This window comes from Arvicanthis niloticus, chromosome 27, assembly GCF_011762505.2.
Source record: "Arvicanthis niloticus isolate mArvNil1 chromosome 27, mArvNil1.pat.X, whole genome shotgun sequence".
Taxonomy (NCBI): domain Eukaryota; kingdom Metazoa; phylum Chordata; class Mammalia; order Rodentia; family Muridae; genus Arvicanthis; species Arvicanthis niloticus.
Window position 1 is genome coordinate 12,644,957 of NC_133435.1, and position 72,089 is coordinate 12,717,045.

A 72,089-nucleotide genomic window follows, 5' to 3' on the forward strand; every position below is an offset into this window, starting at 1 on the left:
GAAAAAAACTATTTTTTTGTTTGAAATACGGGTTTTAGGAGGTCAAGGTCCCTTTGTAAACTATAAATCATCACTTAGGAAAACCAAAAAAAAAAAAAAATGAGAGATAAGGTGTTGTCAGAAAACAAATTATAGAAGCAACGACCCTGATAACACTTATGCAATGCTAGTGCTTAAAAAAAAATACTCTTTGCAATTCCATTTAGACTCTCAGGCTTTGGGTCTCTTTTCTAACTCTATTATGAGCTTTCTGGCATGAGATGGGATGGCCTCAATCAAAGGATCTACTTGTGGGGGTCCCTGCAAATGCATACGGTTTGTAAAGAAATAATAATGAGAGGCAAGAAGGAACTCCATTTCAACCATGACCTAATTAGCCATTACTGCTTCAAAATCCAAAGGTGCACACCAGGCAGCTTGATTTAGACATATTTATATACAGTTAAATTTTGGGAAAAAAGTGTTTGCTAACAATTATTCTCAATCCCATGTACACAATAAAGGTTAAAGCATGGCTACATAAAAAGTATTTTTTTTTTTTTTGCAAAGCACAGGTGGCCTCTACTATGCTTAGGAGCATCCATCTGGTGTAGTTCCCATCATATTGATGAGGTAGAGGTCACCAGGCTATAAAGAATGTGTGACATCTCCCCTTAGGATAGGTTCTATGACTGAAGAGCAATGCTCATGATAAAGGTCTAGTGAGGAAGAACTTGGGATAAACACAGTAGTCTAGGAGACTCAGGTGTGGCTACATCCCACAGATAGCAATATCACCAGGTTATTAACTACATCCACTCTCAGCTTCTGAGGTGGAGAATATACAGACACATACTTTTGTTGAAGAGACAACCCTGTTGCTTAACATTTCTGGTTCCCCAGTGTTTATCTGTGAGCACAAAGACCTTGGTTGTTTATAGTGACTGGTCCTTTTAAGCCCCAAATAGAATCTTTATCTGGACCAAGGAATTCAACATAGAAGTCTGTGGATGACCAGTTATATGAAAATAGCATAGGCCTTGAGGCAGAGTTCATCAGCTGCTGACTCCTGTGTGTTTACAAAGAGGTTCTGTTTTCATTTATCTCTGGCCATGGAGATTTTCTGTGGTCTTTCTGGAGCAGAGGGAGTTTTCTAAAACCCACTGTAAATGCCACATTCTCAATAATCTGAGACCTATCAGAGTTCTGTATCAGCTAGAACATGTGCAAAGAGTTAAAAAAAGAAGAGTTGTGGCAGTCACTTTTTCTGTTTTATTTCTGATAATGATAGAGAGAATATATGTTTGTGACACATTTCAATAAATTAACATTTCATAGAACTGTGATGTTTTTACTACATAATAAGGTTAATCCAAACATGTAAAAAATTTCATTTTATTTCTTTTCTTTTTTTCTCATAGCAGATGACAGGAGCCCCACATTTCACTATCAGAGAAAGGAAATAAGTTACCTGCATAACAGCATTGGGCATTACCTACCCCAAGTGGAAAAAAGAATATCACTGAAGCAATCATCACTTAGAAAATGGGGGTTGCCATAATGTATTAATGGAATTTGTACTTAGTGTCTTACCCATTATTGCCACTTAAAGGAAACAGGATTAGCTGTTATAGCTACTGAACAATAAATAATGAACTATGAGAAAATAGGTAGGGAAATTACTTAGAAGCTATAACATCACCTACAGAAAATAATTGGCACCGGTCCATGGGTGGCGCACGCCTTTAATCCCAGCACTTGGGAGGCAGAGGCAGGCAGATTTCTGAGTTCGAGGCCAACCTGGTCTACAGAGTGAGTTCCAGGATAGCCAGGGCTACTCAGAGAAACCCTGTCTCAAAAAAACCCCCAGAAAACAATTGGCTAATGGTATGGAAGAACCAGACATACTCAGACATGATATAACTGAAAAATACATCTTGCTTCATGTGTTGCTAATAAAATTAGTCTCTGGGACATATTTCTATGACAGGCACTGTGATAATTGCTAAATACTTAAATGATGAAGATACATCTCAATTTCTGTGAACTTCTTTGTAGATGAGAAATATAAAGAAATATTTATTTAGTGTGATACTTAATAGATAGCTCTACTTTGAGTTATTTCAGCAGCTCTGTTAGCCTTAAAAACAGTAACACAATTTATTGAGCTAGCTAGACCTGTATAGTTGGGAATGTTCTCAAAGGTAATGAGATGAAGGTTTCATGATTGATAATTATGGAACTGTGGTCTTGTTTTATGAAAATATCATGCTGTATATAGCATAAATGACTCTCCAAATTTAGACTGTTCTCATAATAAGGGTAGTCTATACTAATCTGTGAGCAAATTGTCCTGCTCTTAATAATGTAACTGCTATCTATGGTTTCTATTTTTTGTAGACTTTCTGAAAGATTTTTTTTAAAGTATCTTTAAAATTTTGAAAACATTAATAACAAAAAATTGTCATTATTGTTGCTTCTACCTCATAACTGCAATTTTGCTACTATCATGAATTGTAATATAAATATCAGTGTTTTTCAATGATCTTAGGTGACTCAAAGGTTGAAAACCATTGTTCTGGACTCTATGAGACTACTAATGCCTAGAGGGCTAGACCAGAATAAAATGTTTTGAATCACCAAGTTCACTGGCACTAGACAGTGAGCTAAAATCCTCCTGTGAAAGATTCTGCAAGGCTTGCTAGTCACAACCCAACAATGCAGCACCACAATGAAGAGAAATTCTCTGTGGCAACCTTATGAAGAGAAATGCAACCTGGCCACTGATGCAGAAGTCAAGGTGTTGAGCCCTTAAATAAGAGAAAATGAGGATGAATTTTGCAGCAGCAAAAGACATGGTACTGTTCCAAGTACCTGAATGACTGACATGCAGAGACAACAACTTGAGAGCAAGTATGGAAGTTCACATCATTGTTGGCTGTTACTTTCAGTGTTAGCAGAACTTTCAAAGGTAATCATTTGGAATCAATATAGTAATTCTTTGTTTCTGAAAGCATTGAACTATAAACTCTAAGACAAAAATCATTTGTCCAAAATGTGTAAGGTAGATTTTCTATACCATATTTCATTCCAAGATTATTTTCACTTTGAATGTGCATCTCTAACTTAAGAGAGTTAATGTTTATTATCATCCTGATTAAATTCCCTATTCTGGTACAAATTTGAGTAGGTATTAGGTCAAACACACTTTAAAATTTAAAATATAAAGATAAGCGATCACCACCTTTGTTTATATACATACCATGTCAGGGAAATAAAAATTCATAGTTTTTTTTTAAATTTAGTTTTTGTTTTTACTCAGTTAAGAGCTTTTCCTGAGTGGTAGAAGGAAGAAAGAGAAAGGAGTGAGAGAAGAATGGAAGAAAATTTCCCTTTAATAAAATCAAGTCCTATTTTTAAAAAGCTCAAGTATGTAAAACAATTAAAATCAGAAGGTAAGATGCTTTAGTAATAGTCTCATCCCAAGGAAATCACACAGTACACTTATTGTTTCTTATATTGAATACAAATATGCTTTCCTGTAAAGTCAAGCCCTTATTTTGAAGGGTTACCTTCTGGAGTTGGTCTCTTGGAGACATTTCTTAAACTTATATTTTAATTTCAAATACAGAATTTCTTAAACTTATATTTTAATTTCAAATACAGAATTTCTTAAACTTATATTTTAATTTCAAATACAGAAGCTCCCAGCACAATGCATTGAATCAATCTGAGAACAATGATCCCAAAGTAACACTCTATATTCCAGTATATATGTAATCATTACAACATTTATTGCTTCTGAATATCGAGATATTAAACAGATACATCCCTCTCTCTTAGATTTTGGTTGTCAAATGCATACTTGAGCCAAACACAAGAAACACATATCAATTTTTCTTAGTATATGAAAAAATGGAATATTATTGGAATCTGTGGTTGGCCTCAAATAAACCAGTTTTCAATGAGTAGTCCATACCAATGCAGAGTTAAGTATTATGGGGATTTTAGTTAATTTTGATTATGCAACTACTCTTCCTTAAGACACTACTTGAACAAAGCTATACCACATTTTAACTCGGGGTTGATGAATCACTACAGGAATGTCCATTCATTTTTTAATTTATTTCATATGTTTGAATTTACTTTCTATATTTAATAATGCAATATCACATACTTTTCAAAGTTAGGAGATATAATATTCAAATACTTTTATATGCATACTCTAATGAGGTAAAAAGACAAAGGATAACAAATAGAGAAATGTCAAACATTTTTCCCCACAGGAATGACAGCCGTCTTTCAGTAGTGAGCTCCATTGTTTTGTTTACCACACTGTAGTACTGAGTAAAGGCCATAATGAAAAGGAAAACTGAGTTTAAGAAGGAAGTAAAAAACTGAAAGAAGTTATAAACAGATGCTATATTTTGAGAATAAGACCTTAAGGATTACAGAGATTTACATTATGGAACACCAGAATGCCAAGAGCCACAGTGATAAATTCTGTTCTTAGGTAGGCAAGGCCATAGTGCCTGACAAGACCACAGGATGTACCATTTAGTCATGGGACAGTGAGGATGTAACTGGTTTAGTCATGGATCCAGTTTGGTAGGGTCCTGGAGATAGATGCTGATTCATAGGACCATTTTTTCCCCATCAGTGCAGTTAGATGAAATGGAATCATGACATTAGTGGAGGCAAAGCCTATGCCTGTGGTAAAGAAATGGGTTTTACCAGCCTGGGAGCACATAGGGATGGACCCATGGCTCCAGCTCTATATGTAGGGGAGGAGGGCCATGTCGGGCACAGGTGGGGAGAGGAGGTTCTTGGTCCTGTGAAATCTGGATGTCCCAGTGTGGAGGAATTCGAGTGTGGGGAGGTGGGAGTGGGTAGGTGGGTGGGGGGCACATCCTCATAGAAGCAGGAGGAGGTGGGTATAGGTGACTCATTGTTACTGGCTTTAAGAATGCCAGAGAAACATCTATTGAGCCTTCTTAAGTTACACGTAAAAGACAGGGCAGAGCCACTTGACTGTGTGCTTAAAAAGAATATAGTCTGTGACTGACATCTGAGAGTCTGATTTTGAAGGTGCATGAAAATAACTTTGATTTTGAAAATACATGTGGTAAAGTAAAAGGATTTTCATTTAGGTAAATTTTTAATCATACAGTTACTACAAATTAAGATTACAATGTAGCATAGGAAACCACACTAATTCTGAGTTGTGAAAAACTATACAATTTTTTGAGATGTAGATCAGAGGTCTTAAAACCTAAATGTCAATATATTTTAGAGCAATTAACTAAGCATGCCTCTTACAAAGCAAAACAACTTTTCTCAGAAACAAGGATTCTCATACTCTCGTTAAAGCTGACATAACATACGTTTTGAAATTATCGGTATCAAAGTCCTACCATTTTTTTTTGAGAGAGTAATTCACTTTGAATACTTTATTGAAGTTGTAAAACAACATGGTGTTTTAAATAAAATTAGCGCCCCATACCAGGTAAGGTATTAATTTGAACCTCACTGCAGCTCCTGGTTAAACACACAAAGGATTAGTGAACTTTTATGTTTATTGTTACATTGTTCACAACACTCAGGAATCAGCCTAGATGACCATCAATGAATGGTTATAGAAAATGTTGGGTATATGCACAATGAAATTATACTTAGCTGTCAAGAATGAAATCAAAGCATCTGTAGGAAAATGAGTGGAACTAGAGGTCAATATGGTAAGTGAACTAAGCCAGATGCAGAAAGAAATATGTTTTCTCTTATACTAAATCTAGATGTTTCTATATCTGTGCAACTCATTAAACATTATATATGTGTGTGTATGTATACACATATAAATACATACACACACATATATCATGTTGTATGTGTGTGTGTGAGAGAGAGAGAGGGGGGGAGATAGATAGATAGAGAGAGAGAGAGAGAGAGAGAGAGAGAGAGAGAGAGAGAGATGGACTCTGAAGGGAAGACACTATAAGGGAGGAGAAGAGAGTGTTAAGGAATGCATGAGAACTGGAAACAAAAGGAGGAAGAAATCTATCTGGCAGGAAGAAAGCAGCTACGGTAGGACTTGCAGAATGCATGGACGCAGTGGGAGAGAGATATGGAATAGGAACTAAAGTATAATGACAAACATGCATAAAAAGGCCACAACAAAACCCACTACTTTGTATGCTGACTTAATAATGACCAAGTTCTCTAGAGGTAAAAATTTCTATATCCTCTATGTTAGGGAATAGGCACTAATGTTGTAGAAAAAGCATTTTTAAAGTATCATTTCAGATTATAAGGACATCACTCAGTGAGTTGTATGTTAATACAACACTCAGACTTGGTACAATCTAGAATAAAAATTAAATAAAAAATATAAATCTATTAAATGTGAACCAGAAAACGAGTGCCAAGATGTTACTAAAAGCTAAGTCTCAAGATGACAGTGAAAACAAATAGAATCATAAACTAAAAAAAAAAATAACTGCTATGGCTTAGTTAATGTAATGTGTTCTAATATATTCTTAATAACAAAGATATACTTCACGATACATATAGTATTATATACAATAATAGGTAAAGACTAAACTGTTCTTGATATTATTGACCAGATGGATTAAGAAGTGCATTTGTGGAAAATTCTGGCCACACAAGGGTGAAATGAACTCACTTAACCCATGCCAAGAGAAAACAGTAGGATTCAACAAATTCTTACACCGTACAGGGTTCAATGGAATTTGCTCATTCTATTTCTAATTTATCTCATGTCACCAATGTGCAATACATAAGCACCATTTTCACTTTCAAGAGAAATTTTTCTTCTACACAGTACACATTTGTGAACAATCTATTTTTTTTCCATCTTGACGTAAATGTGCATAAATCTGTAAATTACTTACATAAGAAATACTATGTATTCTGGAGTATCCAAAATGAGCTTAAATTCAAACAACCTTTGGAAAAATATTCATATTTAAGCTTTCCTGGAAACATTATGACAGATATTATCTAATCGTTCTTTAACTAGACAGGAACATTTATTGTGCTAGATATCAGATTTTAACCATTCTATAGGCATAATTTAGAGCACCATGCAAAATCACTTTAGAAATGAGTCTAGAAACCATGGGTCCCTGTATGTGTGAAACTGAATGACTGACCAGTAAATTCAGGTAAAAGCTCTTGCATTGGTGAACTCTCCACTCTGACCATACTACTGTGGTAGACCTGCCCACCTCATCTGTGATCTCATAGGTGCATAATCTCCACTCATATGTAATCTTTGTCGCAATTCCATTGCACCTGCATTAAAGCCTGCACATCAACAAAGAGACTTCTCCTTCAGACACAAGTGTCAGGAACAAAAAGCTGTAACCTATAGGTGGAAAGGATTCACATATATAAAGGTACAGTTTTACTGGGACAGCTAATTAAAGTAGCATGAAAAAAAATTCGCCCCAAACTTCTGCTACTCCCCCCCCAGCTCAGACCACTGATCAGTTGTAGCATGTATTTAAACCAAGCAATCAAGTGATGGGGTGAAAGCAGCGGGCAATCCTACCTCCAGATCAAGGACTAAATGACACTCTGTCATGCATCTGGCTTCTGGGTAATAGATGCCCTCTGGGTAAAAGGGCTAACTGTGTCCAATATTCTGGACAGGGGATATAAGATCAACATCCTAAGAGACTATTAAGTCCTGGATCTCTAGTCTTTTCCACCTAAACAAATAACGATAAGAAGCCAGACTGATGTATGCATGGTCTCGGGGTTTTCATAGTTGAAACCAAGAAAAACTCATTTTTATTGCGACAGTAGCACCACGTCTGGTCAGTGGCATATGGTAAGACTCAGGCAATATGAAGTCGGATCTTTCTACAGCACTTCCCTTTGCAACCACTGTCAAGAAATTTTCTCCTCCATAGTTAGACAGGACTTAGATCCTGGCAAATCAACAGATGTGATTGTGGCAATATTTGTCCACGGAGTCAGTTTTAATATTATAGCAAATGATATGTAATTGTGTCCATTCTCTCAGTTTTATGGAGGAATATATATTTTCGGTGTGGATGGTCGAGCCATCAGAAAGAGGCCACCAGGAGCCTTAGCACACATTTTACTAGCATCCACGATTTGTGTCAAAACAGTTTGTGCTTTTGAGTAAATACTCTCATTGAGCAAAACAGTTTTGAAGGGTGTCCTCAGATAATGATTGAATCTCACGTTTGTAATAAGGAGGCAGGTGCTTGTGCCTTGGACTCTAAGTTGTATTTATCCATGGGAAGGACAGCCTCCAGGACCATTTCTCTTCACGGTACATTCAATTCATCTGATTCCAGACACGTGTTGCAGCACTCCAAAATTCATCTCTAAAAAAAGTCTCTGGAATTTAAGCCAACAAATGAAAATGAGTGCTGCACAAAATATAAAGAGTGAATTGAACAGCTGGGCAGAGCCGTAGCTGTCTGACAGAGATAACAAATGCAAACAATTGACCAGACTGATGCTTTTATTAAAAAGTCACTGCAAGCTTTGGACAGGAGGGAAACCTGAAGAAAGGATGACAACTGGAAGAAACATTCCACGTTATCATCTGTATTTCTTGTTTTTTTTCCAGTGTAAGCATAGTCAAGAAAATGCCTTTAACAGCTTTGGAGGACAATTAGTAATGGTAACACTTCCGTCATCTCTTTCTTTCCTGTTTACTTCAAACATAGCCCTGAAAAAATTAAGAAAAAAAGATGAGCACAAGTAAATAGAAGTATTTTAACTATAAGAGCTTCTTAAACAACTTTGCAGTTTCCTAGGTCAAGGTCTCTTCCATCTTCTCTGCTTCAACAGCCACTGCCCCACAGTCTTCTCCTCTTATCCTCTTTCCCTGCCTCTGGCTCCTCCCACTCCTCTTCTACTGCCCAATCACTGGCTGTCGCTTTATTTAACAAATTTGATTGGACAGAAGGTTTACAAGATTCACTCCTCCTTAGCAGCCCCTCCCAAGAGGGAATTACCATGACAACAAGAGGCTAGGGCTATCCACCACAATAACGATTTCCAATATTCACTACACACCCTGCTCTTACCATTTAACTTAATAGAATACATTTATCAGATTTAATGAAATTCTAATGAATTATTTTAACATTTAAAATAACGATATAGTATAATACTTATCTGCTGACATATTATGTATCCTTCATAATAAAAAACATACTAGTATAGCTGATATACAGAAGAAAGAAATAAAAAAGGTCGTAAAGTGGTTCAAATTTATTACATGGCTAGTTCTTACATATAACTCAGTTTTCTTCAATGGTAATTAGTTATATCTGTGATAATAACTAAAATTTCTAAACATACACTGCTCAATGTTTAAAAACATTTACATGAAACACAGATAATGAGAGGCCCACTGGCACAATGATTTGTATTGCTCGTGGGGAAATCTGCCAAATCAGACTCATAGAGAAAAGGGAACCAATGAAGTAATATCCAAAAACCTAAGTCATACAAAGCCAAAAAAGCCAACCTACATTTTTGTGGTAACAAACCACAGAAAGAACAAGAAACTGTTCCCTACATTTGAGTAATTATGACAGCTTGGGAATGAAAACGCAAAATTAAGGAATTGGGGACTATCATGAACTCAGGAGAGACAAAAATACAGGTTATTTAGAGGTATCTACTCAGGGAAATAAAATGTACTTTATTGTTTATCCTAGTTCATAACTATGCTGATAATATTAAAAAATGCTGTGGTGATTTGAGTGAAAATGACCCTACTGGGTAAAATTTGAATACATGGTCCCCGTTGGTATAACAATCTGAGAAGGATTAGAAGGGTTAGCCTGTGGGGAGAACTATGTCAATGGGGAGATATGAGGTTTCAAAACAGTGGTGCCATTATGAGTGTGTTCTCCCCTGTTATTGCTACTATTCTTTTTCTCTCCCATCACTGACTCTAACCTTCCTTAAACTGTAAGCCCAATTAGACACTTTCTTTTATAAGTTGTTGTATCCCATGTCTTACCACAGCTTAGAAAAATAAGAAAATACTTTGGGTGCTTTCACTAGTGAGTATCCAAATCCTTGTACTTGGTTGATAATATGAGGCTAACTTTTTGCTTAGAGTCTGTCCCAGAGAATAAATAAATTAGTGAGCACAAGATCTACTTGAAGAACAATGAGGCTTTCAAATCAAAAAGGAAAACAAATGATAAAGGGGCCTTTCCAGGCTAATCAATATACTTCTTAATATGAACCCAAATGTAGTGACAAAAAGTTCTAATTATGCTGTATCTTAATATCAAGTTTTCTTAACAACGTATGCCAGCTTAGAAATTCTAACTTGTAATTATATATATGATACAATCTTGCAAAAATAAACGGAGTTAAACAAGTTGTTTAGAAGAATAAATAACTTAATCATTGAAAGTATTAACTGCCATTATTTTAAGAAATCAAATGTTTCCTAATAGTACCCCTCTTCCCACATTCTGTCTGGCTGTCGATGTATCTGTCTATCAACCTATTAAGATTTTATTTCTGTGTATGGGTGTTTTGTGTCTGCATATATGTATGTACACAAATATGTGTCTAATGCCTTGAAGGACAAAAGAGGAAATCAGATTCCCAGGAACTGGAATTATAGGTGGTTATTGAATTGCCATACAGATGCTGGGAATTGAATCTAGGTCTTCTGGAAGAGTAGTTAGTGCTCGTAACCACTGAACAATTTTTTCAGTCCTGGATGTATGTGTATTTTAATTTGGATATCAGCTTCTACACCCTTGCAGAAGACACATATAAGATCAAATTCCTATACTTACACTACTTTCTACTATTTCTCAGATATGGCATGTTATTATAAGTGGTTTCTATAAGACACTGTTCCTTGATTTTATATCTTAATCATAATTTTTTGCTACGTAGTGCAAACTTTTCTGAAACTTTTACTATACATTCTCTCAATGTAGTTAGTTTTATCCAAACTGTAGATATTATAAATGATGGTTTATTTTAAGAGTGTAAGTGATTAAATTTCTAGCCACAGGGCTGGAGAGATGGCTCAGCGGTAAGAACAATGACTACTCTTCCAAAGGTCCTGAGTTCTATTTCCAGCAACCATGTGATGGTTCACAACCATCTGTGATGAGATCTGCTCCCCTTTTCTGAAGTGTAGGAAGTCAGAGTGCTCATATACACAAAATAATTCTTTAAAAAAAATTCTAGCCATATTTGTACATACTTTCACATGGACTATGTATTAATTTAATAAAATTTAATAAAGACTGGTCATTTCTGCTGTTTAAAACAGTGAAAATTAAAAAGGAAAACTATTATTCTATTCTAATAGTAATTTTAAGAATGAAAAGGAGACTCAAAGTGAGGAAAGGGTATGAGGCTCCATTTTGTTGGGTATTATTTGCTAATACTCTTAAATTGATTTAGCTGTATAATGGACAACTGCCCATCTGCACACATTATATACATGTAAAAAAAACTGTCAAAGATTAACTTATAGAACTATTTAACTAAAAAGTAAGTTTGATATGAGCAGAGGATTACAAATTCAAATGTTTATAAGAACTTTTTGTTGTATTAGCCTGAAAACACTGCAGGAAAATCATGCTGGGTACTCAGAACAGGATCTTTATGTGTTTTCCTATGTTATAAAACAAGAACTTTATTGACTAACATTAACTGAATGTAAAATAAAATATGCTAATCATTTATATGTTATTTCTTTTATAACCTCCAGAATGACCTTATGTATTAATTACTATTTTTTACTTTTCTAATTTCCTCATCATTAGTGAGGAGACCTAGATCTGAAGAGGGTAAGTGATTTGCCTAAGGTCACATAAATAGTAAGCAGGAGATCTGAGATTTAGATTAGGGCATATATACAAAACAAACAAACAAACAAACAAACAAACGAAAACTAAGTATTTGAGGCCTGTGAATAAGAGGCCACATTTATAAGGACAAGGGGCATGCTAAAATTTACATGGAAGGAAAGCTGTGTTCAAAAGAAGCGAAGACAACTGGGTCTGGGAGCAACAGAGTCTAAGATTAGGGGCCCCAGTAGAGCTCAAAGTGTGCCACAGAGTATATGAAGAAACAGAAAGAGAGGAGTTACACTAAGAAAACAGATAGTTCAATTCTGCGGGAGCTTCTCTGTCCAAGGACATTGTAAATCACTGAGCTCCAAATTCAAAGCAAAACCCCACAGAGGCAGGTGTTCAGCAAGCAGCAAATAGCAAGAACTGCTTGCTAAATAAAGTCTAGCTTACAGTATTTACTCTAATGGCAATACTGCAGGTTTTAAATTACACATTATATAAAGCAGGTTTTGAATTAATGATTCAAAAATAGAACACCACGAGGCCCTGGATCAGTCCCCAACTTAAATAAATCATAAATGCAATATAATTACCACTTTGCTTCATATATTAAATCTTACTGTTTTTACCAATTCGTTAGGAGATTAAAACCCTACTTAATTTTTCTTCCAAACTGGACCTAATACAAAGTATCAACTGAGGACTTGAGTTTACTGCAGTATGACTAGGATGGCTGACTGCAAAGGATACCTGGTTTGTTATTGGCCAGGAGACAATCGCACAGTATTGTAATAATACACCTGACCTATCACAACAGAAGCCCACTACTATCCTCATGGCAATCTTCCTTTCTCAGCCTCCTCAATGCTGAGATTACATGCATGGAAGGAAGGAAAGAAAAGTTTTCTGGGTGGCAGTTCCTCTCCTGGGAAATGGCACAGACATAACTAAATTATTTTCTTCTTGGTCGTATTTTTAAAACTCAGCTTCTATTTTTTTCAACTTGTCATTTCATCTTTTGCTAACATGGCATCATTCAGGGATTCATCAAAGTTAACCCCATATGAACCCTACCCAAAATAGCTCAAGAGACTAATTTTAAAGATCTTTGGGAAAATGTTCTGGAAGGACTCTTGTTTTTATAGCTGTAGTTTAAGATTCCCTATTCAAAAGCTATTAATAATCTAGTTCTAATGAAGTCTTTTTTATTAAGAATTACACATTATTAAAGCATGCTTGGGGGCAGTGAATATGGTTGTAAAATATAATGCAGTTTCTCATACATAAACTCTAAGGCACAGATGGAGGTTACAGTACCTGAAAAAGTCACTGCATGCTGCCAACACACAACGATGACATGGGATTATTTCTTCTTTCATGATTATTTTGAAGTCATAAAAGACATTTCTGTTCTCTAAAACTCTGTAGTACACTTAATATCTTTCTGTCCATGATCTTCTGATACAAGAAAATTCTTTTTCTTCTCAGATGAGATTCCATTCCACGAACTTTGTTCATTTAAATGGTATGAATTATCCATAGCCATCTCCACCTGTTCTTACAACTAGAATAAAAAAGTGTGATAGGAAACTAGTGAATTTTTCAGATTTAATTTGACCTCTTCAGGCTGGGAACATAGTTTATCAGGTACAAGCTCTTGCCATTCAAGCTGGTGACCTAAGTTAGACTCACAGACCCCAATGAAGTGGAAGAAGAAAACCAACTCCACAAAACTATCTTTTGACACCCATATTTGTCACAATCCCCAAAATGAATTTTTGAAAAAGGTACTCATGGTGTGAAATTATAATATCCAACAACAGCAACAACTTAACATGATAGTAAACCTTACTTTAAACATTTATTTTTCATATTTAATACCTAAATTTCTTTTTGAATTTTCATAAATGTGTATTTGAATTGAGAAGTATGTAATTGAGACCTGACATTTATGGTTGTAGGACTGACTGTATAATCTGTATGAATGAATACCTACCTTCTTTAGGCCTTCACTACATGCCTCATCTTATTGTTATTAAAGTGTTACTCTTGGAGTAGTTCTTATTTTATTATATACTCTATACACCCCTGTCCTTCTATCCATGATCTACTCTAGCAAACTCAGGATTAAAATGTTGATGGTGATGTACATACTACATATCTTTTAACTTTAACCCTAGCCCTGACTTTCCCAAGAGAACTGGCTTAAGGGAAAAAAAGCCACCAGAATTTGGTTGTATTTTCCCACTTTATGGTTATAGTGGTTTGAATAAAAGTGGCCTCCTAGGCTTATAAAGGTGTGGCACTATTAGGGGGTGTAGCCTTTTTGGAGTAGGTGTGGCTTGTTAGAGTAAATGCGTCATTGGGGGTGGAGGTTTCAAATGCTCAAGCCAGGACCAGTGTCACTCTCTCTCTTCCTGCTGTCTTCCCATCTGGGTTTAGAAATCTGGGCTCCTGTGCCAGCACCATGTCTGCCTGTGAGCCCTAATGCTTCCTGCCATGATGATAAAAGACTAAACCTCAACTGTAAGCCAGCCCCAATTAAATGTTTTGCTTTATAAGAGTTGCTGTGGTCATGCTATCTCTACAGAGCAACAGAAACCCTAAGGAAGACAATGGCTGTTAATAAGAAAGAAAAGGAAACATTCATCCCACTTGACCTATTTGAAAGCAGAAAGGAAAACAGCATCCTAATACTAAGTATTGTAAAAAGGGTTTCTAAACATAAGGTAAAAAATGCAAAACAGAAGAGCCAGATATTCATTAACTTTCCAAATAATCAGTTCAGCTCCAAATACAAACGACTTAACAGCCCAAGTTAAAGAAACGAGATACAGAAAAAACAAAGACTGAGAACTAAGGAAATCAGAGAAATAGACAAACAGATTCCCTAGTATTTCTCTTTCATGATTATCCGCTGCCTTAAAATCTCCCAACACTTAGTGGCTTAGGACCATTTATCCCTTTCAGGGTTCTCGGGGCTTAGCTGGAGCTTGTTGCTTTGGGTTTTCACAGATTGCAGGCAGCTATGGTTGGAGTCATCTGATGCTTGACATCTTCAATGGACTCATTAAGGGAAAGTATAAATAAGAACCATTGAGGAATTAGAGGTGGGGACTGTAGAGCATTACAATGGGTTTAAAAGGAAAGGACACGGTTTGCATAAATTTTCTTTTTATTGATGGTGGTGGTGTTGCATGTGCCACAATGCATGTTGAAATTAGAGGACAGACTCAGGTATCTGTCCCCCATCTTCCACCTTATTTGAGGCAGTTTCTTGCTATTTGGCACTGTGTACATCGGGATAGCTGATCCACAAGCTTCTGGGGATTCTCCTCTCTCTGCCTCCTATCTCTTCTGAGAAGCATTAGGCTTAAAGATGTATTTGACATGAGATAAGGATCATATTCAATTCCTCATGGCTGCAAGACAAGTTCTTTACCTACTACCATTTCTTTGGTCTTTGGTCCCTCAATTATTTTTTAATGAAATTGAACAAGGTCAGACTTAGAAGAGTAAGTATGTACTTTTAGAACTCTGTTCTTTTGTTTTGGATGGAAAAAAAACATGGATTATGTCAGTACACAAAGAAAAGACACCAGATCTGAAAAGACATTCTGACAATGATAAGAGTTTAAATTCAGCATCTGTATCCATTTTCTCAAAGCAAAGTCTTTGGACCCTTATACAATAAACTGAACAATGACTTTATATGTAAAACTTCCACTGCTGTTAACAGGTAAATATTGGCAGACCAACAAATGGTTAGAACTTTTGCAGTTGCTTAGTGATACAACCCTGGCAGTACCAGTGAGAGACTAAGAGTCAGACAGACTACCTTGTACACAGAAAGACAAGGAAGAGAGACCACGGCTAGGTCATAAAGGTAGAACATTTTCAAGATGAATGGCTTCTTCCTCACCTTCCTGCCTTAAAACAAAAGCCTGGCAGCATAAAATAAAGACCCTGTAGTCATTTGCTTCCCACCTGCAGGCCTACTGCTGTTTCAACAAGTTCAAGGCTGGATCAAGACAGGTTACACAACAGTTGTCAGCCAGTTAACCATTCTATCTTTATTCAGACTGTTCAACCTTAAATTAGGAGAAGAAAAACCTTCAGTGATTTTAAACACCGAAGTTCTGGAGAAGAGACTGGATTTTCCTGTTTGGTAGGGGGTCTTTCTCTCTGTGTGGTGCTGTGTAAGCCTGTTTCCTCACCCTTAGTACACGCTGTTCTTCAACTGCTGATTCTGTCTGCCCCTGTTTGCCATGCGTGAGACTTCTCAGCAGTCACCGGTTGTGCTTCAGAGTTTTTAATCGGCAGAGGAAAGAAACCTGACTGAGACCCCAGGCTATATCATTAGGATTTTGGATACTCTTTATGGTCTTCTCACTCAATACTGATAATAATTCTTTAGGGGTGTTACTAATAATGCTTTTTTTTTTTAAAATAGAAAGTTTAGGCTCAGATAAAACAACATGCCTAAGCCCATAAAATGTATAGGAACACACTTGTTCACTTGAAGTGCCTGCTTTTAAGAGCATTCTACAATCTCCATTTCAACATCAACCAAAAGCTTAGAACACAGTTTTACAGCTGGGCAGTGATGGCTCACACCTTTAAATCCAGCACTCAGGAGACAGAGACAGGTGGACCTCTGAGTTTGAGAGGAGCCTGGCTTACAGTGCTGGTTCCAGGACAGCCAGGGCTACCCAAAGAAACCTTGTCTCACAAAACAGAATAAACAAACAAATAAATAAAAACAACAACAACAAAGAAAAAGCAGATTCACTTACAAGATCTTCTCATAAGGCTCTGCTCAAAAGGTGCCACAGTAAATTGACATCACTGCTGAGACAGAGTCTCACAATGTAGCCTTGGCTAGCTTCGAATTCAAGGAGGTTTCTGTCTACTGCCTTATTATAATTGTCAGGTTTAAAGGAAACTCCAATTCCCCACCCTAGCATCCTAGCCATTCTCACTTCCTCCTCAACCTAAACTTCACCTGCCTGCTCATGGGCTTTCTGGCCCCAGCTCCTCCTCCTCCTCATACCTATTCTCGCTATTCCTGGGCTTCTGCAATTCTCACTCTCTCTATTCTCTCTCTCTCTCTCTCTCTCTCTCTCTCTCTCTCTCTCTCTCTCTCTCTCTCTCTCTCTCTCTCTGCTTTAGACTCTTTTAGATGTCTCTGGAAATTTTCTCTCTTGCACACCAAAAATACAAAACTCTTCCCCTTATTCATACTGTAGAGAGGTCATGTTAGCAGCTTCTTTACTGCATCTCTCTTGCATACATCTGTGACAAAACTCTCATATACATCCTGGGTTTCTGCACTAGATACATGTGAGGGGGTACAGTAAAGAAACTGCTGACATTACAATATGGTTAAGGTTTCATTGTAGATATGAGAGAATAGCCAGAGGCATCTGGAAGAATTCACTATATTTAGCAAGGCTGGCTTTTAGCTGGCAATCCTTTATTCAACCTTTCACAGGAGCACATCCTGTGCCTTAAGCATGATTCCAAATTAATCCACGCACTCTTTCTGCATTATTCCATCATCACTAACTACTATGCAGAACACATATGCTGTATATTCATGGAAGTGACTTCAAAACAGACTATATTGAAATTATAAAAATCAGTTTAAAAACTTAATAGCTCAAGAATTTGGATTAGCAACAAATCCTTGTTATAAATTAATAACTTTATTAAGTTATTTATAAAATAAATTAAGGCCAGGCTGTGTTCTACCTCATCTGGGTTTTATTTCAGTAGAGCATCCAATCACTAATATCTAGATACGGAGTTTATTATAGAAGTTATGCAAAAGCACTGTATTATTCAGGGTTCTCTAGAGTCACAGAACTTATGGAATGATCCCCCCTCTACCCCATATATAATATAAATGTTTTGAAATGACTTACAGGCTAAACCAACAATGGCTATCTGTGAAGTGGAAGTCCAAGAATCTAGTAGTTGCTCAGTCCCACAAGGTTGGCTGTCTCAGCTGGTCTTTTGTATACACTGGAATCCTGAAGAAGTAGGCTCCAATGCCACTGAAGGAACAGATGTGCTGTAGTGGAGCTAGGGCTGTTATGGAGAATATGACAAACACAGACCTACACTTTCTATATTTTCTTTCTTTATGTGTTTATTATCTAGTGCTGCTGTTTCTGCACACTTTTTCTCTTTAAATCCTCTAGCTACTTACAAAAATCAAAGACTATTATTATCTCTATTTTATAGATGGGGAAATGAATGAGTAAGTGGGAAGCTGGTATGTGAACTCAAATAGTCTGACTCTGGAGGCTTTGCCCTTATCCACTACAATACTAGTCGTTTTGAGGATGTATTGTTGACACCTAAATGATGAGAAGGTAAATCATTGGTAGGAGAAATTATATAAAGCCCTCCTCACGTGAAAAAGAAGCCTTTTGGTTTTAAAAAAATTATAGGTGGCCAGTACTGTTCCCAGAAGACAAGAGATGCAGAATGCAAGTAAAGCAGTTGTGATTATGAAGTCAAGAGCCATTAACTTCTAATCTGGCAGTTCCATTTTTAGAATATGTTTCTAGCTCATAAGGGACATAAGTTGAAAGAAGGTTATTTGCTGGAACATTTTAGAGTAATGATTGTGGAAGGCACTGTTTTAAATACAGGACAGTGCATGGTTAGACATGAGGTTTTTTGTTTTTTTTTTTTAAGATTTATTTATTTTATGTACATGAGTGCTCTAACCGTATGTACTCCTGCATGCCAGAAGAGGGCATCAAATCCCAGGATAGGTAGTTGTAAGCCATCATGTGGTTGCTCAGAACTGAACTCAAACCCTCTGGAAGAACAGACAGTTCTCTTAACAGCTGAGCCATCTCTCCACCCTTTAGACACGAGTTTTAATATTAAGTTGCATCTTCAGCTCAGTGACATGGCAAAAAGCAAATATGGTCCATCACTCTGGAGTGATTGCTAGAATGGTGATCAGGTCTTGGTCTCTCTCTGTCTGTTTCTCTCTCTCTCTCTGGCATACACACAAAAAAAATTTCTCCTTCCCTGTTAGATACTTAGCATAACATGCAAATTCCAGTACTCTTATCTTTAAAAACATATCAAACAAAAAAAACCCCCATCCCTTGACTTCTTATTCTCCCCTATCTACCACTGTATTCCTCTACTTTTTATCCAGGAAAACAAGCTTGACAATACTCTTTTGGCACCATTACCCCCAGTCATTATGAACCTAGTTATGTTTCTCTTTTGTCCTACTCAAACTGCCCTGGCCCATGTCACCACACTATCATTAAAAACATAGGGAAAGACACTATAATAGGATGCTTATCTACATAGGATGCAAACCAGAAACCTGGATTATTGTATTTGCTGATAAGGGTATTAGTGCTTGCTGTCTTTACTCATCCCCACATTGCTCACCGTAGCATTTTCTCTGTGCTCCAGATACCTTGTCACATTATTCTGCAATATTCAGATCTTATATAGCACCTCACTCGTGCTTTTAACAGATAAGGTGTTATATCAAGATAGCAATGTCTGTGTGTAAGTGCGCACTCAAACTGCCATGTAGCTGCAGAAGACTTGAGGGATGTGTAATATCACAAAAAAAAATGTTAATGGGAATAAGCATGGATCAGACTAAACCCATCTTTAGGAATACACAACTAATGGACAGTGGTTGTGTAGATTAGATTACTGCTAGCCTTCCCAGATCCTTCCTGACAGCCTTAGAAAGAAGGAGACAGGCTGAATCAGCATGACACCTATCTACCGTCATGTGCGATATCCACATTCATCTGCAGAGACCAACTTTTCCATGGACCCTAGCTCGTCCTTGACTTTATTCAAATGGACGTTCAGAGAAGAGCACCGATATCCACCTACACGAGGAAGCAAAGGAAACAGAAATGCACCGGTGTGACTGCAGGAAGAACAGCATGAGGCATCAAGATGCGCAGAAGACGCGCCTTGAACCCTTGCGGGGCACAGCAAAGCTTAGAGGGCTTGCACCGACATTGTTCTCGGCTGGCTCGGGATAGACAGGGAGGTCGTGGAGGGTCCATCTGCAAATGACAGGTAAGGGTCACCTCCCGGCCGCCACCATGTAGAACTCCCGGGGCACAAGGCTCCTCGCTGTGGACCCTTCCGCTCCGGAGCGCTCACGAGCTGCACCGCAACCGAGGGTCGTAGGAGCCTGGCCTCCAACAGCCGGATCCAAGCCCACTCCTCCCTCGGACCCCACATCTCACCCACCTGCGACTGCAGTCGGTGAAGTCTCCACCCAGGCTCAGCTTGCAAACTCCGACTGCGATTGGCTTGTGCGACTGTCCCGTTAGCTCTTCCTCCAGTGTGAGCGCTTAACGGTTCTGAGACACTCTGCTCCCGCCCCTTCCGAGGCAAGCGAGCGACGCTCCCCAGACGTCAAGCTGTGCCGCAGAGCAAGGCGTTGACTTTGAATCTCCTCCCCAAATGGCCCTGTCCGCTTCCGTAGGAGACCTCCGGGCTGGGGGCGGAGCACCGCTAGGCCACGCCCCCACGCGGCCTGTGAAACGTCTCAGCGGAGCGTCCACCTACTTCGCAAAGGCTTGAAAAGGGGTGGAGCCTGGCGACGTCCGCTGCGACCGCTGCTCCTTTGCGCAGACTCGGGGGCAAAGGGGGCGTGGTTACGTCAGCGTCTGCTCTACCTGGCCGGAGAAGAATCGGCTGTCCAAGTGGGTCGTATGGTGTTCCCGGCCAAGAGGCTGTGCGTGGTGCCATCCATGGAGGGCGTTCGCTGGGCCTTCTCCTGCGGCAACTGGCTGCCGAGTCGGGCCGAATGGCTTCTGGCGGTGCGGTGCATCCAGCCCGAGGAGAAGGAGCGCATCGGCCAGTTCGTGTTTGCCCGCGACGCTAAGGCGGCCTTGGTACTTGAGGCCTGCGGCTTTTGGGAGGCGGGCCGGGCTGAGGAGCCCCACGAGTGTTCACGGCGCTGCCGGTTCAGAGCCGCCGGTGGGCTGGGGTCTCCAAAGTCCGTGTGACCGTCTTCGGCCTTCGTACCTTCGGAGGCCTGGGACACTCACAACTCCTCTTCCCTTGTGAGGTTGCCCGTGGAGACCCTTACACGGCCTATGGAGTAATCGTTTGTTTACCTATACATAAATATGTATATATGTGTGTTTCAAAACACATACATATGTATTCTTTGAAACTTAAAAGCTGAGAAGTCATAAATATACTTCACAAGCACTGTACTTAATGCGCTTAGTAGATAGCAATACATACCCATACCGTGTGTTTTATGTCTGAACAGGCTGGTCGTCTGATGATAAGGAAATTAGTTGCAGAGAAATTGAATATCCCTTGGGATCGTATCCGTCTGCAGAGAACTGCAAAGGGCAAGCCTGTTCTTGCGAAAGACTCGTTGAATCCCTATCCCAATTTCAACTTTAACATCTCTCACCAAGGGGACTATGCAGTTCTTGCTGCAGAACCTGAGCTACAAGTTGGCGTTGATATCATGAAGACTAGTTTTCCAGGTGATGGTTTATTTTTATGACATATTAAGTCTTTTATGTCTCAAATCTTAACTATTAGACAGTTGTAAACTTACTATATAAATACAGGTACTGGCAATACTTAATTTACTAACAAAGCATTTAACCAAAAAGAATGTATTTCCTTTAACATTAACACTTATCTATAGATATAGTAGATTTTCTACATTACTGTATCTAAATATTTTTGTTTCTTCTTGCTGTTCCAAAATAATCGAGGCTGAATCACAAAGATGAGTTTTAGGCCCATTGTTCTGGGTTCAGGGAAATCCTTGAGAACTGGGATAATAAATTTATTCATGAAGGGGGTACCCCTATGGCCTTGCAATTTTCTTGTTTGGCAATTTAATTTCAACATGAATTTTGAAAGTTTGAAACCCAGCTCCAATGAAAGGACCTGGTATTGTAGACGACTTGTTCTAAAGCAGTTGCTGCTGCAGAGGAGTCAGGACAGTTTTTAGGAATAGTCCACATGGGTTTGTAGCTCTGGGGAAGCTTCCTATGAGCTTTTCCTGTAACTAGAAGTTAGTGGAGAGGCCATTAGCCATTTAGAAGAAAGGTAGCACAGTTAGACAGTGCCTGCCTGGAAGTGAACAGATTTTACAACCCATTTTGTGCAGTGTTGACAATAGTCAATACTGAGTAAGGAAGTCATTATTAATTAATTGAAGTTTTTAATGGTGGGAAAGTATTGAGCAGATTTTGAAGATTCTGTTTCCGATTATTAATCCTTGACACCCATCAATTTTGAATAAAGCCCTTTTCTTCCCTTTTATAGTTTAACTGGCACAGAGCTCATTATATGCCCAGTAACACAGAGGAAGAAATCCATTCATTTGGGACTAGTGTTGTGTCATTACCATTCCACTCATTTTCAAATTGTGATTGGGTGCTTCTTTCCTTAGTGACTGTGAGAAGTAAACACCTGTTTGCTTCACTGGTGATTTTATAGACTGGGATAGTTGATCAAGGAGTATTCTTCAGTCTTGCTGAAAGATGAAGATATAATTTTGGATAGAAGGGGGAACCTACTCTGTACTATGCATTAACAACTCCTGAGACAGAGTCAGCATAGAGAGGTGTTGTGATGCTTTGTATATGCTTGGCCCAGGGAGTGGCACTATTAGAAGGTGTGGCCCTGTTGGAATAGGTGTGTCACTGTGGGCATGGGCTCTAAGACCCTACAGATGGGATTTTTGGGGTCACTTAAGTATACTATTGTATCATCTGCAAATAGTGATATTTTGACTTTTTCTTTTCCAATTTGTATCCTTTGACCTCCCTTTGCTGTCTAATTGCTCTGGCTAGGACTTGGAGTACTACTATATTGAGTAGGTAGGGAGAGAGAGGGCAGCCTTGTCTAGTCCCTGATCTTAGTGGGATTGCTTCAAGTTCTCTCCATTTAGTTTGATGTTGGCTGGTTTGCTGTATATTGCTTTTACTGCCACCAGAGAACTCCTATAGATGATAAACAATTTCAGCAAAGTGGCAGGATATAAAATTAACTCAAACAAATCAGTAGCCTTCCTGTATTCAAAGGATAAACAGGTCAAGACATTAGAGAAACAATACCCTTCACAGTAGTCATAAATAATATTAAATACTTTGGTATGACTCTAACCAAGCAAGTGAAAGATCTGCATGACAAAGGTCTCTGAAGAAAGAAATCAAAGATCTCAGAAGATGGAAAGATTTCCCATGCTCATGGATTGGCAGGATTAACATAGTAAAAAATGCCATTTTGCTAATCATCTTTTTTCTACTTTCTATCTCAGGCATGTTACCATTTCTCATTTCTTTCTAGTTTTCAATGATCATTACTTTTTGTCCATTCTAATCTTTTATTGCCTTTAATTAGATGTTGCTCAACTCTTCCTTACCTCCATCTTCCCCTTGATAACTCTCATATTCTTAGAGAAGAATGGGTAATCTTACTGCTTTCGATTTAGTTTCTGTATGCTTGTGGTGCTGATATCCAAGCAGATGTCATCCTCAGAAATGCTGTCTACCCCTGAAGCAGGATCTTTTCACCCTGTAGCTTACTGATTAGGCTAGGCTAGCTAGGTAGTGTGAGTCTTAGGGTTCACTTATTTCATCTTCCCAGCACTGGAATTACCGGGTTGTACACTGGAATTACCAGGTTGCACACTGGAGATTACTGGGCTGTACACTGGTATTACTGGGCTGGTATTTTTACATAAGTTCTAATGACTGAACTCAGGTCTCCATGTTTGCACTGCACTATTTGAGCTTTCCTTACAGCTGAATGGTGAGTTTTAACTGAGGTGCTGTTAAAATACATGTATACTGGAGACCTTGTTTTAGAATGATGTAGATGGGCTTTAAAATTCGTAGGCCTAGAATAGTAGCTAAAGGTATTGGTTGTGGGTGATTTTGCTATGTGTTTTTATTATGTTTAAAATAAACCAGTTGTGTGATTTTGATTATATAGAATATTTAGTTAGTAGCTGACATTCTTCTTTAATAATTAAGCTCTAAGAAGGATCATTTTTTCAAAACTTAGTGACAGTTCAGTTTTCAGTGCTATACCTTTCTAATATGTTTATACCTATGTTCTTAATATTTTATAGGATGATTAAATAGAGTGTAGTAGACATTCATATATATAAATAATATTAAGAATTTGCCTATGTGTATGCCCAGTAATTACGCTGATATTTTGAGAGACAAACTTGTTCTTCTACTGAGATTTTCTAATAGTTCTTCCTTCTAATTTCCTATGTAAACTGGAGTAAAATAGAATATTTAGCCAGTGTGCATTTCCCCCATACCGCCACAGGGTGGTGCTGCAGTGCTTTAGTTGAGGATTTAGAGACTCGCTTGCTGTTTATTTTGTGCTTAAATATATAGGAAAGTGTACACTGGTATTTTTTTCAGCCATAAGTAATGAGTTATACTATTGCTTGATTGCCAATGTCCCAAATACAAGTTAAGATATTCCTCCTCTTTATTTCATATATGCTTGTTATTGCCAGAGTCTATTCAAGAAGAATTTATTATTGAAATTTTATGGATGTGGGTTGTGTAGGTTTATAAATTTGGATGCCAGACGTTGTTATCAGTTTCCTCTTGTCGCTGTTACTTTTCTTAATGTTTGTGACGTAATCTCTTGGTGAACCAGAGTGTTGGTCAGTGAGCTCTGGGGATCAGCTTTACCTCCCAACCCTGCCCTGACAAATGCCCTTTCTTACAGTATTGGGCTGTAGACACTGGAGGCTTCTATCCCTTTTCCAGGTTCTGGGGAATCCAAGCTCAGGTCCCATGCTTACTTAGCAGATGACCACTGAACCATTCGCTTTCTTTAAGACTAGCTGCCAGAAACAATGAATGGATCAGTTAATTACTGAGAGGCATTCAGTAATTCTCAATACAGTGAAAATGAGCTTTGGGTCACTAAAAGAATCCATGGTAATAGCCTCTTGTTATAGGATTCCCAAGATCTTAGAATCGCAGCTATGATCTCAAGTACTACAGATTTCTGGGTTAAGGAAATAGGACCTGTTTTGAAGAATTGACTATTGAAGTGGGAACTTGGGAGAGTCATAAACATTTTTGCACAGGAACTAGTTTATAATGTTTCCTTCTCTGACTTACTTTATGAGAGGTATGTGGTCACTGCAGAAGTCCTAAACAGTACAAAAGAATACAGTCTGTTGTGTTCCAGATTCCTGCTTCTACACTTGAGTGTCTATATGTGGATATTGATTTTGTTTTCCTAGTAGTAATTTCAAGTAAGCAGTATACATTGCTTAACTGACTTCTAGTTACAAAATATTATAAAACAGTTTTCTTTTTCCCCTCAGTAATGTAGCAGGGTCAAAATATAACATGGAGAATTTGTTGTGATTTTCTGAAAAATATTTTGTCATATATAAGAATTCTCCTTTAGCTGTTTAAAATTTAGAATAATAATTAGACTGTCAAATATTAAGGTTGTGGGAACATGTTTCTTCTTAATTATTAATATTAAATATTAATATTAATTAATATTTAAATATTAAATTATTAAATATTATTAAATATTCTTCTGCTTAATTATTTAACTCACAATTTTACAAATTCCTATTAAACTGCTTCTTTTAGACTAACTATGCTTGTTATGGTGAATTTATCCTTTTAATTTCTAGCTAAGTTTTGATATGCTGACATTTTATATAAAAGTAATTCTTTTGTTGTTTTTGTTTGTTAATAGTAATAGGAATTTAATTCAGGGACTTACACATGCTAGGCAAGCATTCTTCCACCAAGCTACACCCTCACTTAGGGTTTGTCTGAATAAGTTGCCTTTCCTTTTTTGGTAGTCCTCAGTAGTTTCAATGATACAACAGCTTTTTAACTTTTGTTTTATTTTTTTAATAGGATAATTTTTTAATTCTATATTCTCTGATCTGACAGGTCGTGGTTCAATTTCAGAATTCTTCCATATTATGAAAAGAAAGTTTACCAACAAGGAATGGGAAACAATCAGAAGTTTTAATGATGAATGGACTCAACTGGATATGTTTTACCGGCATTGGGTATAATTCCTCTGTAATTCTAGAATTATTCTGCTGTCTTCACTAGAAATAAGAACGAAAGACTTGTAATTACCTGATAATGCTATACAATTCTTGATACAAATGGACAGTTTCTTGAGAACTTTGGGATCTTTTTAATCTATATAACTATATAGAAACACATGAGCCTTATTTAACAGAAAATGTCACTTTATGGTATTTATAATTTAGTTAATTGTCATAGACACCTGTTGAGGATGGCATTGTTTGGTCATTACAGTTTACACTTAAGAGATCTTAAATAGTTTACACAGACTACTACTGAGTTTTTTCAATGCTGTACAATGAGCAAAATAAAACAATAACACACCTTTACAGCTGTAACAAACATAGAAATCCAAATTACTCTATCAATGCTATAAAAAGTTTTAGCTATTGAATTCTCTAAGAGAAAATGTCCTTTTTCTCTAGGCACTGAAAGAAAGCTTCATAAAAGCCATTGGTGTTGGATTGGGATTTGAAATGCAGCGGCTTGAATTTGATGTATCTCCATTAAACATGGACATCGGCCAAGTTTATAAGGAAACACGTTTGACTTTGGATGGAGAAGAAGAAAAAGAATGGGCCTTTGAGGTAAGAAATTTATTATAATTATTATAGCTAAGACTTTTCATATTTATTCATGTATGTGCAAATAATCTTGATTGTTCCTGAAATTTATAAGAATGTCAGCAGTGGAGAGTACATACCTATTATGAGCCTGTGTAGCTTCAAAAATACATAATTAAAATCTGATCATTAAAACTCTTCAGTTTTATCAAGACATAATGGTGCTTGCATTCAGTTTCAGTATTTGGTATCTCTATGAATGGAAGCCAGCCAGGTATGCATAGGGAGTTCCATGCCAGCCAGTTACATGGTGAGACGTTGTCTCTAAAAACTACAAAAATTCCTTAATCCAAAAATGAGCAGCATTGTATAATAAAAGGAATTGGGACTTGTGTCTTAAAATGTTACCCTCTGTCCTAGTTAGGGTTACTATTGCTATCATAAATCAACATGACCAAAAGGCATTTGGGAGAGAAGAGTTTATTTTATTTGGCTTATACTTCCATATCTTAGTCCATCGCTAGAAGAAGTCTTGACAGGAACTCAGACAGAGTAGGAACCTAGAGCCAGGAGCTAATACAGAAGCCATGGAGAGCTGCTGCCTAATGGCTTGCTCAGCCCGCTTTCTTGTAGAACCCAGAACCCAGCAACCACAATGAGTTGAGCCATCTTACATCAGTCACTAATGAAAATGCCCTACAGGCTTGTCTACAGACCAATCTTATGGATGCCTTTTTCCCCTACAGTTGAGACTGTCCCTCCATTCTGATAACTCCAGCTTGTGTTGACAGAACTAGTCAACCCATGGTCATAGTGGAGATTAACAAGGTGTTTGCTTTATTAATTTATGAAATAATTAGTCCTGTTTGCATGCTTCCAAGAGAGGTGAGAGAGTGTTTTAGTGTGTGTAGAGGTGTATAGAAAGTAAATAAGGCTTTGAAAATGTAAAAACAAAAGAAAACCTAAATTTATGTTTTAGAATCTGAATTCATTTTTTTACATTTTAGGAAAGCAAAATAGATGACCACCATTTTGTTGCCGTGGCTATTAGGAAGCCGGATGGAGCTAGACATCAAAATGTAAGATTTTGGTTTTTGTAAAGTCTTTCTAAAAAATAAGAATGAATCAATGATGCTTTTGGTTACAGTTGATCAAAATTGTAATTTATCTTGAATCAGGGTAGGAGATATAGTTTACAAGGTTTTATTTTTTTAGTATCAAATATTTTAAGATTAACTGGTATGTTCTCCCCTCCCTCCAAAAAGAGCCATAAAACTTTATAAGATCACATTATCTTTTTTATATTTAAATACCCTTAAATGTTAAAAAGGAAAATGTTGATAGTACTATTATATTTCCAATACAAATTCAGTATCACTACTATCTTAGTCATAACTATCAGTTATTTCTAGGTGAATTAGGGTTAAATTGAATATAAATACTGATATTACCTTAGAAATTAAACATATTTCTAATGTTCTAAACTGTTCCCAGCGGTTATGTGAGATCTTATATTGGGATTTAAGGTTAGTCTCACTTTGTTCTTTCAATCATAATTGGTTTATATTTCTAATATTGTTATCTAGTAAATGAGGGAGAGCACTGAGAGACTCAGTGTACATATAGCTGTAGCTCTGTGAATAATTTCTTTTTGGTGTACTGTTAGTAAAACTTTATGCCTTTGTTTTTTATGAAATGCATATGAGAAAACATGTATATGTATGTGCACACACATCCTGTTCTTAGTTTTAGAAAAATAATGTAGGTCACAGATAATTTCTTTTATAATAATTTTGTCTTAGAGTGTCTTTTAAGAATATTAATAGGTTAGAATTGATACTTGATATAAGATGGTATGATTCGTTCTGTTCTTACAAGTCTCAACTTCATGCTCCTTTTCCTTTTTTGTGTACTCATACCCATTTATTACCTCTTTCTATAGAGTCATCTACTCTGCCTCATGCCCAGCTTCATGTTGTAGTTGTTGGTAACCTTAACTACAGTTAGTGCTGCTCATATGTACATGGGATTGGGGATATCCACTTGAGTCATGATCCCCAAAGTAGATGGACTCCCTCCCCAAGTAAGGGCTGGGTATCAGGGGGCTCTTCTCTTATTTGTATAGGTATTTTGATATGCTTGGTTTTGTGTAGGTCTTGTGTAGGTAAGTAGCCGCAGGCACTGTGAGTTGTATGCACTACCATGCCATGTCCAGAAGTCAGCATTTCACAGATTTCCTTTTCATATGCCAGCTCTTAAATTTTTTCTGTCTATTCTCTTGTGATGCTCTCTGAGCCTTAGATATGGGCAAATTAATATAGATGCTTCATCTACAGATGAGCACACACTGTTGTTTATGTTATTATCGCATATGACTGTTGGTTGTTACCCATTACAGAAAGACCGAAGGGACGAGCACAAGAAATCTGTGGATATTAATATAATGGAAAACAGTTTGACTGCCTAACATAATAACAATAGTAGGGTCCTCTGGTAGGGCTGTGCTCTTTCCAGTCATGAGCTTTTGGCCCAGTTTTACAGTACCAAGCATGAAATTCATCCTGTGGTGGAGGTCCCAAGTGGTTAGATACCACCATAACTGTCATGCCACTATTACACCATTGGTTAGATGTACTTTTAGTACTTCTGCCTCTTTCAGTAGAGCCTACTGCAGCAGTGCATAGTGGGAAAGCTAGGTTCTAAATCTAAGTTCACAATTTAACTTGTGATCAGCTTCTTCAACTGGTCTGATATTCCTGAGCCTCAATTTCCCATCTACGAAATTGAGACAACTGTATTATAGTATGTTCTACTGAACTTTGTTAAGATAGTTTATAAAGCTCAAGTATTGTTTTATAAGAGTTGATTGCCCCTCATCTAAAATAGTTTGGCCTCAAAGTGATACTGGATTTCAGAGTTTGTAATATTAAACACACACACACACACACACACACACACACACACACACACACATATATATATATATATATATAATTTATATATATCATTTATATATATTGTGTATACAATATATATTCACACATATACAGTTCTATTTTGGAGTTGGGGCCCAATGTTAAACATGGACATCGGTGGGGAGCCGACAGAAGGCTGCTATCATCCTTGCAGCCATCTTGAGCCATATACCCTGACAAGAGACTTGTTTTCAACAGCCTACAACAGCTGAGCACACTCTGATAACATCTTGTTTTATATACCCAGGATCTTCCCTTGGGTGTGTGTGACTTAAAGGTGTGACTTAGAGACAAGACTTAAAGGTGTGACTTAAAAATTGAGACTTATAAAAGGCGAGAGGCAGACAGAAGGACTGGGAAACTTGGAACTTGGAGGCACTAGGGACTAGGAACTTGAGACTTGGGACTTGGACTAAGAAGAGAGACTTGAGAATAAACGAGACTGAATCACACTCTGTTAGGTCTCCATTCTTCGCATCCGCCCTCACTCACTCTCTTGCTGAACCCTGACCTGTGGACCGGAGCAGTGGGCTCTAATAATTTTGGCCCCCAAGCTTTTGGCAGTGTGGGTTCCAACATTTGGCAGAGTGGTCCCCGACAGACATCATTTTTATATGTACCACCTACATTCAGTCTGAAGGCATTGTTGTACAATGATTTTTGTATGTTTATGTTTTGACTGGCTTGTCAAAAAAAGGTGCTTTGTTGGTACTCAGTAATTCCTGCATGAGTGTCATCCCTATGTAGCTAAAGCAGATTTTCATAGCAGGCCTACACTTCAGTAGTGTTTCAGAAATTTTGCTGGTGACACACTTTTGCTTACCTGAAGTTAAAGATCTTTGTTTTTGTTTTTTCTCTTAGGTTTCATATCAAGATGATTCTAAGCCATCCCAGAGGCAGTTTACCGTTCTTAACTTTAATGATTTGATAGCATCTGCTATTCCTATGACACCTGAGGATCCTTCATTTTGGGACTGTTTTTGCTTCACAGAAGAAATTCTAATACGAAATGGGAGCAAGTCATGATAGGATTCTTTTAGTAAGGAAAATAAATGAAAAGGGTAATCTTGTGTATTCACTGAAATAAATTGTCGGATGTGATCAAATTTTATTTAACAAAACAGTTTTTAAGATCACATTTCCAGTTCAGTGGCTTCATTGGCTCCATTGCGTATACTTACTTCTTCCTTCCAGAATTGTAATTAATAGAAAGGATGACAGAATCTTCCAAGGAAATGTGCATTTTAGAAAGAAAAAATAAAGTGTAAACATGCAGAAGGCAAGCATTTCACCTTGTTTTTCAGTGAACTACTCTAAAATTTCTGTTATCTTTCCAGTGACTTTTGTTGCAAATTAATCCATATTAACTTTTCTGAAAGTGGGGACATAATGTTTTGTAGTTAGAAGAAAATACATCTGCCCTTCATAACTATTTCAGCTGCATAAACTTAGTTGTTCTAAGTTACAGTCTTGTATGACATCTGTTTGGCACATAGCACAAGGTTTAAGTTGTCACCATTACAACACTCATTTTGCCTTGACTGCAGCCAGGTTTATGTCTCTATAAAGTTGTCACATTTGTTTTATCAGTGATAAATTAGCCTCCCAAAGATTCCATCAACTCAGATTTTTTTTAACCACTGTCAAAAGTAAATTATTGGAAAAGAAAAAAACTAAGCGTGTTGTCTTATTTAGGGTTTCACTGTTTCGAAGAGACACCACAACCATGGCAGCTCTTACAAAGGACAACATTTAATTGGGGCTGGCTTACAGGTTCAAACGTTCAGTCCATTATCATTATGGCAGGAAGCATGGTAGCGTCTAGGCAGGCATAGCCATGAAGGAGCTGAGAGTTGTACCTCTTGTTCTGAAAGAAGCTAGAAGACTGGCTCCCAAGTGGTTAGGAGGAGGGTCTCAAAGCCCATTCCCACAGTGATACGTTCTCCAACAAGGCCACGCCCACTCCCACTAAGTCATATCTAACAGTGCCATTGTCTGGGCCAAGCATATTCAAACCAGTATACCTGGTGTGGTTTGGGAGAATTTTACTGATGTCACACTGCTGTGGTTGAGGAAAATGTACCATAGTGTACTCATTTCCATTTTCATGTTAGGAGTTTTCATTGTCTGTGTCATTACTGTAAGCAGTACTACAGTGAAAATTCTGTGGCTTTCTGAGGGACATTGTTATGCCCTGTAGACAGGAGTGATTGGTTCAGAGAGTTTAAACAGCTTTAGGTATTACCTTGTTGCTCTTGAAAAACTGCAGTTTATGCTTCAGCTAGTCATGTTTGCACACTACTTGTGCCCTCTGATCTAACTGCAGGTATTACCTTGCTTTTGTTTATCTGAAACTTGGTTTGTTGTTGATGTTGTCGTTTCCTTGTATTGGGTAACTGTATGACTGAAAACATTCCTTTCATGACAAGTGAGGTTAATACGCATTGTTACTGGTTATTTGTATTTTCCTTTTTATAAATCTATTGCTCATTATTTGTTTTTATTTACTAAATAGACTTAAAGTGAATATAATATATTGAGACCAAGACCATCATATTGATAAGAGAATCTATTTATGTTCGTAGTGCCTGTCTTCAGGAGTTAGTCTTGTTACTGTTAAATAGCAAGAAGTAGAATAGTAGTGTTTTTATTACTAACATTAAATATTATGTGTACATGCTCTAAAATTGCTCAGTAAAATGTTTTATTTTATTGAGCATGCTTAATTATGGAAAGCATAGAAAGTTTTGTAGCATTTCTGATAGATGAAGTATTGTTTTCCCCTGTATGAGTACCATACTGAAATGAAAACTCATTTGTCGTATCATTATAATAAAATGATAAGAATTGTGGAATTTTAGGGGCTTGACAGTGTTCCAGATTTTGTGCATGTTAGATTTTTTTTTTTACTGTTCTATTTTTAATCAAGTCACATGGTGCACATAGTTTAAACAGAAAAATAGATCAGATTTTTTTTCACTATTTTGAAATTTTCTAACTTTTTCCATTCCTATAACAAATACTGTCAACTCTTACTTGGTATGTTTTATGTTTTATTATTGCAGACAAGGTTTATATTGCTTTTACTTGGTTCTTAAACTTCAGGCTTTGATTTCCTTTTTCCAGATAGAAATCTTTTCCCTCCATTGTACCTTGTACCTTCTCTGATGCCCCCTTCACTTCCCATTGTTCATTGTTGGCATTATATTTCATAACGTTGCCTGAGGAGTGTTTGCCTCTGTCTTATGTTTTGTATTTCCTTTGTCTGGTAACTTTTACATGTACTCCTTTCTGTGGTATATAAATCTCAGTAACTTCTTCATAACAAAGGGGCACAATACAAAGTTTTGTTTGAGAATTTACAAGAGAAAGTTTCTTGTACAGAGGACTGTAAGAATAATTGTTTTCATAAATCATTTACCTTTCTGTACTCCAAGTTTACCTTGTTAACAATATTTCTTTTGACCTTTGTCTGAGTATTTGGTATAGCCAAATAGTGAATTTGGATCTGGCCTGGAAATCAGTGCTGTTTCATATCTATCTCTTTGATTTACAACCACTGTTTACATTTTACCATACTGCCCATTGTATGGCATAGTGGGTCTTAATTAAGAATTTCTTAAACAGAAATTCCCATGGGTTGATTTAAAATATTAAAAGGGCGTGTTTGCCTGCATGCGTGTGTGTGCACTATTTTCTACATTCAGTAATTTTTCAGTTAAAAGTTATAAGAATTTTATTGCTCAGTATCTGAAATCTGCTAAACAATTAGGTTTACATAGTCCAATACTCAGTAGTTGAAATGTTGCCATCTAAACATTTGAAAATCAAACAGATAATATTCATAGAGCTATGGGAAAAACAACAAATCCTTAAAGTAGCTCAACTACTTGTTTTTAAATAAGATGTGAATACAGCTAATGAAGTTCTATCTGTCTGAATAGGGGAGGGAGGATGGATCAATATATAACCATAGCATGATCAATGAGTTTAGTAAAGATGATAGGTGCATCTTCTATTTTTATCAACAAACTGGCTGTGTATCTTATTCAAGATCATTTATGGTAGTCTTATGGTGTCTTCCAGTGTAAGTACTTTATATTTGTCAGCCATTTGATCATTGTGGAAGTACTGTTAGTTTTATTTGAATCATGGGGAAGTAAAGTACTATAATAGAGAACAAAGTAGTAATGATTATTGACTTAATTATGGTTATGGTTACTGTGTTAAAGACCATGACCAAAAGCAATTTTGGTGGGGAAAGCATTTATATTTATAGTTTCATATAACAGTTCATCATCAAAAGTAGTGAGGGAAGAGCTCAAGCAGGACAGGAACTTTTTTGAAGCAAGAGTTGATACAGAGGCCATGGAGGGGTAGTATTTGCTTGCCATGGTTTACTTAATTTAGTGTTTGTCTGTTTTTATGTATAGTACTTAAGACTACCAGCCCACGGGTGGCCCTACCCAAAATAGACCATCCTACATCAATCACTAATTAAGTAAATGTCCTACAGGGTTGTCTGCAGCCTGATCTTATAGAGCCATTTTTTCATTTGAGATTCCATTTATAATTTGTGTCAAGTTGACATAGACTAGCCAATACAATCATACATTCATTGAAAGGTGGGTAGATTTAGTATTCGGATCTGCTCAGCATGTAGCCAAGGCCTAAACTGAAGAACTATTCTAAGCTTAGTATTGTGTTGTTATATATTGAACAATCAAGAATATTGGGGCAGGCGTATTAAAATCTGGAAGACTTGTGCATTTTTTTTAAACTGCGCATAGTGCCATATTGATTACAGATTCTGTTTTATATTTATTTGAGGAATAAGAAAGATGCAGTGAATATTTGTTCTCTCATGATCTCCTTTCTAGTTTCATGACTGACATACAATACTTTTTAAAGGTTTATTAGAAATTTCTTACAGATATACACTGTTTTTTAACCATATTCTTTTTCATATTGCCCTCTCTGCTCCTAATGACCCCCTGCTATCTTGTTCGCTCTTTCTTTTCTTTTCCTTTTCTTTCCTTTTCTTTTCTTTTTTTCCTTTTACTTAGTATTGCTTTGGTAATTTTGGGGTAAGGGTATTTTCTGGAGCATGGGCAACTTACCAATTGTGAGATACCTCCCTGTGAATTGTTGGCCAGAGAGCCCACTCTCAGAGGCTCCTCAAATAGTATTGCTGTTGCTTTAGGTTATCTACTAGAACTAAATGGTTTGGAGATCCTATTGGTCAAGACATGGTACAATTTGGATACAGGTCTTAGAGAAATCCAACTAGAACTAAGTGCAAGAAAGCACTATTCAGGTTGCTGGGTGAGAAAATTAATGATCTTTTGAAGTGTGAGTTCTCTGTGCTACAGTTCCATTGTTCCAGACAAGATGTAACTGCTGGTGCAATACTAATGTGATTGATTGGGGAGTAATCAACCACTTTCTAATTGCATATGAGACTGACTTTCTGAGAATGAATTCTGTAAAAATACATGACTGGTGAGATTACAGGCCCTAAGGAGAATGTACTACTGATGTATTGCCAAATAGACATGTAGCTAAAATGCCTCCTATATGTTTATGTATTTATCTTTAGTCTAATGTTACCCTGGGTCAGAGAATGTTTTGTTTTATTTTGCCGAGGGTAATAGTTCATACAGAGACTTGAAAGTGAAGTCCTGAGAATAACTGTTGAATGCTCATGCCTAAATGAGATATCTATGTTACTACATTCAAGGCCTAGGGAACATTACAGTAAATAGGATGAAAAGATTTCATGAGCTGGAAATTGGAGCAAGAAATTGCCATGAAATACAGTCTTCTGGATATTGCATGGCCATTGCAGTTATGAACACTTAGCGTATCTGTGGTTGTTTGCATAAACATACATTCCTACACACAAAGATACGAACACAGAATGGATCTTATTTGGGAAGAATGGAGTCAACAGGAGTAAGAATAATGGGAGGGGGAGAATATGGTCACAATATAGTCTACATTTCTATGAAACCATCAAAAGTAAAGTTACAAGTTATTATTGTAAGTACACATATTTAGTAGATTATTTCTCAGAAAACATGATTGCATTTTTAAAAAATCTGTTGGGATAAGAGTAAATTATATTGTTTATAATACTGCTATATTATTACTGATACTTTATCAAAAGTGTTTTAAAGACTCATTCTGATTTTATTTATATTGTCTTTTCAAGGGCTAATCAGAAGACTTAGAATTGAATAGGTAAGATATAGTTACTGGTGAACAGCATAGTGAACCAATTAAATGCATTCATCCAGCATAACTTGGACATTTACCATGGAGAGAGCTTGAGAGAATTTTCTCTGCCCTCTGAAAATGTTCCTCAGGTATCTTTCCAATAGATACATAATATGTCCAGATGCCAATCAAATTATGTCAAAAGCTTGAATATTTATACACGTTCTATTTGATCATTATTGTATTAAATATCTCTAGCCACGTGTTAAATTATTTCTAAAACTGGTTTAAGACAAAAAGAATACAAGTAAATGCTGGGGAAGGGGTGCAGGCCATTCCACACTGATAATCAGATAATGGGAATTAGTCTAAACTATGGAAAATCAAAATGACATTCCTCAAAAAAAAAAAAAGAAAGAAAAAGAAAATCATGTATTAGCTATACTACTGGGAATCTAAGCATGCTATGGATTTTTAAATGTTTTTAAAACTATTCATAGTAGACAAGTTATGGATTTGGTATATGTCCATCAACTGATAGATGAATACAAAATGTATTTTATTCAGTGAAGCTTTATTTTGCTCTGAACAATGAAATTTTCACTGCAAGAAAAATTTAATGAACCTAGAAATCTTATCCCCAGTGTTGTGTAACAGTTTCCTTTAAATTGAAGCCACCCTGGAGGGAGGAAACAGGTTTTTGAGACTGAGGAAGCAAGCAAAGCTTAAATTGTCCCAGAAAGCTGAAACATATTAGATTCATACATATATTTATTATGTAATAGCTACTGTTACATAACAGTAACAACTTGCTGGGATGTAGAGATTTTTGACCAGCCCACCTACCTGAAGTTGTAGCTTTCAAGTCTGTAATTACCCACAATGATACAGCTGCTTTCAAACATGAACACTCTTAAGTAACTAATAAACTTCCTGGTCCACTAACTTACACTTGGATGGAGTCATTTCTTTGTTCTGCCCTATGTGGGATGAATAGATATTTATTAATGTCTCCACAGAAAATTGCATAACACATATTTTACTCTTGTACATAGAGCCTAGATTTAGTGTGTGTGTGAGGGGGGAGGTGTGTGTGCACACTAGAGTGGTGTGTGAACAAAAAAAGCAGAAGTTCGGCCGTACTACATTATAGACTAATGAAAGTTAGGAAACTCATAACTGTACAATGAATATGTGCAAAAATAAGTGATTTGGACCAGGATAGTGGCTCACATCTGCAGTCCTGGCAATCAAGGGTTGAAGAGTATTGACACAAGTTGAAGACCTCCCTGACCTGTAATATGCCATGCCAAGAACCTGTCTCCAAAACAACAAATATGCACATAATATTCAAACAAACCCATCAAACCACGTTTACTGCCATCATTCCCATCAAAGCTGCTTTCTTACCTAGATGGTCACCACAACTCCTCGTCTGTAGGAAAAGCCAGAGTCTGTGTGGACTGGGTTTGGTTACTTTCTTGACAACTTCTATTGTTTTTGCCTCATGATCTCTCTAGTTACTCACCAATCCCCTCCCCCTGTTTTTGAACTTTGATTCACACTCTTACCCCTGGTATAGAATGTTCTATATACTTGTCTACATAGTCCGCTATTATTTTCATCAAGTCTCCATTCAAGTGTCCTCTCTTAAGTGTGTCTCATTCTGTCAAAATTTGTACACTACCATCTTTACAGTTGCTAACATTTCTGATCTTGCTTCTATTTTTATTCCTGCTACTTAACCCTGTAACATGACGTGTTACTTCTCTCCCATTAATGACTCTATTCCACTGAGGGCTCTGGAATGCTTTTGTTTACTCCTACTTTTCTATATCCAGAAGTTCAGTAACGGTTCAGTGAACAATTATTGGGATTCTGTATTGGTTTTTTAGAACTGTCCTAGTGGGGGAAACAAATCTAAAGACAGTTTGTTCAACAACAGAAAACTTCCCTCATTGCCGAAGAATGGAATTTTGAGGTCAAGCCTGCAGTAAGATTGGTTTTGAGATGCCTCCTCCCACTGACTCGTAGATCTAACCGTATCGTATCCTTGTGCTCCCAAATAATTTGTTAGTCTCTGTATACACTAATTCCTCTTTTTTGTTTTGTTTTTTTGAGACAGTTTCTTTGTGCATCCCTGCCCTGGAACTTGCTCTGTAGACCAAACTGGCCTCGAACTCAAAGAGATCTGTTTGACTCTGCCTCTTGAGTTCTGCGCCAAAAGGCTTTATTTTACCTCATGGTTTCAAGGAATTCAGTCCATGGATGGTTGGCATCACGGAAAAAACAAGAAAGCAGAAAGAGTAGCAATTCTTCACCTAAGGGACAAGTGACAGGAAGTAAAGGCGGAGGAGTGGGTTTGTAGACAGGCTGTTTCTTCCAGGCAGTCTCCGGCTCATAAAGATGACAGCCTTTCCAAATAGTGCCATCATATGAGTTGGGGAAAGGGGTAGTGTATTTCCCAGTCAAACCATGAGAGGGATGCTTGTCCTACTTGATGATAGCCTGTTCTAGTGACCTTAGTTAACACTGAATTGCCCAATCTCATGTATTTTCAGGTACACAAGAGTTACAATATGAATATAAGAATTGAATGGTATATTAAAAATATAACATGGTTCTAATTCTTGTTGACACTTCCTCTGATCCTTTCCCTGCAATTTGTTCTTCATTATTTATATATTTCAATATTTATTATATTGATCACATAATTTTTTTGTAGCTAATCTTTTTTTTATCCTTGTCCTTGTTTGTTACTTTATACATTTATAATCATTTCATAGTATCTACCTCCTTTTTCCTCTTCTGGACTCTTAATTTCTTTGAATTTATTAATACCTGTATCACATGTGCATGATGCATGGAGTGTGTGTGTTGTTGTTGTATGCATATGTGAAGGAAGGCAAGAGGGCAATGTTGGGCCAAAAACCTATTCGTTTCTTTACATACCATACTCTTATTCAAAGCAATGGTGTAAAACTGTAATCTTGCCACATAGGCTTGAAGCTGCCTATGAAGCATGTCTGGTGGCCCATGAAATGGAGTTAGTTTAGAAGGGAGAAATGGGTTGAATTTTTTACTGCTGAAATATCTGTTCTTTGTAGTCTACATTATTCTTCTCTTTGAAAAATTTAGCAGCCAAGAATATTAAGTTTGTTTCCTCATTATAGTGTCATACAATGAATCCATAATTCTAGAGCAATGAATATCATTTTATTTTAAAATAGAGATGAGGTCATTGCTTTTGTTAGAAAATTCTAAAATAACTTCTTAATATAATGACAGTTTTATGCATTAAAACAAAGAGTTGACCTCAGAAGACTAGTATGCTTAGATGACTATATATGTATATACAATTTTTTCTTCGTGTAGATTATTGATTAAACAACAAATTCTGTCTTCAGTCATAGGATTTTCTATTTTAGGCTGAGCATGGATGTTATTCATATATCTGAATGTATGTTCATATATAGATATGCTTATATATATTATTTGTATCACATACATAAGTTTACATGTACATATACATACATGTGAGTGCCACAGTTGTATTGAAAAGCTTATACTAGTTGAGAAATCATTAACTTGGCCAGGAAAACAACTGTGAATTCTTACTTTGATACATGGATGGAAGTCAATAGGCTGTAGTTGTGATTACAGAATTGGTGAACTCTGGCTTTCACTCTTTCCAAACCACTGACTTGTGCTTGTAGATGATAACCAGATGGCTATCTAATTATGGATTTTAAGTCAATGAAGTGAGGGAGAAGTGCAGAGATGGTGTTTATTTTGACTCATAGGCCATGTTTAAGGAAGCTTTTTTTGATGGGCAGGAAAGATGGTTTAGTGGTTGGAACTGTCCCTTCTTCTAGAGATCCTGAGTTCAATTTCCAGCAGCCACATGATGGCTCACAACCATCTATAAGGTGATCTGATGCCCTCTTCTGGCCTGCAGATGTATATGCAACAGAGCACTCATACATTAAAAGAATAAAAATGATTAAAAAAAAGGGGGGGGGCAGTGGTGGCTCACAACTTTAGTCTCAGCACTTGAGAGGCAGAGGCAGGTAGATCTCTGAGTTTACATCCAGCCAGCCTGGTTTACAGATCAGAGTTCTAGGACATTGGGGCTATGAAGAGAAACCCTATCTCAAAACAAAACAAAAGTGAAACAAAACAAAAAACAAGAAAGTTTCTTATGTTTTTATCTGTGTATCAGTAGCTCCTAAAAAGAATAAGCCACTTTATAGAAATAAATTTTATTCAAAGCAGATGACCACTGTGAACAGGCTGAAGATTTAGGTGACAGTATACTTGAAAAGAGATATTTAGTGATTTTAAAAAAATGTATTTTTAAGAACAAACCTGTAGAAAATGAAATGCTTTCAGTTAATGACAAATAAACTCCAATTATTAATCATAAATTCCTGTAAGTTTTTCTAGATATTCTTCATGTAGAGTAAATGCAGCCAACCATGAAGTTAGTTGAAAATTATCTTTTACTCACTTGGGAAAATAGCATGCTGCCTAGCAAAATTTGATTTATTTCATTATAGGTGACTTGTTTTTCTTTAATGATCAAAGAGTAAATATGAAATTCTATTTAGGTAGTTTGGGTTCTGCTAAATAAACTTGAGACAAATGAATTAAAGGAAGGCCTAGAAAAGCCAGATCCCAAAGCCCAATGAAAACACTTTGAATATATGATTTTTATTAAGAAAAAAGAACATGCATGAATCCTTAGTATTCAACTACTAGCATTGCAACTAAAGGATGGGAACAGTGGATTATACGTGGAATACCAACACACATGAAAGAGGATTGATGGCTCTGAGTTCAGAATCAACCCGGGCTATGTAGTGCACTCCAGGCCAGCAAGAGCTTCATAGCGAGATACCATCTCAAGCAAAAATAAAATAAAATATACAAAACATAAAAAAAATAAAAAAGAAGAAAACGATTTTTAAAATGAGGATAAATGTAATTCTTTAAAGATCGCTTTGAGTCAAGCAAAAGTTCTATGATTCTAAATCCAAGAGTCATTCATGTTCCTTGGGCTTCAATGCCAAGCACAGCATTTGTTGAAATTGCATTTTGCAAAACTGGCATTCCCTTAACTTAGGGCATGATTAATTTACCAAGAGAAAAATTATTTACTTCTTCCTAGGCTTTATACACATTTTCTCTCAGCATTATTGTGTTTTTTTCCTTCAAAACAGTTGATAAATTATAAATCAAGATAAATTTCTGTGTGTGACTATCAAAATAGAAAAATGTTCTTAGAGCTATTATTTTCAATTTTAGTGGAGATTAAATCTTTTATGCCTTTAGTTCCTGAGGTTATATTCTAATCACTTTCATTTTGTGCTATTTTTAATGTATTTGTGACAGTGTGTTCTTTTATAATTTAAAAGCCTAACTAATTTTTGGGTCAGTCAGAAACAAATACTATGTATTATGTCCAAAATAATCTTTTCCTGTCCCAAGAAATTGCTCACTTATTTCAAACAGACATTTTTTCCTCTTTCTTTTTCTATTTGGCATACCCAATCATGAGACAATATGATTTTCTTTCTGTTGACCTTGACACAAGGAAAAAGCCCTGCATTTATTTCAATACGTAGTATTTAAACTTCTGGTGGAATGAAGGAAAGTTAAGAAGTACACTAGGTTAAGAAGCTTAATAAAGGACTCCTGTTGAGTTCAGATCCTTCAAACAATATTATGTTAGAGTCCTTTCTTTAGTTAGTTTTATAGAGCAAAATTTTCTGGTTCCAAGAAGTTTTCAGTTCAATGAAATTTATATATCCATAATAATTGTTTAGTTTATCCTATTCCTACCTACAGAATTGTCTTTCTTGCAAATGTAATTAAATTGTGCCATTGATTTACATAAAAATAAGCTTAGTCCCACTTTACTCTGGGCTCAGACATAGACTCAGCATGCTTACTAAGCCTTGCTTGTCCCACTGTCACTCTTTAGCTACCCCTTCTCATTGCCCATAAGCCATAACTCACTCTCTCTGCCTTTTCTAAATTTCACTTTCTCAACTTATGGTCTCATATAAAGTCATAATCACAAATATCAAATAGTATACATAGTCTTCCTGTCCACTCACCCACATACATACATTCCATGTTTTCAGTCTCCTCCCATCGCTGATAACTCCTTTGCTGTTTGCTGTTGACCCCACACCCTACCCACTGAAAAGAACCTTTCCCCATGTGACCTACTCCACATTCAGCCTCTCTGTGATTATGTGCTATTTTAGCCTCTCTACCTGTACAATAGATTCAATTTCCTCACCCTTATTTTCATGTTACATTGGAAAATAGCACCAGGTTCTTTTTTTTTTTCTTGAAAAAAGATTTAGGTTCGGTCTGTCTGTCTGTCATCTGTCTGTCTGTCTGTCTGTCTGTCTGTCTGTCTGTCTCTCTCTCTCTCTCTCTCTCTCTCTCTGTGTGTGTGTGTGTGTGTGTGTGTGTGTGTGTGTGTTTGTGCATAGAATGTTCACATTCCAATTGTGTCTGTCTTAGGGTAACTAAACACCATGATCAAAGCAACTTGAGAACGAAAGGGTTTATTTGGCTTATATTTCCACAACACAATACATTAAATGATGTTAGGACAGGAACTCAGACAGAGCAGGAACCTGAACAGGAGGTGATGAGGAGGCCATAGAAAAATGGTGGTTTCTAGTTTGCTTCCCAAGGCTTGCTCAGCTGCTTTCTTGCTTTCTTCCTCCCTCCCCCCCTCTTTCTTTCTTTCTTTCTTTCTTTCTTTCTTTCTTTCTTTCTTTCTTTCTTTTTTTAAAAATTAGATATTTTATTTACATTTCAGATGTTATCCCCATACCCCTTTTGCCCAGGAACCCCCTATCCCATCTCCCCTCCTCCTGCTTCTATGAGGATGTGCCCTCACCTATCCCCCACACTCCCACCTCCCCACCCTCGAATTCCCCTACACTTGGCATCTAGTCTTTATGGGACCAAGAGTCTCTTCTCCCACCTATGCCCAACAAGGCTATCCCCTCCTACATATACAGCTAGAGCCATGGGTTTATTCCTATGTGCTCCCAGGACCACCAACTGATGAATGGCATTGCCCACAGTGAGCTATGCCCTCTGCCATCAGTCATTAATTAACAAAGTGCTTTAAAGTGAGATCTTATGGAGGCGTTTTCTTAGTTGGTTCTCTTTTTTCAGATACTGTAGCTTTGTCAAGTTGATGTAAAACTAGCTAGCACAGCATGTGAATGTAGAGGTCAGAAGACAAGATGCCATAGTTGGTTTTATCCTTCCACTGTGTGGGCTCTGGAATAGAACTCAAATCATCAGGCTTGACAGCAACTGTCTTTACCCTCTGAGCCATCTGGAGGCCAACAAAACAGTTCGTTGACTTTATAGTTTCATTCCTTTTACCATCTTAAAATCAACAAAGGACTCTCGCTTGGCACTGTCTTTCTTCATGGCTACTGTCTCATTATTATGTCCCCCTTTTCTGCAAAACAAGGAGATAATGTCAACCACCAGCTTCCTTTAGTTCTAGAAGCCACCACCCTTCAGGCTTCTTGGGCCATTTAACCACTGAGGGTCACCAGCATTCTTCACATTACTATGTCCTTGGGGGGTTCTTACCTTACATTAGACAATAGCATTTAGCTCATTGCAAATACCCTCCTTCTGGTTACAGCTTCGTCAGGACACCATATCAATGATTGTCTTTTATGGTCTCTGCAGACCTAAACATTAGCAGATCTCAGATTCAACTCTCATACTTTTTCCTATGCTCACTCTCTACATATGTTCTGTATCATTAGCTCCCAGTCCGTGCCTCACAGGCCATATCTTTCCCCCAAACTGTGGGATCATATTTCTCTTGACATCTTTACTTGGATACCTAAAAAAACATCTTAAATATATCCAAGATGAAAATATTTATCTCCCTGAAGTCTTCTGAATCTATTAAAGGGAAATTCTATTTCTTTAGATGCTTTTGTTAAAAACAAAACAAAGCAACAACAAAACAAAAACAAAACTTGAAACCTATTTGACTTATACCCCAACCCTTCCTTCTAATTTATTAATAGGTACTATTGCTTTTACTTAAAACCTTCTGAATCTATTAGATGCAAATTCTATTTCTTTAGACACGTTTATTGCAAAAATTTGGATTCTCTTTGACTTATACCCTAACACTCTCTTCTAATCTGTTAATAGACACTAATGCTTTTACCTCAAAGAATGTGCCTAAGTCAGACTGGTACCTTTTACCCCCATAGTTACTTTGAGTCAAGGTACCATTGGCCTCATTACTTTTTTTATTTCCATTGGTTAAACACATAATTTTATTTTTTGATAAAAACAAATAATTCTATATCTGATTAAACAGCCCTTTTACCTAAAATGCTCTATGGTCTTATACTCTCTCACATTTAAAAAACAAGGTCACTATTATGGCTTGCAAGGAGATATATATTAGCTGCCCTAATTCTTTTTTTTCCTTTTTTTTATTAGATATTTTATTTACACTTCAGATGCCATCCCCTTTCCCCATTCCCCCCCTTAGAAAACCCCTATCCCATGCCCCCTTTTCCTTTTTGCATTTATACATTTTTTTTTAAAATAATGTTAATCATAGGGTTTATAAGTTTGGAATTGTTCAATCAGAGGTGTAACCCACTACCCAACCTAGATATATCAACTATCTTTGACTGGTGGAGATACATGAATATCTGCCTCCCTGTCTCCCCCCTCTTTCTCTCTTTCATCACCTAGCTTCTCCTCTCCTTCTTCTTCTTCTTCTCCTCTTCTTACCCCTTTTCTTCCTCTCAGTACTCCTCCTACCTTAGCTCCTCCTACACATCACCCTTCCTGTTAAAATGAAACTTTTCTCTCAAAATACAATTAGAGCACAATTATGCCAATTTGTACCAGTGAGGTACAAGATAGTCCTAATACCCAGTCCATCCTTTTGTTGACTAACCAGCTCCTCTGTCATCTATCTTAACTAAAACATTTAGCTCTGAACCTGGCTTTAGGATGAATGTCAGCTGACGACCATCCACTCAAATCTTTTCTCTTAAGGTAAATAGCTATATGTTTTCAACCCCGTCAGAAATCCAGAATGACTGAGTTAACTATAATTGTGGGAAGCACAAAGCATAGCTTCTAAAACTTAGCCAATTTATAGAGACCTCTGAACACCTGGACACTCGCTCTACTTCAAAACGTTGGAGCATCTGTTCTTCTGCCTTCTGGCCCAGGATCATCTGACAGTCCTTAGTGCTGCAGAATTATTAAGGGCTGATTACTCTGTCTAGGCAGATATAATCAGTCGACTATTCTGCAAGTGTGTCCTTTTCTGGACAGTAATTTGTCTGTAGAAGGAAAGTGGCAATTCTTGTCTAGTGGTTGTCTCACCACAAATGGAGTAACTCCAAGGATGCTCAATTTCTTCTTAGAATTCAATATAGGAAGCTGTCTGGAGCAGACAGGTCTCTAATGAAAATTAACATTAATACTGAAATGTTTGTCATGTCAATTCTAAGGATTTCTGATGTTTTGAAAACTGCCCTAATTCTTGCCCCACTTTCTTCATCTTAATTTTTAAACTTTATTATTGATTCTTTGTAAATTTTCTATCAAGAACCCTGCTCATCTCTCTATCCTCTTATGTTCACTCTTTGCTCTTAACACCCCCCAAATAACACTAACACACACACACACACACAAACATACAAATATCTCATTGTAGAAGCTGTAGTAAGTCAGTGTGTTCTGAGTTTAGCCTTACCACTGGGGTGTTCTGAATGTTGCAGATATGCCAGTCAAGGAGGCAGGAGCACTAATCTGCATTTCTTTCTCCATGTTGGGATGCCCATCTCATGGTAGACTAACACATTGCTTAGGGAGGTGGAATGCAGTCTAAGACAGAGGTTCGAGGCCATGTTTTTCTGGGTGAGAAATGATGGGAGCTGGTATGGAGGCTGTGGTTCTCAAACTCCAGGGTACCCAGACCTCAATGGGGACCTAGAGGAAATGAAAATGGGCCTTCAGGCCTACAATGAACATGTGATGGGGACGGAGGGTGCGTGGATCGGGAATCTGGCTTAGCTCAGAGTGAGTGTCCAGAGTGCAGAAGGGCCTTCGTGGGAGATTTAGGAAACCTGTATGAAGGTTTCCTCCCACAGTGGTCCTTGATGGAAGAGACAGTCCTTGTTTGTACAAACTGCTTTATTCATGGCAGATGAAGATGCATACCAGAGATTAAATACATTTTGCAGGAAGGGATGCCTAGGAAGGTATTCTAATTGGTTACACACTTGGTCTGAGAAACCTCATTAGCATGGAGAACTCTAGATTCTATGGTACCTGGCTGATTGTTATGGCCCTCTTATTGGGGTGTCGTGGTCACATGCTCCAGGACAGGAATCTGGTCTGGAGCTAGTTCGAACTCTTGCCATTCTCAATTATGAGTGTTACTGGGGATCTGAACTTTGCTACTACCTTACCAGTTCTCTGTGTTGGCATGGTTCACTGCCCGACAGTGTCCCACAGTATATCCCTCTGTTCACACATCTTCACTGGCAAATGTTCACTGCAATGAGTCATTAGTCTGCTTTAAGGTTTCTGGCTTCTATGACACTATCAATATTGAATCGTCACTGAGATTCCTCCAAGTTATCTTGTTGTTGGTCTATGTTCTTGGAGCTTTGGTTCAGCAGCACTGACCTTTTCACATGGCCCAACCCACATACATAAAAGAAACTTTACTAAAGCTTAAAGCATACATTGCACCTCACACAATAATAGTGGGATATTTCAACACCCCACTCTCAGATATGGACAGACCGTGGAAACAGAAACTAAACTGAGACACAATGAAACTAACAGAAGTTATGAACCAATTGGACTTAACTGACATCTATAGAACATTTCATCCTAAAACAAAAGAATATACCTTCTTCTCAGCACCTCATGGTACCTTCTCCAAAATAGACCATATAACTGGTCACAAAACAGGCCTCAACAGATACAAAAAGATTGAAATAATCCCTTGTACCCTATCAGACCACCATGGACTAAGACTTGGCTTTGACATGGACAAAAACAACGGAAAGCCCACATACACGTGGAAACTAAACAATGCTCTACTCAATGATAACTTGGTCAAGGAAAAAATAAAGAAAGAAATTAAAGACTTTTTAGATTTAAATGAAAATGAGGACACATCATATCAAAACTTGTGGGACTCCCTGAAAGCAGTACTAAGAGGAAAAATCATAGCTCTAAGTGCTCACAAAAAGAAAATGGAAAGAGCATACATCAACAACTTGACAGCACACCTGAAAGCGTTAGAACAAAAAGAAGCTAATATACCCAAGAGGAGTAGACAGCAAGAAACAATCAAACTCAGGGCTGAAATTAACCAAGTTGAAACAGAAAGAACTATACAAAATATCAACAAAACCAGGAGCTGGTTCTTCGAGAAAATCAACAAGATAGACAAACCCTTAGCCAAACTAACCAAAGGGCACAGAGACAGTATTCAAATTAATAAAATCAGAACTGAAAAGGGAGACATAACAACAGAAACAGAAGAAATTTTAAAAAATCATCAGATCCTACTACAAAGGCCTATACTCAAGAAAATTGGAAAATCTGGATGAAATGGACAATTTTCTAGATAGATACCAGGTATCAAAGTTAAAGGAGGAGCAGATAAACCATCTAAACAGTCACATAACCCCTAAAGAAATAGAAGCAGTCATTAAAAATCTCCCCACCAAAAAAAGTCTGGGGCCAGATGGTTTTAGTGCAGAATTCTATCAGACCTTCTAGGAAAACCAAATACCAATTCTCTTCAAACTATTCCACAAAATAAAAACAGAAGGAACAATACCCAATTTGTTCTATGAAGCTACAATTACACTCATACCTAAGCCTCACAAAGACCCAACAAAGAAAGAGAACTACAGACCAATCTCTCTTATGAATATTGATGCAAAAATACTCAATAAAATTCTTGCAAACCGAATTCAAGAACACATCAAAGCCATCATCCATCATGATCAACTAGGCTTTATCCCAGGAATTCAGGAATGGTTCAATATTCGGAAATCCATCAACATAATCCACTACATAAATAAACTCAAAGAAAAAAACCACATGATCATTTCATGAGATGCTGAGAAAGCATTTGACAAAATTCAACATCCCTTCATATTAAAAGTCTTGGAAAGATCAGGAATTCAAGGCCCATAGCTAAACATAGTAAAAGCAATATACAGCAAGCCAGTAGCCAACATCAAACTAAATGGAGAGAAACTTGAAGCAATCCCACTAAGATCAGGGACTAGACAAGGCTGCCCACTCTCTCCCTACCTATTCAATATAGTACTGGAAGTCCTAGCTAGAGCGATTAGACAACAAAAGGAAGTCAAAGGGATACAAATAGGAAAGGAAGAAGTCAAAATTTCACTATTTTCAGATGATATGATAGTATACTTAACTGGCCCTAAAATTTCCTCCAGAGAACTCCTAAATCTGATAAATAACTTCAGTAAAGTGGCTGGATATAAAATCAACTTAAACAAATTAGTAGCCTTCCTATACTCAAAAGATAAACAGGCTGAGAAAGAAATTAGGGAAATGACACCATTCACAATAGTTACAAGCAATATAAAATATCTCGGAGTGAATCTAACCAAGCAAGTGAAAGATCTGTATGACAAGAACTTCAAGTCTCTGAAGAAAGAAATAGAAGATCTCAGAAGATGGAAAAATCTCCAATGCTCCTGGATTGGCAGGATTAATTTAGTAAAAATGGCCATCTTGTCAAAAGCAATTTATAGATTCAATGCAATCCCCATCAAAATCCCAAATCAATTCTTTATAGAGATAGAAAGAGCAATTTGCAAATTTATTTGGAACAACAAAAAACCCAGGATAGCGAGAACTATTCTCAACAGTAAAAGAACTTCTGGGGAAATCACAATCTCTGACATTAAACTGTACTACAGGGCAATAGTTATAAAAACTGCATGGTATTGGTACAGAGACAGGCAGGAAGATCAATGGAATAGAATTGAAGATCCAGAAATGAGCCCACATACCTATGATCATTTGATCTTTGACAAAGGAGCTAAAACCATCCAGTGGGAAAAGGACAGCATTTTCAGCAAATGGTGCTGGTTCAACTGGAGGTCAACATGTAGAAGGATGCAAATCAATCCATTCATATCTCCTTGTACAAAGCTCAAATCCAAGTGGATAAAAGACCTTCACTTAAAACTAGATACACTGAAACTAATAGAAGAGAAGGTGGGGAAGACCCTTGAATTCCTAGGCACGAGGGGAAAGTTCCTGAACAGAACACCAATGGCTTATGTTCTTAAATCAAGAATTGACAAATGGGACCTCATAAAATTGCAAAGCTTCTGTAAAGCAAAGGACATTGTCAATAAGACAAAATGGCAACCAACAGATTGGGAAAAGTTCTTAACCAATCCTACATCCGATAGAGGGCTAATATCCAAGATATACAAAGAACTCAAGAAATTATACTCCAGACAACCAAATAACCCTATTAAAAATGGGGTACAAAGCTAAACAAAGAATTTTCAACAGAGGAAACTCGAATGGCTGAGAAGCACCTTAAGAAATGCTCAACATCCTTAGTCATCAGGGAAATGCAAATCAAAACAATCCTGAGATACCACCTCACACCAATCAGAATAGATAAGATAAAAAACTCAGGTGATAGTAGATGCTGGCGAGAATGGAGAGAAAGAAGAATCCTCCTCCATTGTTGGTGGGGTTGCAAGCTGGTACAATAACTCTGGAAATCAGTCTGGCGGTTCCTCAGAAAATTGGACATAGCATTACCTGAGGATCCAGCTATACCACTCCTGGGCATATACCCAGAAGATGCTCCAACATATAACAAGGACATATGCTCCACTATGTTCATAATAGCCTTATTAATAATAGCCAGAAGCTGGAAAGAACCAAGATGTCCCTCAACAGAAGAATGGATACAAAAATTGTGGTATATCTACACAATGGAGTATTACTCAGTTATTAAAAATAATGAATTTGAGAAATTCTTAGATAAATGGATGGATCTAGAAATTATCAACCTGAGTGAGTTAACCCAATCACAAAAGAACACACATGGTATTTACTCACTGATAAGTGGATGTTAGCCCAAAAGCTTGGAATAATGAAGATTCAACCCACAGACCACATGAAGCTCATGAAGAAGAAAGACCAAGAGGTGATGCTTCAGTTCTACTTAGAATGAGTAACAAAAATACTCAAGGGGGCAAATATGGAAACAAAGTGTGGGACAGAAACTGAAGGAGGGGCCATCAGGAGACCATTCCACCTGGGTATTCATCTAGCTTAGTGACTACCTAAGTTAGACACTGATGTAGATGGCTGGAAGTGCGTGTTGTCAAGAACATAATATAGCTGTTTCCTTAGAGGTCTGCCAAAGACTAACACATTCAGAGGACGATGCTCACAGTTAACCACTGATATGATCAACGGTTTCCCAATGGAGAACTTAGAGAGAAGACTGAAGGAGCAGAAAGGGTTTGTGACCCCAGGAAGAGAGCAATAATACCTAACAACCAGAGTCCCCCAGGGTCTAAACCACCAGCCTGGGAGCACATAGGGAGGGACCCATGACTCCCTATGGGTATATGTAGGGGAGGATGGCCTTGTTGGGCATAGGTGGGAGAGGAGATTCTTGGTCCCATGAAGAATGAACACAGAGTAGGGGAGGAATGTGAGGGTGGGGAGGGGGTAGTGAGTGCTGGGGGGTAGATGTGGGCACAGCCTCATAGAAGCATGAGGAGGGAGGATGGGATAGGATGTTTCTGGGTGGTGGGAGGAAGTGGGGTAAGGAGATAAAATCTGAAATGTAAATATAATACCCAATTTTTAAAAAAGAAGAAAAAAAGGAAAAAAAAGAGAAAAAAGAAAAAAAGAAAGAAGATAAAGAAAAATAGGAGATTTAATAACACAAATGGAAGGATTTAGAAATTTAGGAGGCAGTTTATGTTAATGGAAACAGCATCATAGAAACAGGAAAATCACACCCTCATAGAAGCACAAGGAGGGGGGATGGGATAAGGGGTTCCTGGGTGGTGGGGGTGATGGGATAAGGGGATAAAATTTGAAATGTAAAAATTATAATCAATTTAAAAAAAGGGAAAAAGAAAAAAGTTGTTAGAACCAACATCTTTAAAAAAAAAAAGTCAGCCCTGTAAGGAAAAAAAAATTATCTTGATTCTAAAACTTGTTCTGAGAATTGTATATTGCAGAATACACAGCCTTGGTGTATCTACTCATCAAGCAGTCTGAGCAGACCTGCTCAAACCTCCGATGTCCTGGAATTCCATCTGGATGCAGTGAAGACAGCATCAGAGGCTTATCAATTTACTCTTCCCCCCACCCTTCTTTTAATATCTCAACGCCCATAACCAGCTTGAAGGAGTTAAAGAAGAGTCAGCACCCCTATTCCCTGGGTTTGGGGATTAAGGTGGTTAATATTGGTCTGTCTTTCTAGGGAAAAGTAGTAGTTTTGTTGGAACAGGGAGGATTAGCTAGGATTTAGTGCATAGCCATAACCTATTGGTAGAAATCTGTATAATTAGTATCAAGATGAAGTTATAATTTCTTATGGCACAAAATTTACTTTGATTTCAGATTTAAGGTTTTCATTGGTACGACCTTCTTATTGATTGTGCTCTAATTGTATTTTGAGAGAAAAAGTTTTTTTTAATTTTTTTTTATTTTTATTTTTTTAACAGGAAGGGTGATATATCAGAGGAGCTAAGGGGGAAGGAGTACTGAGAGGAAGAAATGGAGTAAGGAGAGGAGAAGAAGAAGGAGAGGAGAAGCTAGGTGATGAGAGAGAGAAAAAGAGAGAAAGAGAGGGGGGCATGGAGTCAGATGTTCACGTGTCTCCACCAGTCAAAGATTTTTTATATATCTAGGTTGGGTATTGGGTTACACTTCTGATTGAGCATTACCAAACTTATAAAGCCTTTGATTAACATTTTAAAAAATTGTATAAAAGCAAAAAGGAAAAGGGGGCATGGGATAGGGATTTTCTAGGGAGGGGAAATGGGGAAAGGGGATGGCATCTGAAATGTAAATAAAATATCCAATAAAAAAAGGAAAAAAATTCCTAAAATTCTATTAGTAATTTTAAGCTCTTTTATAATAGGGCTGTATCATTAATTAGTCAACCACTCTGTGACCCTGAGGGGTTATACTCATGCATCTGCCCAAGAGCTATCTGGATTTGCAAATGAAAGATACACACACACACACACACACACACACACACACACACACACCAGTTAGTTTTAATATGACTTGAATAGCTTAATGCCTGAGTGTTCTAATTCTTACTGCTGCTAACAAACACTCCCCTCCTATATGCCTGAGTTAATAACATCTTTTAAAATCTATATTTCACCTCTGCTACTCCAAACCCAATTGGGGAAATGGCTCATGTGTCCACTTTTCAGGGGGGACTTTAGTTCTGGTCTTTCTTCTTCCTCTTCATTGCAATCTCTGCCTCCTTCCTTTCTCCTGGTTCCTAGCCCACCTAAATCTCAATGTTCTGCCTCAGTGTACCTGCCCAGCCATTTTCCATTGGTTCTTTACTTATCTATCAGAAAACCAATTAGGGACAAGCACCTTCAGTGTTTGGACACACAGATTCCCAATCTGGGTGGCCTGATTAATTCAAAGTATTAGAACCAATCCTCAACATAGGAGCCATTAATTTTTTTTCTAATGTCAAAACTGCAATGAGAGCTCTGCCAGTTTCCAGTTTCACTAGTTAAGTGCTTCTGAGATAGAACACATTCCAAAAGGTAGTAAAACAATTAACCAAAGGTCATAAAAGGGAACTAATGATTTATTGTAAATTCAAGGATAGAAGCTAAATTATTGACTGGGTTTATCTATACAAAACTTCCATGATGACATAATTATGATCTTTAAGTCTCCATGGACCTGTAAAGCTAGTGACAGATGAGTGCCTAGTCTTACTGGATACACATGTAAACATTCTTTGTTGTAAACTTCTCATTCAATTTATGATTTGAATTCAGTTGAACTTCTAGTGAATTTTTGTTAAGAAAAAAGAAAAAAGATGCTTGAACAAACTATGTGATTTTTTCCCCTTGAAAAGGTATGAGAAACTAGGAATGATGATATTGCATTTGGAGAAAGGGCATTATTACATCAAAGCAGGAGGAGAGAGCAAGATAGGGAGGGGAAGGCGAAATTCAAAAGAAACTTAGAAATTAAGAGAGCAATAGGCAGAGTTCAGAGGGAAAGAAAAACAATAACTACAAAAAAGCTGCAGAAAGAGCAGAAAGAGCAGACAGGCTTATCTCCTTGCTATGGGACAGAACAGGTCTTTTCTTAATAACAAGGCAGGTATAGTCTTATTTAAAGAGGACAATTTTTCTTCTTACAGACTTGGGCTTAATTTATTTAACAATAAAGGGGTAAAGGCTTTTTTTCCCTCTATGCAATATAGATTGTAGCTCATTTTTCATCCAGGATGAGTGAGTTCTTTCTGCATTGGCTCTTGGTCGTTTGCTCTGTATGCATGCATAAGTATGGATGTGTAAGTATGTCATTATGAGATAAGCATGTAGCTGTGTGATGGATGGTATGTATATGCTTGGCCCAGGGAGTGGCACTATTAGAAAGTGTGGCCTTGTTGGAATTGATATGTCATTGTGGGTGTGGGCTTAAGACACTCACCCTAGCTACCCAGAATATTCTGCTAGCAGTCTTCGGATGAAGATGTAGAACTCTCAGCTCTGCCTGCAGCATGCCTGTCTGGATGCTGCCATGTTTCTGCCTTGATGATAATGGATTGAACCTCTGAACCTGCAAGCCAGCCCTAATTAAATGTTGTTCTTTATAAGACTTGCATTGGTCATAGTGTCTGTTCACAGCAGTAAAACCTTAAGACAAGCTGAGCCCAACTGTTTTGCATGATGTATAAATATATATGCATGCATTTGTATATGATTTTAAGTGAGTTTATGCTTATTTACTTGTGTAAATGGTTTTCCTTCTGCATGCACGACTTTCTTCTGGTTCAATAAAAATTTATTGCTCCAAACCTTTCTTCAGCCTGACAAGCAGTAGATGAGACTTCTGGGCAAAAGGGGAAAAGCCCTAGCAATTAATCCTTTACTTAATCTCCTGCTGTTAGACTATAATTGTTAGTCACCCAAGCCAGCAGTTTTAACCCTCAGAATGAGCAACAAAATTTTTATGATTTTTTTTAAAGAAGTTATCAGCAAGCATTCAGTATAGTTAGAGAGCTAGAAGACTGGAGACCATCAGTCTTTGAAGCTACCTCTGAGACCATAAGTCTTTAAAACTACATATAGAGACCATCAGTCTTTACAGCTACGTCTACATCCAACTCTGTGTTCCACTTCAACTCATTCCAGGCCAAGCAGGCTTCCAGAAGGGATGAACAAGGAAGCAAGATTTTACAGATGTTTCCTGGCAGTCAGCATGCTGTTAATGACAACGACTTATTGTTTCATCTCTTTCTTCATGCCTTTTTGATCCAGGTAAGAAGTGAAATCATGTATGGCAAAAGACCATACAAACAGTATGTACGTAAATCACTAAATAAATCAACAAATCAGCATCGAGTAATCACTCACTCTTCTTCTTCTCCTCCTCCTCCCCCTTTCCTCCTCCTTTTCTTATTCTATTTCTCTTTGAATACAGCTTTAATAATTAACCGTCGAAAGTTTAAATGGCTTTATATTTTTATAATAATTCTTCTGAGATGGTATTTATTTATTTATTTATTTATTTATTTATTTATTTATTTATCTTTTGAGACAGAGTTTGTCTTACAGAGCCTTGACTGTTCGGGACTTGATTTTTAGAACATGCTGGCCTCAAACTCACAGAGATTTGTCTGTCTCTGTCTCCCAAGTGCTGTGATTAAAGGAATCTAGCATCTTGCCAGACTTCTGAGATATCTTTAATGCTGTTTAGTTAACAGTTTGTCTATTTTTCTTTTGTAGTATAACATTCTACTAAAGAGATTTTCATCTATGAGAGGATTCAAATAATGTTTATTAAAATAAAATTATAAGTATTTATATGGTTTACTATGATATCAATGCCTTATTTGTTTAAAATATACATAATATAGCAATCCCACAGAGTATATGCTACTATAATATCCAATTAACAGATTACATGATCCAGAAACTTTGAATGTACATAGAGAGTAAATGGTAGATTCAGAATAATTTGAATACAGGGGTGTTGAAGTCTTCCACTATTATTGTGTGAGGTTCAATGTGTGCTTTGAGCTTTAGCAAAGTTTCTTGTATGAATGTGTGCCCTAGCATTTGGGGCATAGATGTTCTAAATTGAGATAGAAGCATTATTGGTGATACTTGATCTATGACTCCTGATCTCTTTCATAGGTTTTCTATCTCCAGGGTTTTTTCCCTTTGTGATTTCTTTATTGTTTCTATTTCCATTTTTAGATCCTGGATGGTTTTGTCTAATTCCTTTGCCAATAGCTTAGACACTAAGATCAACAGTTAATAAATGAGAACTAATGATACTAAAAGGTTTTACAAGGTTAAGGACACCCTCAATGGGACAAAAAAGGCAGCATGCAGAGTGGGAAAAAAATTCAACAACCCTACATCAGACAGAGAACTAATATCCAAAAGATAGAAAGATCTCAAGGAATTAAATGACAACAACCCAAATAACCCAATTAAAAAATGGGGTACTAAGCCAAACACAATTTTCAACAGAGGAATCTCAAATGGCAAAGAAGCAGTTAAAGAAATTCAAGTTCAACATTCTTAGTCATCAGGGAAATGAAAATCAAAATGACCCTGAGATTCTACCTTATACCTGTTAGAATAGCTAAGCTCAAAAAGTCAAGAAACAGTCATAAATGCTTTTGAGGATATGGAGTAAGGGGAACACTCCTCTATTCCTGATGGGAGTGCAAATTTGGACAACCACTTCTGAAATCAATTTGGAGGTTTCTCAGAAAACTGGGAATAGCTATACCACTCTTGGGCATATACCCAAAAGATGTTGCACCATATCACAAGGACATGTGTGCCACTGTATTCATAGCAGCTTTATTGTAATAGTTAGAAACTGGAAACAACCTATATGTCTCTCAAGTAAAGAATGGCTAAAGAAAATGTGGTCCATCTACACAATGAAATGCTGTTCAGCTATTACAAATAAAAACATCATGAACTTTTGCAGGCAAAAAAAAAAAAAAAAAAAAAAAAAAGGGAATTGAGATTATCATCCTGAGTGAAGTAATACAGATACAGAAAGACATGCATCGTATGTACTCATTTATAATTGAGCATTAACCATAAAGTGCTGGATAACCATGCTACAATCCACAGACCAAAGGAACAGGGTACAAACATATTCCTATGGGAGGATGGTTAAATTTCACTCAGAAGGGGAAATGAAATAGTCATCAGAGGTGGATAAAGAGAGGAACTTTGTTGGAGATGAGCAGCTTTTTGTTTGTTTGTTTGTTTGTTTGTTTTTGGTTTTGGTTTTTTTGGTGTGGGTTCCCAACAATTGGATTAGGAGCAGTCTATGACTCTGTTTCCTGACATTGGATCTTCTTCTCCTACCTGAACTGCCTGGTTGGGACTCAGTGGGAGAGAAGGTGCTTAGTCCTGCTACGACTAGATGTACCAGTGTGTGGTGGGTACCTAAGCAGAGCTTTCCTTTTTTTGCCTAGTAGGGGAGGAGGTAATGAGAAGAGGAGGGCTTTGTAAGGGTGGAATTGGGAGGAGAGGAGAGAGGGGCACTGCAATTGGGATGTAATATGAATAAAAAATAAAATAAAAAATAAAATATAAAATAAAAAATAAATTATGAAAAAAACCCCACAAAAACCTATGCATCATAAAATTGGAAAATCTAAAAGAAATGGACAATCTTCTTGATAGACAAAACTTATCAAAGTTAAATCATGATTAGATAAACAATCTAAGTAGAACTCAATCTCCTAAGGAAATAGAAGCAATCATTAAAAGTCTTCCAACCAAAGGAAGTTTAGACAAGTTGGTTTCAGAACTGTATTCTTTGTGTGTGTGTTTTATTGTTTTATTTTATTTTTTATTGGATATTTTATTTATTTACAATACAGATGTTATCCCCTTTCCCCATTTTCCCTCCCTAGAACTCCCTATCTTATACCCCTCTCTTCCTTTATGCTTTTATACCATTTTGATTACATGCATGTATTAAGGTCAGTTCTAGGTTGAGGGTCTAGCAATACAATAGATGCAAATAGTCGAGGAACAAGCAATACAGTAAACACAAATAGTCAAAGAAAAAGCAAGGCATTAAACCCAGTTACGTGAACTATAGTAGCATGATCATTGTTTCTAAAGGCTTATCAGGATGACCAAAGTATCTGAGCCTACTTCCCTAACTTAGCCCAAGGTCATTTTCATGTTATAACTGTATTATATCAGACTTTTAAGGAAGAGTTATACTCCTCAAATTATTCCACAAAATAGAAACAGAAGGAACACAGTCAACTCATTCTATGAGGCTACAGTCATCCTGATACTTAGACCACACAAAGACTCAACAAAGAGAATTTCAGGCCAATTTCTCTCATGAGCGTTGGTGCAAAAATTCTCAATAAAATACTTGCAAACTGAATCTAAGAACCCATCAAAAAGATCAACCACTATGATCAAGTAGGCTTCATTTTAGTGAGGCAGGGATTACTCAACATATGAAAATTTGTCAATGTATTCCATCATAAAAACAATCTGAAGGACAATTTGAAGGGTATGTCTGGGTCTGTGGTTCCATTGCAGCTGGGGGCCATATTGATGTCTATGTCCTGTGCTTGGCTGAGGGTCATGTTGGGGTCCATGGTCCTGCTCCAGTTGAATGCTGAAATAATGTTCATAGTTATGTTACCACCAAAAGCCATGAAGATGTCAATGGTCTGTGTTGCCTCCTGAATCCATGTTGATGTCTGTTAGCCAGATTGTCACTGGAGACAATGCTAAAACCCCTAGCATGTGATGACTGGAGGCCAGGAAGATTTCCTTGGTCCACACTGTGTCTTTCTTCAGATACCATGTGGAAGTCCATAATCTGTGCCACCATTGACTGTAAAGGGCCGGGCAGTTTCTTTTGCAGGACACTGATGAGTTGAGAAAGAGACATAGAGGGCTTCTCTGACAATTCCACTGACTGCCCTCATTCCACCCCAAAGTAACAAGCTCAAAGAGAACTCTTAAAAATTATGAGAAAGATGCTGAAGTGTAGCTCTCTACAACTGATGGCTACTGGTACGGGGTGGAGATAGGAAAGAACTCACTTTTCTTTAATGGGCTAGACCCTGGGAGATTTACCATGCTCTAGTGATTATATAAGCAACACATATTGGACTTGTTTGTTTGTTTGATTATTTGTTTATTGATTTTTCCTCAGAGGAGAAATGGCAGCAGAGGTATGAGGTGAGAAACATCTTGAGACACTGGCTATTTGTTAAAAGTGAGTAGATTGGTGGAAGAATAACTACCTTCTCAGGGTTTCAATGAATCTGGGAGAAGGTCCTCAAGGAGTTGTGAGTGCTGGGTAGTGTGTTCATCAATGATATATTAAGATGGGGTGTTACAATTTTATTTACACACACTAGGAAGCAATTGGGAGAATTTTAATCTGTGAATCACTCTGATAATTAACAAAATTTACCATTACTCAAAAATCTTCCCTAATCCATTGCCTGAATTTTGTAGATTGAGAAGGAAGAGTTCATGGGACTACATTGGAGAAACTAAACAAAATTAGGGTTGTGGAAGAAGATGAACTGATCCATTGACAAAACAATCCTCTGAACACTGAGGTACTTGGAGGTGGTCACATTTCCTGTTTACCATTTTCCCAGGTCTTAGGTTAAACATTTGTTCCAAAAAACATTTATGTGGCTCCATGCAAACCTTTACAATTATTTACAAAACTAAAAGATCATAACAAGGCTTTCTTTGGAGGTGAGAAAATTTATTAAATGAAAATAGAAAGTACTTTCTGGCCTAAAGTTTAATCCATACATACCATGCATCTAGCCCAGCCTTATATACGTTTTATTTATATCAGTAAAATGCAAGGAAGATGTTGGATATGCAATCGTGCTTACAACTCAAGGTATTTGTTTATTGAAGTTTGAATGTTAAAAATCTAATGTAAACTATTAGGGCCATAAAAATTCTACTGAGCAAGTGTATTGTTGCATCTGATTTGTGTTATACACATTAACTGTTTTTCTTATTTACAACATTTCTGTAATGCTGACCTAGCACTTATCATTATTCTAAATGTGCAAACTCCACCCAGCACGCCCATGCTGGATTCTTTGTTTACAATACCCAAGCATACCTGGAGCCACTTCCCTTAAACTGCATACTTCAGAAAGGAATTTCTTATGTGTAATTTGAACCCCCAGGGGACAAAGATAAAAAATAGACCAGAGCTGCCTGAGTAATGGCTCCTGGATTATGTTCTATAGCATAAAAGACCTACAAATAAGTCTCCTTGGATTAAAGTCTTGAGATTTGGTTGCTTATCATACAAGCATAAGCTGTAAGCAAAGAACCTAAGTGGCCAGGTAAAAAGCTAGATATGATCTCCAGTATCTATAACCACAGGCTAGAAGGGCAAAGACAGGAAATGCCATGACACTCAATGGCCAGCTAGGCTAGCCTAAGAAGTGAGATCCAGGTTAAATGAAGAGACCCTACTTCAAAACATAAGCTTAAAGACACCTAATGTCAACCTTGGACCTCCACAGGCTCACAGGCACTAGCTCTTATAACCATCCCTAACTACAGTTCCCAGGAACTCAATGCTTTCTTATGGCCTCTGAATGCACCAGGCATGCAAGTGGTGCACATGAAATACATGCATACAGAGTATGACACATAACATAAAAATAAAATCTTCATCTTTTAAAAAATAAAAGGGGGCTTGAGTTATGGATCACATGGGAGCAGCTAAAGATGGTGAAGGGAACCAGTTGTCAATAAGCGAAAGTATTCAAGAATACTGCAGAAAGCCTGCTAGCAGGAGATAGTGATGTGCATGGAACGACAGGAGAGAGTAATTTCTGATAAGTGGAAGGGCCAAGATTTTACCCAAGAAGCCATGCGATGGAATAACTGTAAAGATAGGGGATCTTTTCACATACTCCTAAGCTATGTGGAGGGCCAAATAGAAAACAATAAGCTTACAGTAAGTTGCAAAGCTGTGCAGCTTCTAGAAGATGCCGATCGTGGTCAAATTTAAGAGTGTTAAATGAAGATCTGTGGTTCATAGGGCAGAACATGTGACAATACTTTTTCTCTTCTTCCTCAGTCCTGAGTGACCTCATCCAATCCCTCTTTGCAGTTGCCACACCTCATTTCAGTACCTTATTTTTTTTCCCAGGGAGATGATTCCAGAGAAGTCTCCTTCCCTTGGAGCTCCTCTTTCTTCTGTGCCTTTCCCACACTGCTCTCAGTATAAATGTTCCAAAATCCAGCTCAAAGCACAACACTCCTTCTTTTTGTACTTTATAAAGCATTTACAGAGATTGGGAAAAGCTCATACATCAACCATTCACTCTATAAAATTACTTTTTACTCTCCAGTGCTTCCCCTCCTTGCTTACTGAAATTTCCTACAGCAATCAAAGCCTAGTTGTCCCTGAGCTGATCCTGTAGCCCACAGTGGTTGAAAAAAATCAGAGGCAGCAAGGAGGGTTTAATTCCTTTTAGAGCCAGTGGAACCACTTATTTTTCTTCAAACATACAAACACATTCATTGCTATACATTTTACTCTGAAGAATGTTATTGAGGATATACATAATGCTTGCTCATTTATGTAAAGATGCATGCCTCTCTATGGAAATGGAACAGCACCAGAAAGAAAGAAAAAAATAATAATTCAATATGCTTAATGCTACTTTAACAAAATGCTGTAAATACATTTCTTCTAGTTAATGGTTTAGAAAGAAAAATGAGAAAAAGTACACACATTTTACTGGAATGAGCCACCAGAGATCTGAATAAATGGGCCAAATAAGTTTGTTAGAATGTTTCCTATTCACGGGGGAATACATATTCAAATGAAACTATGGTCAGTAATTTGAATATGTAATCAAGGCACTGTACAAAAGCTGTACTTCCAAGTATAGTTTCCCTGGTATACATGTGTGGGTACTCTGTTGTGTTGCTATAAAAGCAGAAACTGGTGCTTTCTAAATGGACTTTATTCAAATTTCAAAGCTACTGCTATTGTTCGTCAGCATCTTTCCTTTTCAGGCATACCAGCACCTGTACATGTTATCAGTAACGCTTCTGCCAAGTGGAAGTCTAGCTTTTAATTATCACTGTTGTCCGAGTCTAGACATCTGAGCCCATCTATTCTTCCACTTTTAATATTTCTTTTTATGATATTTAATTGTGTCCATGTCACGGTGGCTATGGATACAGGACTGCATATGCCCATGATGATCAAAGTCATTGGATTCTTTCTGGAGCTGGAGTTGCAGGCAGTTTGTAAGCTGCCTGATATGGTTGCTGGGTGCAGAACTTGGTTCCTCTGAAAGAGCAATTTATTCATTGAAAGACTAAGTTATCTTCCCAACCCCTATTTTATTTTTTCATATGACAAATATTTGTATATCATTAGGCAATGTGTCAATATACAAAGGCACTTGAATCATCTACTCATTTTAATGAACTGGGTGATTTAATGTCCAGTCTTTTTCTTTTCACTGCTAGTTTGGATGATTGTCTTCTGATTCAGGACTTAAATCCTTTTAGGCTGGTCATTTAAGTTACAAGCTGATTTGTGGTTCTTCAAGAATAGAAGAGTGCAAAGGATGATTCAGGAAGAAATAGATGTAATACATGTACAACATGACATAAATATTTAGAAACAATATAAATATTCAAAAAGTAAGTAACCAAATAAAATCTTAAATAAAATCTGTTCTGTATTCTTAACTTGTTCTTGTCTTCACAATGGCTGAAAATGTCAGGTTTGTGTTTAGCATGATGAAATGCAGGACCATGGTGGAGTATCCTCTGGCTTCTGGTCAAAGCCTGCAACATTTTTCACATGTGATTCTGTAAGGCATCAATGTGAAGCCACATGTGAAGGGAGATTTGAGGATCCTCATACCTGACAGGTGGTCTAGAAAAAGAAATACATGAAGTCTGGGTTGTCAATATACAAAGGTACTTGAATCATCTACTCATTTTAATGAGCTGGGTGATTTAATGTATAGTCTTACTTTTTCTTTTCACTGCTAGTTTGGATAATTGTCTTCTGATTCAGGATCCAAATCCTTTTAGGCTGGTCATTTAAGTTACAAGCTGATTTGTGGTTATATATATTCTGTTGCCTTTTTCTACAGAGAAAAGTAAGAACTATTATATATTATTATATAAATAATATATAATATTATATATATAACTATATGTATGTGTATGTATATATGTATGTATGTATGTATGTATGTATCTATCTATCTATCTATCTATCTATCTATCTATCTATCTATCTATCTATCTGTTAGGAACCTCACTAGCCCCACATTCGGGCGGCCAAAAATGTCGTGGCCCGAGCAAAATGTTGAAGCCTGGGCTGCGTTTGGGTGGCCACTGTATCCTGGCCCAAGCTGCCGCTCCAGTCCACGGGTCGGGGTTCAGCAAGAGAGAGAGTGAGGACGGACTCGAAGAATGGAGATGAGACAGAGTGTGATTCAATCCCGTTTATTCTTCAGTATCTCTTCCTAGTCCAAGTCCCAAGTCCTAAGTTCCTAGTTCCTAGTTATACTCCCTGAAGTGTCTGATTCTCTCATCCATAGTCTGATTCTCTACCGTCTGCCTCTGCCTTTTACATGTCTCACTTCTAAGCCACGCCTCTTGGTCACACCTTTAATCATGCCCTTAGGTCTTGTCTCTAAATCTGATCTCTACACTTCTAAGTCACACTCTTAAGTTACACATCTTTAATCTCACACACCTTTAATCTCAAGGTATCTAAACCAAGATTATCGGAGTGTGCTCAGCTGTTGTAGACTATTGTAATCCAAATCTCATGTCAAGGTATATGGCTCAAGATGGCTGCAAAGCTGATAGCCGCTTTCTGCTAAAAGTCAGTCCCCAACATCTATCATCTATCTATTTATAGATCTTCAAACTGTAGGATCTTGCTTAGGCATCTTTTACACATCAGAAATTCTTTTTTATTTATTTAAAAGAAAATTTAAGTTTAATATACTTTGATCATATTCTTCCACTCTCCCAATTCCTTCTGAACCCTCTTCCTTACTACTCACCCAACTTTAAGTTCTTTCTAAAAACTATGAAAACCCCAATGCAGCAAGAAAACCTTTTTAAACTAATAAAACAACAGCCCAGAAGAAAAACAAAACATCAAGTTGCAACTAAATAAAATCACACATACAAAATTGTCCAGTACGTTATGTGTTGGTCAACTTAGCATGAACGTGAGACCTTTTCTGAAGTGGTTTATCTATCCAATGTCACTCCATTGGAGAGAACTGATTTTCTTTCTCCCATAAGATATAAATGACAACCAGTTGCTATCCTTTAACCTAGTGGTTGAGTTTCCTCTCTTTCTTTCTTTCTTTCTTTCTTTCTTTCTTTCTTTCTTTCTTTCATCCATTCTTAAAAATATAGCAAAATAAAATATGAAATAAAACAAAAACTATCAAATTGAATTTGAACAAGACAAATCAACAGAAGGAAAAGAGCCCAAGAGAAGATACAGAATCAGAAACCCACTCATTTGAGCATTCGAGAATCCCATAAAACCATTAAACTAAAAGCCATGATTTAAGTATTGTAGACATGGCGCAGACTTGTGCAGGTCCTGTGCCAGTACTTCAGTTTCTATGAGTTCGTGTTGATTTTGAAGGTCATGCTTTCTTGGTATGTTCCATTCTCTCTGGTTCTTACATTCTTTTGGCTTCCTCTCCCATGGGATTCTCTGAGCTCTGAGGGGAGGGATATAATAGAGACCTTCCATTTAGACTGTCTCTCCGCATGTTGTCTGGAGGCAACAAAAAGCAATATAAAAGAGAAAAATTCCGATTTCCCCCTTTCCTTCCAATTGCCACCTACCAGCCTGACATGCATGTAGCATGAGGGAATAGAGTTGGAAGGGAGGAATTAGGTTAGCATGAGTGCTGTCAAGGTAGTGTGTCCTAGAGCATTCAATATCTATTAGGAAACAGCTCTTTGTAACACTCAGGAACTACTGCCTGATCTCTTCAATTAATCTTGAAAACATGTGGGATGCATGGTGATTTGAATGAGAGTGTTTCCAATATGACTATATATTTGAATTCTTGGTCCGCAGTTGGTGGTGCTGTTTGAGAAGAATTAAGAGATGTGGCCTTATGGGGAGAAGTGTGTCATTAGGGTTGAGTGTGAGATTTGAGGTTTTAAAAGTCCATGCATCATCACACCGCCCGACCTCCTCTTTGTGGATGAGATCCCAGATGTAACCTCTCAGCTACTGCTCTAGTGCCCTGCCTGCTTGCCTGTTATCATTCTTCCCACCATGATGATCATCTACTAACCTTTCAAAACTAAAAGCAAGCCCCAGCATATGCTTTCTTCTCTAAGTTGTCCTGGTCATGGTGTATCTTCACAACAATAGAAAGCTAAGACAGAAGGGTGTTGCAAGGACAGAGATGCGGCAGTTGGAAAGATGACACCAGAGAAGCAAAAACCAGAAAGTGTTCATAAGAATGGGAAGGAAAATATTTCATCAAGATATAGTTTTAAAATATTGTGAGCTGCTAAGAATAGAGAGATTTGACTTATGTATTAATCTTAAAGAAATTAATGGTAACAAGAAAAACAGATATCAAACTATAAAACTGGTCAAAATACATCTGTTGGGGGACCTTGCTATTAAGGTAGCAGTCCCCATGAACGGACAGATGGCTTTCTGAGCTCTTTGCAAATGGCGGGGGGGGGGGGGCTCCCTTTCTCAGTCTGGATTCCCTGTCTCTGCCTCTGTCTGGAGAATGTTTTTGTCTGGAGTGTCCCTGAACACAGGTGGCTGGCCTTGTTTGGCTTTGTCTGGCCTTGTCTGGCCTTGTCTGGAAAGGGACCTTGTATGGAGCTCTCTGTAAAACCGCATAACTCAGTGCACATGCCTGGCTCTGGCTTCCCACCCACATGATAATTAGGTACCGTACTATAACCAATCATTTCTTTCTGCTCACTTGATGCTGTGTCCAATTAGCCCTTTCCACCCATACCCTTAAAAAAAATCCCTTATATACCCTATCTCTGAAACAATAAATTAGACTTGTCTCACTGCAACAGTCTCTGGAGGTCATTCTGCCATACTCAAGCTGGCTGAACCCTGAAATTTGCCTCTGCTCCTCTTGCCCTCCCAGGCTGGTGGACAACAGCCTCAGAGGAGAAGGGCAGGGACACACACACACACACACACACACACACATACACACACACATCTACGGAACAAAAATGTGTGTGAATAAGTCACATGATGTGGAAAAATAAAGATGATGACACTTGATATTTATGTGCTTTGTTCCAGGTACTGTGACTATAATATATATATTATATATTATTATAATATATATATATATATATTATGAAAATAGTAAGCCACTTTTTACAAATTTCTTCAGGAAGATACAATTAGTAACCTCATTTTGTAGATGAAATGATGACATGTTTACCAAAAACCTATTGATTTCCTTGTTTCATTGATCTTTAAGGTAATTTATTTTTTTCCTTGGGAAGGTTGGGAGGATAAAATGGTGTTGCTTTCTCCTACTGGATGCCCTGGGAGTCTCCATTTTACCCTTGACTTTTGTTAGATCTTGTGCCAGAGGAGGTGATGGATCTCTGGATGCTTCTGATGGTTAAAGTGTATGAACAAGGTATTTCAAGAAATGTCTACTTAAGGAAAGAGTGGAACACGGTAAGGAAATAGTGATACAAAGGCAAGAAAGCCAAGGTAAGAGTATGATACTGCATACTTATGCAACACAGAAATTAATTTAGTGACAGAAATAACTCTGAGGTTTTTTTTTTTCTTTTGTACAGATGCCTGTGATTTAAAGTTCTATATTTTCTTCTAATCCAGATTAATATCCACGAAATGCAGTATCTTCTGTGTCATTATCTTGTTCAAGGTAGGTCAGTGCTTATAGGTTCTATTCCAATTATTTGCTGCACTCCAAAGAATCTCCTTTAAACTTGCCATGGGAAGATTTTTATACCCCACCTCATTACTTTTTTATTTTATCCAGACACAATTCATTTCTTCTTATTTTTTTAAATTGGGTGTTGAGTATCCACCATTGGTTGAGCTCTTGTCTTAGGATGGTGAGGCCTCCCTTTTTAGGGGAAAGGGTCTTGACGTGTTCTCTTACCCATCTTTGACTATTCGGCTTAGCAAGTAAGTTAGGGGTTAATCCTCATTAGTCTTGATGACAGAGGTTTTACAAACCCCTACTTTCAGCCTGTAATGATGGACCTGTGTGGGTTTCATTTGAATAGCATCTATCTGTTGTCATACAAAAGCCATCAGTTTGTTGAACAGCATGGACCCGAGAGACAAGAGACTTAACAATGCCTGAATAGTTAGCATGACAGCAACACTCTCTTTTAAGGGCAACACATTCTTCTATTCTGTCTACAAATGTTTTATATCAGAATCTAAATTTATAGAAATACAGAACTGATCATAGCTTTGATCTTAACAAAACAAGCAAGGAAATCCCTGTTCCTGCTCTAGTCAATCTCAAACCCAAAAAAACAACTATAGTAACTGTGGTAGTGGGTTTTCTCCTGGGTCTAAATAATGTTCCCCACTAAATCATAAGTTGGGGAACCAAGAGTCTAATAGAATTAAGGTGATGTAACTCATGAGCCTTTATGGCCTGATTCAAATTAGATTGCGAATCTGATAAAGCCACTTTGGTAGGTAAAGCCTGAGGTCCCATTTCTGGGGTTAATACTACATGGGTGGCAGAACTGAGGTCTAGTCCTGCGCTTCCCGGTGTTGCTCGACTAAGTTCAGACAAGGATTGTTGTTTGTTGGTAAGAAACTGACTGCTCCATAAGCCTATTTTGGCTTGCGTTGGTTCGGGGCCTAGAGCTGGCCCCTGTTCCCGTTTCCCTGATTGTAGGAAAGGAAGTTTCCTTGTTCGTCTCTTTTGGACCTACATTCACTAGCCCAGTGCCTTCCACATTTGCAAAGTGGGCAGAGCCCAGGCAGTTTTCTGGGCTGTCTCTGGGTTAACTCATTTTTTTGCTTTGCAATCTCTTGCAAAGTGTCTAGGCTTGCTACATTTAAAACACACCTTTCTGTCTCTACTTGCCAAAAAATCTCTTACAGATTGTCCTTGCATGGCAGCCACCATAGCTAAGCCCTGTTGGTAGGAGGGACCTATATCAGAACAAAGTCTGATATACCCCGTAAGGTCTGTTTTTTTCCTGTAAGATCTAATGGCCGCTTAGCAGGCAGGATTGGCATTTTCATATGCAAGTTGTTTCACATAATCTACACCTGCCTCTGCATTACCAAAAATCCTCCCTGCTGTTGTCATTAATCGATGAACAAAATCAGAAAATCGTTCATCAGGTCCTTGTCTGACTGCTGTTAAAGATACACAGGGTCTCCCTTTGCTGGGAGTTTACACCAAGCCTTTGTGGCTGCATTTTGAATTTGAGCAAATAAGCCTGGATCATATTGTATCTGGTTATCACTAGAAGCAAATTGCCCTTCTCCTACTAAGGCATCAAAGGACCAACCATTGCTTGCCTGAATGTTTCTTCTAGCTGTTTCCTTACAATTCTCATGGTACTCTGATTTCCAAATAAGATAGTCACCACCACTAAGAACTGCTCTTATTAAGGTATTCCAATCACTAGGAGTCAGCCACTCCTCTGCCGCAGACTCTAAAATTGCAAGAGTAAAGGGAGCAGTGGCACCATATTGTGATACTGCATTTTTAAATTCCTTAATAATTTGAAAATTAAACACTGTGTGATGTTTCCAAGCAACCCCTTGATTATCTCTGGTCTCTGATACAGGGAAAGCCTCAGCATCTCCCTTCTCTGGATGATCTGTTGCTAATCTTAAACTAGGGGACAGAGACTGTCTTTGGACTCCTGGTTGAGGAGTACAAAGAGCCGGGGGATTTTCACAGTTTACCTCTTGAGACATCTTCCCTGTCTTTAATTTTTGTAGCTGATTAATTAAGTCCTGATACTCTTTTTCTAACTCTATTTGTTGTTTAAGAACATATATTTTTTCCTGTAACTCCAATATGGGATCTATAACCACCGTCTCCATTGGGGGAGCACTTGGACTCGGAGGCACACTGGGAGAGGAGCTTTGGGAAGAGGGCCATTCAGGGTCATAATGTTCAGCTGTCTCTTCCTCTAGGTTAACACAATCTGGCTCTGACAAATCATCATCAACCTTTGGTTGTGTTTTAGATTCTAATTTCAGATAACTACGTTTCTTTTTATTTGGAACATGAAAGACAGCATTCACACAACGAAACAAAAGCAGACAATTAACACATGTGAGCAGCAAACAACAAAACAAAAACAGAGAGTTGAGTTCAGGCTGATTTATTTCTTGCCCCATTTTCATTAACATGACTTACTTTTCTGGATGCAGTGGATCCCACGGTGATCACCTTCATTTCACTTTTGAATTTTTGGCAGATCCTTCTTCCAGTAACGTCTCTCACTGGGTCTCTTGTTCTTGCTGTCCCATGTTGGGTGCCAAAGAATGTTGTGGCCCAAGCTGCCCCACGTTTGGGGGCCAAAATGTCTCAGACTGCTCTGTCAATGTTGAAACCCGCACTGCCAAAAGCCTTGGAGGCTAAACTTTTTGAGCCTGCACTGCCCCAAGCAGCTCTGGTCTGCCAGTCAGGGTTCAGCAAGAGAGTGAGGACAGACTTGAGGAATGGAGACCAGACAGAGTGTGATTCAATCTCATTTATTCTTCATCTCTCTTCTTCTCTCCAAGTCCCAAGTCTTGAGTTCCTAGTCCCTAGTTCCTAGTCCCTAGTCCCTCCGAGTTCCAAGTTCCAAGTGCTAAGTGCCTAATGCCTACTACCTAGTTCTTCTGAGTTGTACTCTCCTACTGCAAGTTGTTCTGCAAGTTGTACTCTCTAACCTAATTCCTAGTTCGAAGTTGTACTGCAAGTTCTACTCTAAGTTGTCTCCAAATTGTTCTCACTAATGTCTAATAACTACTCCCAAGTTGTACTCTAAGTTGTTCTGTCTTAATGCCTAATTCCTACTCCAAGTTGTACTCCCTGAAGTGTCTGATTCTCTGTTCCAAGTTGTACTGTCCTAATGTCTAATTCCTACTTCCAGGTTGTACTTCCTAATGTCTAATTCCTACTGATTTCTTCTGTCTGCCTCTCGCCTTTTATATGTCTCACTTCTAAGCCATGCCTTTTAGTCATGCCTTTAATCATGCCCTTAGGTCTTGTCTCTAAATCTGATCTCTAAGTCACTCCCTTAAGTGACACACCTTTAAGTCTTCTTATCTCCTTGTACAAAGCTCAAGTCCAAGTGGATCAAGGACCTCCACATAAAGCCAGATATGCTGAAACTAATAGAAGAGAAAGTGAGGAAGAACCTCAAACACATAGGCACAAGGGAAAATTTTCTAACAGAACACCAATGGCTTACGCTCTAAGATCAAGAATTGACAAATGGGACCTCATAAAATTGCAAAGCTTCTGTAAGGCAAAGGACACTTTCAATAGGGCAAAATGGCAAACAACAGATTGGCAAAAGGTTGTTACCAATCCTACATCTGATAGAGGGCTAATTTCAAAATATACAAAGAACTCAAGAAGATTATGCCATTTGAGTACTCTAACATATCATTTAAGGTTGAGTTTTGTTTCTGTTTTATATTTTTACTCTTCTATACTTTATATATACATATATAATTTGCATAATTTTCACATCTTGCCTCTCATTGATTCTTTTTTGGGAGGGGCTGAATTTGTCATCAATTCTTGCAGATTTTCCTAAGTGTCTTTCTCAACTGTCATATGTATGTGTGCATTTCATTCTGTAGTTGTATTTCTTATTGTAAAATGGGATGATGTTAATAGATGTATACTATCATCTTTTTAAAAAATAGTATATGGTTTTACTTTGTACCAGTTTTGGATACACACACACACGTGCACACGCACACACACATGCACACACACACGCACACACACACATACACACACACACATGACACAGGGTCCCGCCAAACACCACATATCCCTGGGTGACCCAAAACTTTCTAGGTAAACTAGGCTGGTTTCAAGCTCACAGTGATCTGCCATTATTTGCCTCCTAAGTACTAGGAATAAAGTCATGCAGCACCACATCCATTGTTTTAAAAAAAGATTTATTTACCTTTATGCATATGAGTGTTTTCTCTGCATGCTTATATGTACACTACATACATGTTTGGTGACTGATGAGGCCAAAAAAGGGTCACATCCCATTCAACTTGAGTTATAAGTGGTTGGAAGATTCCATTTAAGTTCTGGAAACCAAGCCTGGGTCCTCTTTAAGAACAGTCAGTTCTCTTAATGACTGAGCCATCTATTCAGCTCAAACCTTATATCTTGTTATTAATCTTGTTTTTTGTTCTGTTTCATATTTCCTTGGTAATTAAAATAATAATTTTGCATTCAGCATTTACATTTTTCTAAATGACCTTATTAAGAGTTTTTTTTAATACATTAACAGTTTGCCAATCTGACTCTATTAATTGATAAATCAAATCCTTTTAAATTATCATTATTGCAAACAGAGTAAGACTCATTTTATTATCTTAGTTAATTCTTTATACTTACTGTGCTTCTGTTATTTCCTTATTTACTAAAGATATCTCTCTGTTATAGAATGTACAGTCATTTTAGTTGTTGCTAATCCTAGGCAGTTTATTCTCAGTTGTACAGCACACAACTGTTTTTAGAGCTTAAGGTTAGGAAAGTTTTCTTCTCCTAAAACCCAAAGTGCCTTGAATTCTCTCAGGTAAAACTAAGCCATGAATTCATTCCATGGGGCACTACACAACTTGTTCCCTTTTAACCCCAACTCATCTCCTGCAGCTATCCTTCTGCCTAACACACTCTGGCTTATTTTAGTCTTCCACCAGCTGGTTTGTTTGCTAGTCTCAGGGACTTTGCTTTTGTTTTTATCTCTCTGTGGAATGTTCCTTTTCTGAGTCATTGCATGGCACGTTCGTTCTCTTAGCTCTTTCTCTTGTTTGCTCAAATATCATTTTTTTAGTGATATTTACCTCATTACTTTGATTACAATTAGGACTTTCTGCATAGGGATACATTAATACTAGTTCCCATCCATTGCCTTCACCATTAGCTATTCTGAGGTAGTATTTCTTTTCTTCTACTAGGTTACCATGCATTCAGAATTTTTGCCTGTGCTTTCTCCAGAGACTACAACAACTCCTGAAACATGGAAGGCACATCACAGATGTACACTGAAGCAACAAGTGATTATAAAGAAAGGTGCACAGGTTAGGATCTCTAGGTCATTAGTGCTTAAAAGGGGAAGGGTTGAGGTATAAAGAAACTGACAGGTCATGTACATTTTAGATCAAGGGCAAGGTAAAAATCTGAACTAGATACTATTCATGCTTTTAGTGATCCATAAGCAAGCAGTAACAATTTAGAGTGGTCTGTAAGCAAGTAGTTGTACCTTAAATTTATCGGTAAGCAGCCATGTCTTAGAGTGGTGTGTAAGTGATCATGCTTTGGAGTGGCTTTCCGTGTACTTACTATTTATTAATTTATTCATAAATTTCTGGCAGAGAGTGGGAGAAGGACTCACTTTGTGGCTCTGGATGGCCTAGAAATTTGGCATGTAGACCAAGCTGGCCTAAACTCATAAGATTCACTTGCCTCTGCTTCCTGAATGCTAGGATTAATGTTCACCAGCACAACTGTTTTTTTCCCTGTATTTTGAAAATTCAATTTTCTTACAGTTTTGTATTTAGTTAATATTATTCTAGAAATAGTAACATCTTTTTATTAATTATAAAAGATTTATTTTTCTTTTAAAATTTGTATGACATGTATATGACATGTATGTGCTATTGTTTTCAGAGGCTAGATGAGGATGCTAGATCTCCTGAAGCTACAGTTATGTCTGATTCAGAAAAGAGCACTTAACCGCTAAGCCAGCTATTTCCTAATAGATTTTT

At 37.5% G+C, this 72,089-nt stretch overlaps 2 protein-coding genes across 2 annotated transcripts; one reads left to right on the forward strand and one right to left on the reverse strand.

The window, feature by feature from the left end:
- Positions 1 to 7,709: 7,709 nt before the first annotated feature.
- Kbtbd3 (kelch repeat and BTB domain containing 3) lies at positions 7,710 to 20,312 on the reverse strand. The gene is given in 13 exon segments (XM_076925901.1): positions 7,710 to 7,970; positions 7,973 to 8,000; positions 8,002 to 8,052; positions 8,054 to 8,121; positions 8,123 to 8,242; positions 8,244 to 8,333; positions 8,335 to 8,364; positions 8,367 to 8,423; positions 8,425 to 8,501; positions 8,504 to 8,624; positions 8,626 to 8,707; positions 13,149 to 13,395; positions 20,097 to 20,312. Coding segments are annotated over 12 exon segments (1,047 nt in total). The 5' UTR covers positions 13,211 to 13,395; positions 20,097 to 20,312.
- Positions 20,313 to 20,353: 41 nt separating this feature from the next.
- Positions 20,354 to 36,645, forward strand: Aasdhppt (aminoadipate-semialdehyde dehydrogenase-phosphopantetheinyl transferase). The gene is made up of 6 exons (XM_076926157.1): positions 20,354 to 20,746; positions 21,133 to 21,358; positions 25,793 to 25,914; positions 26,365 to 26,526; positions 27,510 to 27,581; positions 30,339 to 36,645. The coding sequence occupies exons 1-6, from the start codon at positions 20,564 to 20,566 to the stop codon at positions 30,501 to 30,503; spliced, it is 930 nt and encodes a 309-aa protein (XP_076782272.1). The 5' UTR covers positions 20,354 to 20,563; the 3' UTR covers positions 30,504 to 36,645.
- The last annotated feature ends 35,444 nt before the right edge of the window (positions 36,646 to 72,089 follow it).

Excerpts from the sequence above, each read along its gene's own strand:
- Aasdhppt (XM_076926157.1), top strand. The coding sequence starts at position 20,564 with ATGGTGTTCCCGGCCAAGAGGCTGTGCGTGGTGCCATCCATGGAGGGC. Across the intron at positions 20,747-21,132 it reads GCGACGCTAAGGCGGCCTTG|GCTGGTCGTCTGATGATAAG; the intron begins GTACTTGAGGCC and ends ATGTCTGAACAG. Across the intron at positions 26,527-27,509 it reads AAAAAGAATGGGCCTTTGAG|GAAAGCAAAATAGATGACCA; the intron begins GTAAGAAATTTA and ends TTTACATTTTAG.